We start from the raw sequence: 72,089 nt of genomic DNA, 5'->3' as shown, positions 1-72,089 counted from the left end.
ACTCACTCACTCACTCACTCACTCACTCACTCACTCACACACACACACACACACACACACACACACACACACACACACACACAAACACACACACACACACACACACACACACACACACACACACACACACACACACACACACACACACACACACAGGTTGCAGTTTCAGTACGACGGCATCTGGGCTGCGCATGTCGGCCATAACTCTGGTGGTGCCAGTGTAATAGAGATGGAGCTCCGTACTGGCGAGTTCATTACTCAGATTTCTGGGAAATGGAATCCCAGTCACTACATCTATCAGGTCAGAACCTAAAAACTAAAGAAATAACAAAAACTACAATTGACAAAACACTTTGGTTAACGGAAACTAAAACCACGGAGAAAATGTCCTTAGTTTTAGTCTTAGTAAAATAGTGAAAATCAACAAGCATTGAATTGAATTGAACTACTTTTCTGAGCCTTTGGAATTTCACCCTTGACTAGTACCCCATATTACAATAAAACACGATTTTTTTTTTTTTTTAAACCTAAAAGTAAACCTTTTAAAAACTAAAACTAGCAAACCAGGTTAAATACCAATTAAAACTAAACTGAAACCATAAAGACAAAATTAAATAAAAGTAAAAGTGAATGATGTACAGTGCACAGCTAGTCCAAACATATTGGTATGGATAAACCTACCCAATCTATTTCATGACACTGAGACCCCTTTTCCACCGGTTGGTTTCCGGTCTTAGTCCATGAGCCAGAGCTCCAAAATTGGAACGTTAATTATGAATTGAGTGGGCAAAACTATACCTATATTACATTTTTTTATAGGATCAATATATTCATGTATGATAAGATAACCCTTCCATAGTAGCTTTTTCATATTTTCTATTTTTTGCTATTTTAAATTTTGTAATACAGTAAATTATTGTCTTCGTGTAAGAAGTAATCTACTGGGGAAGTTTCATGGTGATAACAATCTAATGGTTCTAATGGTTTTGCACACTCAATTCATAATTAACGTTCCACTTTTGGAGCTCTGGCTCATGGACTATAAGAACCAAAAATAACTGAACCGCTTCCCATTGGGAAGCAGCACTGGAGCCTACATTCCAGTTCAACTTTCAATATACTGAGCTAACCATTTCAATCCTGTTTCTTTTGCAGCTGTTTTTCGTGACCAACAGAGGTCGCATGTTGATAGCTGGCCAGCCCAGTGGCTACTCCTTCGACTTCTACCCAGTTAACCCTGAAGCTCGGCTTGTGTTGGTCAGCGGACGCTTCAACGGCAATGGGTTAACCTCCATCGGAGCTCACTGGGACGTGATTCACTGAATCAAACCGTCCCACATCAGGGCTGGGCAACTTTGACGAAGGAGAGGCCCACTATATTTCCACACTCACTACAGAAAAAAAAGAAGTTATTTTTGCTATATATTTGAAGTGAAATCCTGAATAATTTTTTGCTATTTCTTAATTGCAATCCTGAAACGTAACATTTTTATTTGATTTCAAATACCTTTCAAATGCCATTAATTGTAGTTATATGTTAACTTTATGAACTAAATACAAATACATTGGACATAAAAAAAAGACAATACAATTTAAATACTACTCATTAAGCTACTAATTTAGACTGAAGTAATTAAAGCCCGTCATGTTTGCATGTTTGGAATTGTAACAGCTGAAATCAATAATATATCAGTATTCTGATATTAACCTGCGGGCCGCATTAAGTGAAGTGAGGGCCGCATGTGGCCCCTGGGCCGCCAGTTTCCCATGTATGATCCACATCATCAACTTGTCTCATTTTAACACACCCATTTTCATTCTCTAGTTTAAATTTACGAGAATATCCCATTCATATTTTGTGCAAACTTAACAAATTCTGACTGTGATTCATGGTTCTCTTGTTATGTTTTACCACTTTTGCAAATTAAAAATATTTTTAGCGGAAGTGTGTATCTGATGTCTTGTCTCTTTCTGTTTCTAATATGTGTCTTTTTGTTAACCCAAATCAAAAAAGGCGCCCCTTGCTTCACACAAGTGTGATTTTCATATTTGGCTGCTACGATATGAAACAAAATTAGTTCTGCTAGTTCTGCTCTGAACAAAATTAAAATCACACCTGTGTGAACTGAGCCTTGAAACTATACATTTATTGTCATAGTTACTGTACTGTGTTCTGTACTGTACAACTGTATTATAGTGTAGTGTGCTCTGTACTGTACTTTGATTATATTTGGAAAAAAATCTTTGAGAAATGCACACAGAGCACGTTTTTCTGATTTTTAGCAGTGTTTCTCCATCGGTTTTCTGAAAAACGCGTCCAGTGTGCAACCACCTTTACCGTGTGGGGCGTCCCCGGAAGAATCCAGACCCCCAGGGACACGACCAGGGGGCGACTGTCCGTCGAGAAATGACAGAGTTACCGTGTTGCAGCTTTCTGTGCTCGGAGACATGACACACATAGGTGCGTAATGTTGCGGAGGCACCGCTCAAAATCCCATAGACAGCCATTGATATGTGAATCCATAGACACCTTAAAAAAACGCTCTCAAAGAGCAATTCAAAACTGGCCCCTGTAAAAAAAAAAAGTGATTGTCCCCCCCTCGCTGTCAACGAAGCGGATGCATGCACGTGACCTCGCTTCTCGCCCTCAGGCGTCTTACTGGTTGTCATCGTCAAGACTCCAAAGTAGTGAATACACTATACTATCTATGTGGCTGGTACGTGTAATCTATCGTGTGTTCCCTCATCGTCAGCAACCTCTTCCCCAAGCTACTGCTGCATCTTCCTGACCTGCACATGTTCAACAATCAGCATTCTCATAAACTGATGCCATTCCACATTGACCCATGAAAGCCTTGCGGCCAGCCTGGACGACCACAACGGACTGAGACATGTGCTTCAACGGTCTTCTCCTTGTTCCATCACTCAAGTCTCGCCCAAGAGTGACTGATGGTTGTGATTGAAGGGACTATGAGATCATCAGAGGTTGTACGTGCAGCCCCAGGGTTTCATAGGCTCCAGGTGATTTAATTGAAATTCAGTTAATTTAGTTCCTTCTTTTTGTTGTTCTGTTATGATTTGACATCAAAACACATCACCTGCCATTGATTGCCAGTGACACTGACCACCCTGAATGCCAAAAAAGTGTTCATTTACCGTATTGTACAATAATGTGGCCATGAGTATTTCCGTTATTTGATATTTTATATCTACTCCGCCATATTAGAGGCAGATATTGTACTTTTTCTCCACAATTATTTTGTCAGTTACTACTTACTTTGCAGATTTAACGGAAAATAATTAACTCAAAATATACATTAGCCAATTTGACAAGCTCACAATGGGACGTCAGCTTGTCGATCTGCTATTTTCAGTGAAAGCTTTCAAAAGTGATGAACACAATGCATTAATAATGACTAAAAAAGACTAAGACTAATGATAAAGTAGTATTATTAATTATTAACTTTTAAGCTTTCGTTTGAAATGTACATTCTACCCATTCTACATTCTGTGGAATAATTATTTGTATCAATCAATCAATCAATCAATCAGTCAATCAATCAATCAATCAATCAATCAATCAATCAATCAATTAATCAATCAATCAATTAATGAATAAAATCAATACAAACTGGAATGATGAGAATAGGGGGTGTGGCTGGAATCCATATTGAATGGGTGGGTTTTGACAGTGGTTTGAATATTTGAGGGTGAGGGCTTCTCTGGGAGTATTGGGGAGTGCATTCCATGGGGTTCTTTCGCCAAGGAGGTTGGCGTCACTAGGCCTGAGGGCTTTTATGTTTGGTTCTGTAAGTGTATTTTGATAGCAATACTTTTGTAACTTTTAAGAAGTTTTCAATGCAGGATTTTTACAAATATTGACATGAACAATCAATGACATGAACAATCAATCAATGACATGAACAATCAAAGTTTGGTCTAGATTTCTCTCAGCTCTGAGGAGATGAACCTGCCATCACTCATGTGATGACATTTGATCAGCTTTACTTTTATCTCAGCCTTTAGCTTATGTGCTACTTGTGTTTAAGCCTTGAACATCAGACTCTCGATCCCACTCTTGAAGCAGTATTGAATGAATAGGACCTTTTTTCTCTCAGGTAATATTATGTTCATGATATAAAAATAAAACACATTTCAGACATGAACATACCTCGTAGATGTGTTTATTGTATAGCAGTAGACATTTCTAACACCATTAACAACATGGTTTATATATGTAGTACAGTGTGCACCTGAAATGATCAATGCTATTTTTGAAACAAAGTCAGACTGGGAAAACTTTAAAAGGCCTAATTTGACATTATTAATATTATGAATACAGTTCAAGAACTGCAGTAGAATAGTATGTTGCATTGTATTTTGTATAGCATGTATATTTTGCGAACATTCAACTTGGCGTATGTACCATTTTTATGATGCATATTGTGTCACATTTCCTGGCTAAATTGACTACTGGCAGCATTGCAAAGAAATGCTTTAGGCCTACAGTGGAGCTGTGACTTGGTTGGTGAAAAACCAAATACAGAAAGGGATATTGCTGTTGTTAGTTTGGACTCTCTCCTGTGACCAATCCGGTGTTGGTTAAACCACAGGGCAACCGCCACCACGATAGGTTCCAGGGTCACTGAATCACTAAGCCACTCCACCACGGCAAGGTCACAGCAAAAGGAGTGGAAGTGGCCCTTAAAAGGGCCGGGGGGGGGGGGGGGGGGGGGGTACAGGGTCTTGAGCTCTCACAGTGACATGAGGGAAAAGTACTTTGCCACAGCAGACAACCGTTCCTCCATGATCTCCTCCTTCTCCTCCAGAAGGGCCTGCCATTCATCCTCATTGATCCTCAACTGCTCCTCCTCACTGCACTCCTCTGACAGAGTCTCCTCCACCTTACTGAGAGAAAAGAACTCCTCCACATGAGACTCCCATTCCTCCATCCTCTCCTCAAACTCTTCCACAATGGCCTGCCACTCATCCTCCTTGATCCTCCATCTCTCCTCCCTGCACTCCTCCGTCTCCGCCAGGTCTGAGTGGTCGACCACAGCATTGAAACTACCAGAGTAATAACTTTGTGTCACCGCCATCATAATGGATAGGTCTTCTCCTGCTAAGGTTCTGAGCTGTACTCTCTCTCCCAAAGAAAGAAGTGATGTGTAACAGCCGTGTACAGCCAGGCTTTATTCTGTTGGTCGCCCGTTGCCCATTGGCTGATGCCTAGCAACGGGTTTGTACCAGAACGCTCTGACGTCACCCATATCAACAAACAGCTGCAGGTGTACCACGCGAGATATCAACACTAGCTTGTGTATTTGTGTTGTCATGGCGACATCTCCACACGACCAAAGGACAGTGCCAGGTAAATACTTCATGGTGACGTGTGTCAATATTTTTCTTTTGCCTTGTGTTTTTAAACCTTGCTGTTTAGCTTGCAAGCTAACCTTTAGCTTCCAAGCTAACTCGGCTGTTTACATTTAGTTTATGGGGGCGTTAACGTCCTCATAAACAAATTGCTTTGTTTATTATGGTAATGAGGAATTTATATATATTTCAGACATTATTTCATAGCCTACTAGTAATTGTGATTTGGGTAGGTGCCTTTCACGATGTGTTTTCCACAGTAATGGATGTTTAGCATTTCAGTCAGCAGAGATTTGTTGCTTAGGGCTTGTGAGCGGAAAACATTATTTTTCTCAAATCAGCTTGAATAGACCTGTGCCAACAAATATGCTAACTAGCTGCTAAACATTGTTGTCCTATGGTGTGCATTAGATAACGGTCATATAAAGTAATTTCAATGTCAGTGCTATTTTGTGTATATATAATCAACTGTTGGACAAACAACAGCCATGTCCAGGTAATCACAAGTGCTTGTCATGCCTTGATGTATCATGGGTTAGATAGCCAAGGAAATAGACAAGATAAAAGCCAGTAATCTTTCAGAGTTCCCAAACATTTTGTCAGCTCCAGTCTGTGTCTTCCAGAATGTTTGTGGGAGTTACTGATTTTGACTTTGGGCCAGGTGTAACTGTCATACCACAATATTACGTGTATAATGTGCCGTAAATGAGAAAATATAAGTGTCCCCACTTTACCTGTATACACATTCACCATGCATATTATGTACAAATGTATTTATTAATATTAACTAAGTTGATTTTCACAAACATGTACTGTATTGACAAGTTTGGCGAGTCAATTCAAGAAAAGCTAAGGTGTGGTAAATGGTGCATTTATATAGCGCCTTTATCCAAGGCGCTTTACATAGATTGTGCATTACATTCACCCATTCACACACACATTCATACACCGATTGCAGCGGAAGCCATGCAAGGTACCAACCAGCACATCGGGAGCAATTTGGGGTTCAGTGTCTTGCCCAAGCACACTTCGACATGTAGACAGGAGGAGCCGGGATTCGAACCGCCGAGCCATGGATCATTGGACGACCTGCTCTACCTCCTGAGCCACAGCCGCCCTGGCAAGGACTCCTGATAGCATCAACATCAATGGCCATTCAGACAGGCTATAAAGGTACTTAAAAGTACAACAGTCATGCTGCTTCATCATGTAAACATATTCAACTACAATTCTCTACGACACATGCAACAATTTGATGGTGGCCAAACCATCTTGTAAATAACACAACAAACAATGTGTGGAACTAAAATTAACATCTCAATATTAAATGTAAAAACACTAGAGGTGTAAATAAACAAAGCTTTCAAAATGCAGTCTGTTCTGAGATGAGAGATTCAGCACCATGGACAGTGTCATGGACAGAGCAGAATTGTGTTCACTGTGAGGATTTCACAGAGAACTTTCTTTTTCAGTTCATCATTACAGCAAGGTCTGTTCCATGTTGAAAAGCTCATTCCAGTTGAATTTTAACTTATTTTAACATACTATGCAACAATAGGAATAAGTCAGACCACAGAGTCTTCTGATGACTTTAAAACACATCTGCCTGGATCAAATAGCACATGGCAACACAGGTCTTACAGTTTTTCAGGTAGTCCTCTCAGGGTCTCTCTACATTTTCAGAGCATTCCTTGCCAGAGGTGTGTGCATAGTTTAGAGATCAAAGTCAAAGTCTTACGATTTGTCACACACCTCAGTGAAATTTGTTCCCCGCATTTGACCCATCTCTTGGAGCGGTGAGCCGCAGCCAAGGAGCGGTGAGCTGCAGCCGTGCTGGGGAATCTGATTAGTTGATTTAACCCCCCAATCCAACCCTTTGATGCTGAATACCAAGCAGGGAGGCGTTGGGTCCCATTTCTACAGTCTTTGGTATGAGACAGCCGGGGCTCGCACCCCGACCTCCCAGTTTCAGGGCACACACTCTAGCCACAAGGCCACTATCTGGTCAAAGACAGAAATGGATTCATACCAAATGCCTTTAATGCCATATTGACATCCTTTAACCTACATGTGACATCAGACGTGTGACAAATTACATTAAAAAAATAATAAAATGTCTTAAGGTGTTGGGCCACCAGGAGCTGCCAGAGCAACTTCAATGCACTTGACTTTGGCCTAGATTCTACAAGTCTAGAACTCTACAGGAAGAATGAAAATATTCCCTGATTTGGTGTTTTGATGATCGTGGTGGAGAGCTCCATGTGTCACAACACGTTAGTCCAAAATCTGCCAGAGGGGTTCAATTGGGTGAGGTCTGGTCACTGTAAAGTTATAGAATATGACCCTTTACACCCAAATGTATGATTGACTATACCTTTTTGCTGTTTGCATTTCTATCTAATGAAGTATTCAATCAATCAATTCACCGTTCAGTGACCCCTCATGGCCTGTAGATGGTGGCATTTTCATTCTACTAGATTCCACTCACATCAGGATAGAAATGTTTCATCATAGGATAAAAGTGATCACTCAGAATAACTATTTGTTTTTTGTTTATTAATCTTATGGGCTTTTCTGAGCCTTTATTTGATAGGTACAGTGGAGAGAACAGAAAACATTGAGCAGGGGAGTGACATGCAGCAAACGGTCCAGAATATAGGTAAGTACTGTACACAGCCAGACCAGTATCATGTGTTGGATTTAGCAACTCTTCTAGAGCAGGCATGCTCTACAATAGTATTTATTAAATAATACAAAAGTATATAGCTTAGCTTTTTGCTATAAACATGATAGTGATGACAGATGTATTCATTGTTATAATGTGTGTAGTCTAGTCATCTTGGTTGTGTTAATGGTTTCTGTGCTGTTTAGTCTGCCATCTATTGTCAGATTGAGGTAATGGTTTCTACTTTACCACATAATGACATTCCTCATGTAATCTCAAATCTACTTTGTGACCTAATATACTGTTTTCCAAAAGATTACTTTTTTACACCAACACTGGATATTTTCAAATACCAGATTGTCCTAATCTTGCTCTCCTCTTTGTCTCACAGTTGTGTCCTCTGAAAATGTGCTCTGTGGTGTTCCAGTCAGGAGGTGTGGGAGTCGTTCTCTCAGTCAAGGAAGTGGAGGAGATCAAATCAGAAACGTTCCAGGTGTGTAACGGTTGCTGAACACTTAAGTGAGGGTAGCCTCGGAGTAGCCTCGGAGTAGCCTCAGAGTTTTCTTCAATTTCTGAAAAATTTGGGGACCCCCCAAAATAATTTGGCGACCCCCCAGAGGGGTCGCGACCCACGGGTTGAGAACCCCTGCTCTACAGTATAGATTAACACATTTTAAGACCACATCATGTGCAGGTCAACGTTTTCACATTAGAGCACAGGTTAGAAATATAGGCTCAGTTTAAGGTCTGGGCTCATCAAAAGGATCGTATGAACACGAGTCTATGTGTGTATGTATGTGTTTTTGTCAATATGTTGCTTGTTTGTTTGTGAACATAGAAGGGGTCTATATATGAGTAGATGTTGGTATCATTGCTGTAAGACACTTTTGATGAAGGTTTAATTTGAATAAAACTGATGCTGCTGAACAGTTGCGGGATTTGTGTTCATGAAATATTCTTGTCATCATTGCTTCATATCCAAAACAGAAGCAGAAGTTACTTTTGGAAATATCAATAGTGGATGTCTGACCGTTTTGTGGTTGCAGCGCAGCGATGCGATTGGTCGGCACGGCGGGGAAGCGGCTCCGCAGGGCAGCGGAGGAGGAAAAAGGAGGAATGGGACCCCCCCCCCCCTCCTCCCACATGAACCACCACCATGAATGAACCACATGGTGGTGGTCCTAGCCCTGGTGGTGGTCCTAGCCCTGGTGGTGGTCCTAGCCCTGGTGGTGGTCCTAGCCCTGGTGGTGGTCCTAGCCCTGGTGGTGGTCCTAGCCCTGGTAGTGGTCCTAGCCCTGGTGGTGGTCCTAGCCCTGGTGGTGGTCCTAGCCCTGGTGGTGGTCCTAGCCCTGGTGGTGGTCCTAGCCCTGGTGGGCTGCATGGGCTTCTGTATCTACAAGAAGTGCATCAACAAGACCAAGAAACCCAAGAAGGTCCGCGAGAGGAAGGGCGGCCGAGGGCGCCGGAAGAAGGACAAGGAGGGAGAAGGCGAGGGTGAAGGAAAGGTGAACAAATTAAAAGAGGGCCAAGCAGTGTTGATTTCGTCGACTAAAACTACGGCGAAATAAATGTTCGTCGACTATACCTTTTTTCACAGAGGAAAACTATGTAAAGACGACATAAAAACTAAGCTATGATGACTAAAACTAAGACTGCTGACAATTTTGTCAAATAAAAACTAGACTCAAATGTCAGGGAGGGACTAGTGAAGAAGACATCCAGTAGAACTAAAAGACAAGTCATTTTGTGTTTGGTTGTGCTCGGGTATTGTCCTCTGAAAATAGCAGATCTGCTATTTTCAGCATGCAACCAAGTCTAAAATCAGCCGTTACAACACCACCAAGGCCTGCCAAAATCCATTTTAATCGACTAAGACAACTGTAGATTTAGTCTGCTAAAATCTTCTGATATTTACTCGACTGAAACTGGACACTAAACCATTTCAGATGACATAAATCTGAACTGTCAAAATAAACACTAGGGCCAAGGAGAGTGAATTAGAACATGGGTCGGTTAGAGATGTCTCGCGTTATGTCATTTATTTGTATTTTAATTTTGTTTTGTTATATCAATCATCTGGAGTACACCCTGGATTATAACTTCACTGACAATCAGGCACGCACGCACGCACGCACGCACGCACAAGCTGTAGATTCTAGCCTCAGCCTCAGCCTCCCCTTGCAAGTTCCTTTACTCTGTCCTCTACCATGACCAGGGGTGAGGTGAGGCCAAGTAGTAACCTGACCAGTTTGTTTTTGTGAGAGGTCTGGTCTGTTCTTAATGCCTTTGTGGTGCTATGGTATACAACGAGGTGCATGCGTAGTCAGAGGGACATTGGGTGAGTGCTCCTGCTCGTGCCCTCAGTGTGAATTCCTATACTGACCACCAAGCAGATCCCAAATAGAAATTCTGATTACTTTTGTTGCCTTTTTTTTTCCTCCTTCACTTGAAACGTTACCAGGTAGGTAATGTATTCTTTCCTTGTGATAACAATGTCACCCACTTTGACCGTGAGGTCTTTGGCCTGGCAGAGGTTATAATTCTGGACCCAAAAAAGAATGGACTCGGTTTTTGCCCCAATGATAGTTTGTTATGAGTGAGGAGGTGCAGATTTGACAGAGTTCAGGGCTGAAGGCTTTTTCAGAGCAATAAAACAATATGAAATAAAAGCACAAAAACATTAACCTGCACAAAGTGAGTCAGGTAAAACTTCACAATACAAAGCGATGGGGGAAAAAAACGACGTCACCTGTCGTTTTGAGTCTGGTCTTCATGGGTACAACCAGAAGACGTGGGAGATCTAATACAGTGCAATATGAGTGCAATACATCTGGGATATAGTGTAATGCTTTATAAGTTCTTAAAAAGGATTTTGGAATCTATTCTGGGTGTAATTGGCAGCCAGTTAAGTAACCAAATGGACCTGTAAGGTCCTTAATTAACCCTGGGATTGTACTGTGTACGACTGTACGTATAAGCTTTCATCATAGAGCACTTTAATTACAGTTGTGACTTACGTTTCATTAACCAGGCTGAGCACCACAGCATCTTGACATTCAGTAGTATAATAATAGCCTATTCAAAACCAGTCCGCTGTTTCTTCCTAACGGGAAATCCCCCCCCCCCCCCCCATAATAAAAACCAGTAACACCAGTGCTGCTAGGAAATCTTAGATACATCAGATATAATTATAGGGAGGAACCCACATTGTTTCAGGTAAAGCTATGAGGAACCAACGCATTAAGAGAGCATATATAAACGCAAGTGATGTCTGATATACAGCACAGACTGAGGAGCAGGACTGACTGACTTTGACTTCTCACCTAGACAGGCTGCACACAGGTAAGCATACAGGGAACACATAGAAATACAGTAGAATAGAATAAAATAACAAAATAGTCACAGCTGTTTATTCACATGACATTAAGAAGCGAGGTATAGCCTATACAACCTGCTCACACAAACGTGTGTGTGTGTGTGTGTGTGTGTGTGTGTGTGTGTGTGTGTGTGTGTGTGTGTGTGTGTGTGTGTGTGTGTGTGTGTGTGTGTGTGTGTGTGTATACTAGTATACATACATACACAGAGAAATGTGATTGGATTATACATTGACTGACTGTAGTGTACTGTATTTTATATATATATATATATATATATATATATATATATATATATATATATAAAATACATGCACTATAGGAAAGATTGGATTCTTAGATGTCCATACCTGTCTGATCATTGCACCTGCTAGATACCAGCTATATGTAATTAACAAATGTTATACTAACAGTATCTTCTCTTTCCAGTGTCATTAACTCAGCATCAGTATGGCCGTCCGTTCACTGCTTGTGATTGTGATTGTTTTCCTGTGTTCAGCATGGGCCGGTGAGTACCTGTGTGTGCGTGTGTGTGTGTGTCTGTGTGTGTGACTGTGCGTGCGTGCGTGCGTGCGTGCGTGTGTTGTTAATAATCTATCCTTTGTATCAATTATTTCAAAGTCAAACTAGCTAGGCATACATTACTGTCAAAACATAAATGAAAAAACAAAAGAAACAGATTCAAGTAAAACACTGCATTTGTGTACGTTTTATTTACGTAAGATAACGTTGGTGTCTGTCTGTCTGTCTGTCTGTCTGTCTGTCTGTCTGTCTCTCTGTCTCTCTCTCTCTCTCTCTCTCTCTCTCTCTCTCAGACAACGAGACATACAGCTACTCTCTAGCAGTGGGTCAGGTAGGAGGGTCGACTCCCTCCTACCAGTCAAAGGCGGAGGGAGTCGAGGGACAGATCACAGCCATCAGGATCTGGGAGAACAACAACAGCTTCCTCAGAGGGTATATGTACAGTTAAATTGTCAACCGTAGAAGCATATATTATTTTCCTATATTATTAAGACAATTAGGCATTTGGCAGACAATAGTGACAATAGTCAATTTACAAGCACTGCAATGCATTTCTGTCAGTAGTTTAGCTACAGCCCATGCTTTAATGAACTTAAATCCCTTTATTTTAGATTGTTTTGTAGTAATAGTACAACATAAACATTAAAGAGACTTGAGTTGTTACTGTACAATACTTTAAAACAGTTGTCATGTTGCACACATGCTTAAAATAGCTCTTATTTGCGCCGCCCTCGTTGAAAACAATGTATTTCCAACTCCAGCTTGGCTCAGTTCAGGGCTGCATGAACAGCGCTCGGTTTACGCCCCCTCTATATCGTAACTCTTCTATTAGATAGCTCTGTTAATTAGTATCTAATCTGAAAAATAAATGTGTCTCACAATGAATCCCTGGCACATCATTAGTCATTTAGCAGTCATAGGAGGCCTTAGCTTATATGTTTACCTGTTTCAATTGAAACGGGCCTCCACCCTCAGGGGGGCCTACAAGCTCCAACTGAACGTCAGGCGTCAGTCAACCCCCGCCACTCTTGGCCCTCTCTATCTCGCTCACTCACTGCCTTGCTCTCTCCCACAATGTTAAGTTACACCTATTTTATGTAAATAACCTTGGTAAAATGTGCATCATTGGGAGGTAAAGGGGAGACACTTTAATTTGTGAAGGGACGACAGGATGAGGTCATAGGTATTTATGGGGGCCTCATATTCTGACAGCAGTAATGAATAAACAAGTGGAGGGGGTCAGTGTCTCGCGATAAATCTTACATACAGCTCAGTGTTGTCATGTTTTCTCTGAACCTGAACTGCAACTGTATACTTTCATGTTTTATACTGTACCTTTATTTAATGAAAGCTGACAGAATCTGCCAGCATTTGGCAACAAACCTGTTTTCACTCTCCCTCTAATTTCTCTCTCTCTCTCTCTCTCTCTCTCTCTCACACACACACACACACACACACACACACACACACACACACACACACACACACACACACACACACACACACACACACACACACACACACACACACACACACACAGGTTGCAGTTTCAGTACGATGGCATCTGGGCTGCGCATGTCGGCCATAACTCTGGTGGTGCCAGTGTAATAGAGATGGAGCTCCGTACTGGCGAGTTCATTACTCAGATTTCTGGGAAATGGCATTCCAGTCACTACATCTATCAGGTCAGAACCTAAAAACTGAAGAAATAACAAAAACTACAATTGACAAAACACTTTGGTTAACGGAAACTAAATCCATGACAGAGAAAATGTCCTTAGTTTTAGTCTTAGTAAAATAGTGAAAATCAACAAGCATTGAATTGAATTGAATTGAATTGAATTGAATTGAATTGAATTGAATTGAATTGAATTGAATTGAATTGAATTGAATTGAATTGAATTGAATTACTTTTCTGAGCCTTTGGAATTTCACCCTTGACTAGTACCCCATATTACAATAAAACACGAAAACTAATTTAAAAAAAGTAAACCTTTTAAAAACTAAAACTAAATTAAACTAGCAAACCAGGTTAAATACCAATTAAAACTAAACTGAAACCATAAAGACAAAATTAAATAAAAGTAAAAGTGAATGATGTACAGTGCACAGCTAGTCCAAACATATTGGTATGGATAAACCTACCCAATCTATTTCATGACACTGAGACCCCTTTTCCACCGGTTGGTTTCCGGTCTTAGTCCATGAGCCAGAGCTCCAAAATTGGAACGTTAATTATGAATTGAGTGGGCAAAACTATACCTATATTAAATTGTTTATAGGATCAATATATTAATATATGATAAGATAACCCTTCCATAGTAGCTTTTTCATCTTTTCTAATTTTTGAATATTTTCCTATTTTAAAATGTTTAATATAAATCATTGTCTTCGTGTAAGAAGTAATCTACTGGAGAAGTTTCATGGTGATAACAATCTAATGGTTCTAATGGTTTTGCACACTCAATTCATAATTAACGTTCCACTTTTGGAGCTCTGGCTCATGGACTATAAGAACCAAAAATAACTGAACCGGTTCCCATTGGGAACCAACCAACCGGTGGAAAAGGGGTCAGCAGCACTGGAGCCTACATTCCAGTTCAACTTTCAATATACTGAGCTAACCATTTCATTCCTGTTTCTTTTGCAGCTGTTTTTCGTGACCAACAGAGGTCGCATGTTGATAGCTGGCCAGCCCAGTGGCTACTCCTTCAACTTCTACCCAGTTAACCCTGAAGCTCGGCTTGTGTTGATCAGCGGACGCTTCAACAGCGCTGGGATACTCTCCATCGGAGCTCACTGGGACGTTCTTCACTGAATCAAACCGTCCCACATCAGGGCTGGGCAACTTTGACGAAGGAGAGGGCCACTATATTTCCACACTCACTGCAGAAAAAAAAAGAAGCTATTTTTGCTATATATTTGAAGTGAAATCCTGAATTATTTTTTGCTATTCTGAAATCCTGAAACATAACATTTTTATTTGATTTCAAATACCTTTCAAATGCCTTTAATTGTAGTTATATGTTAACTTTATGAACTAAATACAAATACATTGGACATAAAAAAAAGACAATACAATTTTAATACTACTCATTAAGCTACTAATTTTGACTGAAGTAATTAAAGCCCGTCATGTTTGCATGTTTGGAATTGTAACAGCTGAAATCAATAATATATCAGTATTCTGATATTAACCTGCGGGCCGCATTAAGTGAAGTGAGGGCCGCATGTGGCCCCTGGGCCGCCAGTTGCCCATGTATGATCCACATCATCAACTTGTCTCATTTTAACACACCCATTTCGTTCTCTAGTTTAAATTTACGAGAATATCATTCATATTTTGTGCAAACTTAACAAATTCTGACTGTGATTCATGGTTCTCTTGTTATGTTTTACCACTTTTGCAAATAAAAAATAGTGTGTGTATCTGATGTCTTGTCTCTTTCTGTTTCTAATATGTGTCTTTTTGTTAACCCAAATCAAAAAAGGCGCCCCTTGCTTCACACAAGTGTGATTTTCATATTTGGCTGCTACGATATGAAACAAAATTAGTTCTGCTAGTTCTGCTCTGAACAAAATTAAAATCACACCTGTGTGAACTGAGCCGTGCAACTATACATTTATTGTCATAGTTACTGTACTGTACTGTGCTCTGTACTGTACAACTGTATTATAGTGTTCTTTGAGAAATGACTAAAGGTCCCTGCACACAGCACGTTATTCAGATTTTTAGCTGTGTTTCTCCATCGGTTTTACGAAAAACGCGTCCAGTGTGCAACCACCTTGCAATACGAACAATACTTGTTACGTGTGTTATATGTAAAGTGTGATATTGAGCATATATTCTATAGTAGCACACAATAGAACTTCGGTTTATATGCAATTTTATTTATGTTATTATTTTTCGCATTGTGTCATTGTCTCCACCAGGCCGAAGGCATGGGGAGAGAGTATGTTTTGCACTCCGTCCGTCCGTGTGTCCTTCCTTCCGTCCGTCCGTCCTTCCGTCCGTCTGTTATCAGCTAATCTCCGGCACCGTTGGCCCGATCAATGCCAAACTTTGCACACACACTCCCTGGATGCCAACGATGAACCTCTGCCCCACATTTTCCAGAACGGCCTGTTATAGCGCCACCATGAGGCAGCTTTTCACATTTTTTACCTAAAACTGCACCGATCTGCGTGATACGTTGCATGCACACTCCCTAGAGGCCAAGGACAAACCTTTGACCTGCATTTTCCGCATCTGCCTTTTATAGCGCCACCAGGAGGCCGACTTTTGTAAAACACATTTTTTGATATTACTCCTCCAGATTCTGTCCAAAAATCTCACAAATCGTTACGCAGTATCTCTATGGTCATGTGCTCGAGTCGGATCTGTCCGATATTTCATATTCCATCCTAATTGGCTATAATTGGCTTTCACAGTTTGCAAGATTGCCCCGTTTTGAACAAAAGCCTCAAATCATGAACGCAGCATGCAATTTACGTGAAATCTTTCACACTTTTTCTTACTAGGCTGAGGAATATATCCCACCCTTTTCACATTGGCCTGTTATAGCGCCACCAACAGGTTGATTTTTGCAAAACACATTTTTGGAACAAAATGCCTCAAAAACATGTTTATATTAATCCTAAACATTTTGCCAAACATCTCACACAGTCCTATCCTCCTGGTGGAGACCTGTGCCCAGAAGGGCACTTTTTCTAGTTTAGTTTATTTTAGTTTTTGCAAAATTGTCTTATTGCAGTGATCAACATCAACACTATTTTATTTTAGTCTCAGTTTAAGTTTATGAACAGACTGAGTCACCATTGTCCAAATCATTTGACATGTCTAGTATCACAACAGGCGAAAGAAAACGAGCTTGTAGAATGAAGGAAGTGAGAGTGTTGCAGTTTCCCTAATTTAATACAGAAATGTAAAGACATTGTCAGACTCAGAGGAAGACGTGCGAGAGAGAGAGATAGCAGAAGCAGCAGTAGGGCCATGTAGAGATAAGAGGTTAACAGGTTCATGCAGCACCAACAGAAACACTTACACAGGCTAGAAAGTACGGCTGGCCAAACAGACTATTCTAGCACAGAGTATGAACCCCAGTATCATTTAGAGCAGGAGCATCATATAGACAGAGAAGAAAGCAGTCAAATTCCAAATCCTGAGGAAGTCACAGAAACTCTCTCTCCATACCAAAGGTAAATGAGACAGGAATACGTGCAGTGTCACAAATGCCATTGAGAGTTGTTGCTTTTGGAGCAGAATAAGTACAGAGGGTGAAACTTTGGAGGCCATGCGGACCAAACAAGTTAAATTCATGACTCTTCCAGATCAGCTCTCCTACTCCTGAAGTGTCCCCCAAGCTCAATCATGGATAAATTGGAAACGACGACTGAGGTCGTAGAACATCGTTCCGAGTTCAAAGATGACATGACCATACCGGACGGCAATAAACGGGAAGCGTGTCAAACAGAGTAGACACATGTATGAGAACCATTAGACATGCAATGTGTTAAAAACGTATGCAAATAAGTGTGCTAACATTTGACAACATCACATTGGCCTGTCAGAAAGACGATGATGAGGATCCTGGCTATAGCTTTTCTTCCTGGAAATAAAAACGTCTGGGTTTCCAAGGCTAGGCTACAGTGACCTCTTGGTACCACAGCACCTCAAAGGCTCTTTAAAGAAGGCTCCAGACTTCCCAAAACAAACTGGTCAGGCTAGGACTTGGCCTCACTCCCCGAACCCACCTCACCCCTGCGCATTTTGACAGGCTGGAATGGCTTAGAGTTAACGACAGTGTACAGCATCTTGCAATGACGATATTGTATTTGAGTGAGGCACTGACTAGGGAAACAATTGTCTGACCTAGAAGGACAGTAAGGATTTAAAAAAATATATCCACTAACTTCAGATTGCTGCAGGCTAACTATTATAGTTAGTTACAAGTTTATGAACCCATTAAGACCTGAGGCCTTTAGAAGTCCATTCTAAATTAGTAGTTCTCACACTTAAGACTTTTCAGTACAAAGTGACGCGCTGTGAGCTTGTACATCTGCTACTTTTGAATAGCCAACCCTAAAATCTAAAAAGGCACATGCTTTTGAATCCATCAATAAGTCGTCATTGTTGTGATTCCGGTTGACCACCCATGTGGTCCCTTAAGAGTCTCCATCTAACTAAAGGGTGTGAGTAATGTTTCAGTTCCAGTTGAGAACGTGCAGAGAACGTTCTGAGGTTCAATAATACACATGGAGAATAGATACCGCTTTGGACACATGACGTGACCGGAAGATATGAGACAAGGTCCAAGGACAAGGACAGATTTCAATAGGAATAGAACAAACATTTCGTATCGTTGTGCACAGACGTCAGTCTACGACACGTGATAAAGTAGTTGATGTTCGTCGTCGTATCAAGTGTATCAATTATGCTTACGTAGAGGAGTGATTGACCACATGTGTGTACTGAATGGGTCAGGCAGATAAAGGTCATAAAGTATAATTCATGACAATCATCTTATGCACGTGTACCACCATCTCTCTGAGGTCAGCTGGAGCCGTGTGGTATTATGTAGACCAGTGGTGGAAGTACATTTACTTGTACTGTACTTTAGTACAATTGTGAGGTATTTGTACTTTACATGAGTATTTACAATTTACAATACTTTTACATCTACTCCACTACACCTCGGACGGTCGGACTCCACTAAATCTTTTTGAAAACATTACTGAAGGTTTTGATTATTGTTACCAAACATACATTAACAACCATGCACCTACATTTCGGGCATTATGGAAATAGCCAATCGACAAGCTCACAATGCATTGTGACGCAATGTGAGAACTCTAACTGTCCAGTGTGTCAACAAAGTGAATTAAGGGGAGATGCTCCATATTGCAGCACTGCAGCAGCCCAGCTCATTAACATGATTTTGAACAGATTTGTCTTCATTTTTAAGGAAAAGTCATGGTCACATGACTGGGCTGCTCCATGACGCTCTCGGTGGCAAATCTCGCATCGGAAGTTGAATACAAGGCAGTGAATGGAGCCGGATGGACCAGCTCATGAACAAACACTTTTTCTGAACGATTGAGACCTTTGTCATAACGGTTCAGGAATATAAAAGAAGACATATCACAGGTTGTTTTCTAATAACGTATTGCTTTTCAATGTGCACAGTACATGAGATGAGATATACAACTCAAAAGCGGATGGCGTCGAGGGACGCATCACAGGCATCAGGCTCTGGGAGAACCCTAGCGGCTCCATCTCAGGGTGTACAGTTCTGACAACCGTAGAAACATATTATTTTCCTGTATTATTGAGACAATTATGGCATTTAGCAGTTTCGAATTGCAGGTGCCCTTTGAGAGCAGTTTTGAAGGAGTCAAGGGATTCACATGTCCTAATGTTGGTAGGGCGTTGCACATTTTGGTGGCATAGGAGCGAAATTAATTTAGTACCTTGTTTGTGCCGAATCTGGGTTGCACATGGTTTGTTGAACTCCCTCTGGTTCACTGGCTTAGTGATTCAGTGACCCTGGAACCTATCGTGGTGGTGGTTGACCTGTGGTTTAACCAGCACCGGATTGGTCACAGGAGAGAGTCCAAACTAACAACAGCAATATCCCTTTCTGTATTTGGTTTTTCACCAACCAAGTCACAGCTCCACTGTACAGCATTTCTTTGCAATGCTGCCAGTAGTCAATTTAGCCAGGAAATGTGACACAATGTGCATAAAAAAGGTGAAATATAAAAATGGTACATACGCCAAGTTGAATGTTCGCAAAATATACATGCTATACAAAATACAATACAACATACTATTCTACTGCAGTTCTTGAACTGTATTCATAATATTAATAATGTCAAATTAGGCCTTTTAAAGTTTTCCCAGTCTGACTTTGTTTCGAAAATAGTATTTGATCATTTCAGGTGCATACTGTACTACATATATAAACCATGTTGTTAATGGTGTTAGAAATGTTTACTGATATACAATAAACACATCTACGAGGTATGTTCATGTCTGAAATGTGTTTTATTTTTATATCATGAACATAATATTACCTGAGAGAAAAAAGGTCCTATTCATTCAATACTGCTTCAAGAGTGGGATCGAGAGTCTGATGTTCAAGGCTTAAACACAAGTAGCACAATAAGCTAAAGGCTGAGATAAAAGTAAAGCTGATCAAATGTCGTGGGTAGAATGTACATTTCAAACGAAAGCTTAAAAGTTAATAATTAATAATACTAATTTATCATTAGTCTTAGTCTTTTTTAGTCATTATTAATGCATTGTGTTCATCACTTTTGAAAGCTTTCACTGAAAATAGCAGATGGACAAGCTCACGTCTCATTGTGAGCTTGACAAATCGGCTAATGTATATTTTGAGTTAATTATTTTCCGTTAAATCTGCAAAGTAAGTAGTAACTGACAAAATAATTGTGGAGAAAAAGTACAATATCTGCCTCTAATATGGCGGAGTAGATATAAAATATCAAATAACGGAAATACTCATGGCCACAATTGTACAGTACTGTAAATGAACACTTTTTTGGCATTCAGGGTGGTCAGTGTCACTGGCAATCAATGGCAGGTGATGTGTTTTGATGTCAAATCAACAGAACAACAAAAAGAAGGAACTAAATTAACTGAATTTCAATTAAATCACCTGGAGCCTATGAAACCCTGGGGCTGCACGTACAACCTCTGATGATCTCATAGTCCCTTCAATCACAACCATCAGTCACTCTTGGGCGAGACTTGAGTGATGGAACAAGGAGAAGACCGTTGAAGCACATGTCTCAGTCCGTTGTGGTCGTCCAGGCTGGCCGCAAGGCTTTCATGGGTCAATGTGGAATGGCATCAGTTTATGAGAATGCTGATTGTTGAACATGTGCAGGTCAGGAAGATGCAGCAGTAGCTTGGGGAAGAGGTTGCTGACGATGAGGGAACACACGATAGATTACACGTACCAGCCACATAGATAGTATAGAGTATTCACTACTTTGGAGTCTTGACAATGACAACCAGTAAGACGCCTGAGGGCGAGAAGCGAGGTCACGTGCATGCATCCGCTTCGTTGACAGCGAGGGGGGGACATTAACTTTTTTTTTACAGGGGCCAGTTTTGAATTGCTCTTTGAGAGCGTTTTTTTTCACATATCAATGGCTGTCTATGGGATTTTGAGCGGTGCCTCCGCAACATTACGCAGCTATGTGTGTCATGTCTCCGAGCACAGAAAGCTGCAACACGGTAACTCTGTCATTTCTCGACTGTTTCGGACAGTCGCCCCCTGGGCGTGTCCCTGGGGGTCTGGATTCTTCCGGGGACGCCCCACACGGTAAACATGGTTGCACACTGGACGCGTTTTTCAGAAAACCGATGGAGAAACACTGCTAAGAATCAGAAAAACGTGCTCTGTGTGCATTTCTCAAAGTTTTTTTCCCAAATATAATCAAAGTACAGTACAGAGCACACTACACTATAATACAGTTGTACAGTACAGAGCACAGTACAGTAACTATGACAATAAATGTATAGTTGCACGGCTCAGTTCACACAGGTGTGATTTTAATTTTGTTCAGAGCAGAACTAGCAGAACTAATTTTGTTTCATATCGTAGCAGCCAAATATGAAAATCACACTCGTGTGAAGCAAGGGGCACCTTTTTTTATTTGGGTTAACAAAAAGACACATATTAGAAACAGAAAGAGACCAGACATCAGATACACACTCCCACTAAAAATATTTTTAATTTGCAAAAGTGGTAAAACATAACAAGAGAACCATGAATCACAGTCAGAATTTGTTAAGTTTGCACAAAATATGAATGGGATATTCTCGTAAATTTAAACTAGAGAATGAAAATGGGTGTGTTAAAATGAGACAAGTTGATGATGTGGATCATACATGGGAAACTGGCGGCCCAGGGGCCACATGCGGCCCTCACTTCACTTAATGCGGCCCGCAGGTTAATATCAGAATACTGATATATTATTGATTTCAGTTACAATTCCAAACATGCAAACATGACGGGCTTTTATTACTTCAGTCTAAATTAGAAGCTTAATGAGTAGTATTTAAATTGTATTGTCTTTTTTTATGTCCAATGTATTTGTATTTAGTTCATAAAGTTAATAACTACAATTAAAGGCATTTGAAAGGTATTTTAAATCAAATAAAAATGTTACGTTTTAGGATTGCAATTAAGAAATAATTCAGGATTTCACTTCAAATATATAGCAAAAATAGCTTCTTTTTTTTTCTGCAGTGAGTGTGGAAATATAGTGGCCCTCTCCTTCGTCAAAGTTGCCCAGCCCTGATGTGGGACGGTTTGATTCAGTGAATCACGTCCCAGTGAGCTCCGATGGAGGTTAACCCATGGCCGTTGGTGCGTCCGCTGACCAACACGAGCCGAGCTTCAGGGTTAACTGGGTAGAAGTCGAAGGAGTAGCCATTGGGCTGGCCAGCTATCAACATGCGACCTCTGTTGGTCACGAAAAACAGCTGCAAAAGAAACAGGAATGAAATGGTTAGCTCAGTATATTGAAAGTTGAACTGGAATGTAGGCTCCAGTGCTGCTGACCCCTTTTCCACCGGTTGGTTGGTTCCCAATGGGAAGCGGTTCAGTTCTTTTTGGTTCTTATAGTCCATGAGCCAGAGCTCCAAAAGTGGAACGTTAATTATGAATTGAGTGTGCAAAACCATTAGATTGTTATCACCATGAAACTTCCCCAGTAGATTACTTCTTACACGAAGACAATGATTTACTGTATTACAAAATTTAAAACAGGAAAATATTCAAAAAATAGAAAATATGAAAAAGCTACTATGGAAGGGTTATCTTATCATACATGAATATATTGATCCTATAAACAATTTAATATAGGTATAGTTTTGCCCACTCAATTCATAATTAACGTTACAATTTTGGAGCTCTGGCTCATGGACTAAGACCAGAAACCAACCGGTGGAAAAGGGGTCTCAGTGTCATGAAATAGATTGGGTAGGTTTATCCATACCAATATGTTTGGACTAGCTGTGCACTGTACATCATTCACTTTTACTTTCATTTAATTTTGTCTTTATGGTTTCAGTTTAGTTTTAATTGGTATTTAACCTGGTTTTCTAGTTTAATTTAGTTTTAGTTTTTAAAAGGTTTACTTATAGTTTTTTTTTTAATTAGTTTTCGTGTTTTATTGTAATATGGGGTACTAGTCAAGGGTGAAATTCCAAAGGCTCAGAAAAGTAGTTCAATTCAATTCAATTAAATGCAATGCTTGTTGATTTTCACTATTTTACTAAGACTAAAACTAAGGACATTTTCTCTGTGGTTTTAGTTTCCGTTAAAAAAAAAAGTGTTTTGTCAATTGTAGTTTTTGTTATTTCTTTAGTTTTTAGGTTCTGACCTGATAGATGTAGTGACTGGAATGCCATTTCCCAGAAATCTGAGTAACGAACTCGCCAGTACGGAGCTCCATCTCTACTGTGTTGCCACCGTTAGCGCCGACCTGCGCACTCCAGATGCCATCGTACTGAAACTGCAACCTGTGTGTGTGTGTGTGTGTGTGTGTGTGTGTGTGTGTGTGTGTGTGTGTGTGTGTGTGTGTGTGTGTGTGTGTGTGTGTGTGTGTGTGTGTGTGTGTGTGTGTGTGTGTGTGTGTGTGAGTGAGTGAGTGAGTGAGTGAGTGAGTGAGTGAGTGAGTGAGTGAGTGAGTGAGTGAGTGAGTGAGAGAGAGAGAGAGGGAGTGATTGAAAGAAAACAGGTTTGTTGCCAAATGCTGTCAGCTTTCATTAAATAAAGGTACAGTATAAAACATGAAAGCATACAGTTGCAGTTCAGGTTCAGAGAAAACATGACAACACTGAGCTGTATGTAAGATTTATCGCGAGACACTGACCCCCTCCACTTGTTTATTCATTACTGCTGTCAGAATATGAGGCCCCCATATATACCTATGACATAATTATTTTGTTGATACAGCCGTATTGATACAAATAGTTTGACTGTTCAATATCACACGCAGCCATTACTCTCAACAATTAGCAACAACAACACCTCTCCTCATCCTGTCGTCCCTTCACAAATTAAAGTGTCTCCCCTTTACCTCCCAATGCTGCACATTTTACCAAGCTTATTTACATAAAATACGTGTAACTTAACATTGTGGGAGAGAGCAAGGCAGCGAGCCAGAGAGAGATAGAGAGGGCCAAGAGTGGCGGGGGTTGACTGACGCCTGACGTTCAGTTGGAGCTTGGAGGGTGGAGGCCCGTTTCAATTGAAACTGGTAAACATAGCTAAGGCCTCCTATGACTGCTAAATGACTAATGATGTGCCAGGGATTCATTGTGAGACACATTTATTTTTCAGATTAGATACTAATTAACAGAGCCATCTAATAGAAGAGTTACGATATAGAGGGGGCGTAAACCGAGCGCTCGAGCGCTGTTCATGCAGCCCTGAACTGAGCCAAGCTGGAGTTGGAAATACATTGTTTTCAACGAGGGCGGCGCAAATAAGAGCTATTTTAAGCATGTGTGCAACATGACAACTGTTTTAAAGTATTGTACAGTAACAACTCAAGTCTCTTTAATGTTTATGTTGTACTATTACTACAAAACAATCTAAAATAAAGGGATTTATGTTCATTAAAGCATGGGCTGTTGCATGAGTCCAATGCATTTCTGCCTACTTCCGGTCCAGGACTTGTCCCAGTTGGTTGTCCCCATTCTCAATAGAAGTCTATGTAGGAGAGCCGCCATTATTGGACTGGCCCCATGAAGTGAACGCAGTTTGCGTAACTCTGTCTATATCTAAGGCTCTGCTAATTAGATATTGCGTAACGTATAGACACGGACATCTAGACAAGTTTTACAACTTGCCTAGATGTCGTGTCAGTCAACTCATCTTCACGCTCATCATTTCTGTAAGTGTCATCTTTGTTTCTTATCAACATACCAAAATAGTCACACACTAGTAGACACTAAAGGAACTTCAGGGCTGCTTCTTATCAATATATCTCTTCTATTTTTAACCTCCTTAGTCTGGGTATTGCCTGATTTACTGGATGTGACATGCAGAAAATAGCTAAACTACTGACAGAAATGCATTGCAGTGCTTGTAAATTGACTATTGTCACCAGCGAGACTGTTCAGCTTTCTGTCTGCCAAATGCCTAATTGTCTTAATAATACAGGAAAATAATATGCTTCTACGGTTGACAATTGAACTGTACACATACCCTCTGAGGTAGTTGTTGTTGTTCTCGAAGATCCTGATGGCTGTGATCTGTCCCTCGACTCCCTCCGCCTTTGACTCGTAGGAGGAACCTGACCCACTACCCACTGCTAGAGAGTAGCTGTATGTCGCGTTGTCTGAGAGAGAGAGAGAGAGAGAGAGAGAGAGAGAGAGAGAGAGAGAGACAGAGAGAGAGAGAGAGAGAGAGAGAGAGAGAGAGAGAGAGAAAGAGAGAGAGAGACACAGACAGACAGACAGACAGACAGACAGACAGACAGACAGACAGACAGACAGACAGACAGACAGACAGACAGACACCAAAGTTATCTTACGTAAATAAAACGTACACAAATGCAGTGTTTTACTTGAATCTGTTTCTTTTGTTTTTTCATTTCTGTTTTGACAGTAATGTATGCCAAGCTAGTTTGACTTTGAAATAATTGATAGAAAGGATAGATTATTAACAACACACACACGCACGCACGCACACACACACACACAGTCACACACACAGACACACACACATACACACACACGCGCGTGCACACACACACACAGGTACTCACCGGCCCATGCTGAAGACAGGAAAGCAATCACAATCACAAGCAGTGAACTGACGGCCATACTGATGCTGAGTTAATGACACTGGAAAGAGAAGATACTATTAGTATAACATTTGTTAATTACATATAGCTGGTATCTAGCAGGTGCAATGATCAGACAGGTATGGACATAGAAAACTAAGAATCCAATCTTTCCTATAGTGCATGTATTTTATATATATATATATATATATATATATATATATATAATACAGTCTACACTACAGTCAGTCAATGTATAATCCAATCACATTTCTCTCTATGTATGTATACTACACACACACACACACACACACACACACACACACACACACACACACACACACACACACACACACACACACACACACACACACACACACACACACGTTTGTGTGAGCAGGTTGCATAGGCTATACCTCGCTTCTTAATGTCATGTGAATAAACAGCTGTGACTATTTTGTTATTTTATTCTATTCTACTGTATTTCTATGTGTTCCCTGTATGCTTACCTGTGTGCAGCCTGTCTAGGTGAGAAGTCAAAGTCAGTCAGTCCTGCTCCTCAGTCTGTGCTGTATATCAGACATCACTTGCGTTTATATATGCTCTCTTAATGCGTTGGTTCCTCATAGCTTTACCTGAAACAATGTGGGTTCCTCCCTATAATTATATCTGATGTATCTAAGATTTCCTAGCAGCACTGGTGTGGGGGGGGAGATTTCCCGTTAGGAAGAAACAGCTGACTGGTTTTTAATAGGCTATTATTATACTACTGAATGTCAAGATGCTGTGGTGCTCAGCCTGGTTAATGAAACGTAAGTCACAACTGTAATTAAAGTGCTCTATGATGAAAGCTTATACGTACAGTCGTACACAGTACAATCCCAGGGTTAATTAAGGACCTTACGGGTCCATTTGGTTACTTAACTGGCTGCCAATTACATCCAGAATAGATTCCAAAATCCTTTTTAAGAACTTATAAAGCATTACACTATATCCCAGATGTATTGCACTCATATTGCACTGTATTAGATCTCCCATGTCTTCTGGTTGTACCCATGAAGACCAGACTCAAAACGACAGGTGACGTCGTTTTTTACCCCCAGCGCTTTGTATTGTGAAGTTTTACCTGACTCACTTTGTGCAGGTTAATGTTTTTGTGCTTTTATTTCATATTGTTTTATTGCTCTGAAAAAGCCTTCAGCCCTGAACTCTGTCAAATCTGCACCTCCTCACTCATAACAAACTATCATTGGGGCAAAAACCGAGTCCATTCTTTTTTGGGTCCAGAATTATAACCTCTGCCAGGCCAAAGACCTCACGGTCAAAGTGGGTGACATTGTTATCACAAGGAAAGAATAAATTACCTACCTGGTAACGTTTCAAGTGAAGGAGGAAAAAAAAAGGCAACAAATGTAATTTCTATTTGGGATCTGCCTGGTGGTCAGTAATGGAATTCACACTGAGGGCACGAGCAGGAGCACTCACCCAATGTCCCTCTGACTACGCATGCACCTCGTTGTACCATAGCACCACAAAGGCGTTAAGAACAGACCAGACCTCTCACAAAAACAAACTGGTCAGGTTACTACTTGGCCTCACCTCACCCCTGCTCATGGTAGAGGACAGAGTAAAGGAACTTGCAAGGGGAGGCTGAGGCTGAGTCAAGAATCTACAGCTTGTGCGTGCGTGCGTGCGTGCGTGCGTGCGTGCGTGCGCACCTGATTGTCAGTGAAGTTATAATCCAGGGTGTACTCCAGATGATTGATATAACAAAACAAAATTAAAATACAAATAAATGACATAACGCGAGACATCTCTAACCGACCCATGTTCTAATTCACTCTCCTTGGCCCTAGTGTTTATTTTGACAGTTCAGATTTAAGTCATCTGAAATGTTTTAGTGTCAGTCTAGTTTCAGTCGAGTAAATATCAGAAGATTTTAGCAGACTAAATCTACAGTTGTCTTAGTCCAGACTTGGTATAACCAAATGGACCCCTCCCTAAAATGGAAATGAATGTATCTGGTTTCAGTATTTATTTATGTTATCTCTGCTGTCGGGAGGAAACCTCTTAACTCCAAAATCTTCATTTTTCAGGAAATGGAAAAACAAATTTTACATTTTTCAGAAATTGAAGAAAACTCAGAGAAAACTCTGAGGCTACTCCGAGGCTACCCTCACATAAGTGTTCAGCAACCGTTACACACCTGGAACGTTTCTGATTTGATCTCCTCCACTTCCTTGACTGAGAGAACGACTCCCACACCTCCTGACTGGAACACCACAGAGCACATTTTCAGAGGACACAACTGTGAGACAAAGAGGAGAGCAAGATTAGGACAATCTGGTATTTGAAAATATCCAGTGTTGGTGTAAAAAAGTAATCTTTTGGAAAACAGTATATTAGGTCACAAAGTAGATTTGAGATTACATGAGGAATGTCATTATGTGATAAAGTAGAAACCATTACCTCAATCTGACAATAGATGGCAGACTAAACAGCACAGAAACCATTAACACAACCAAGATGACTAGACTACACACAACATTATAACAATGAATACATCTGTCATCACTATCATGTTTATAGCAAAAAGCTAAGATATATACTTTTGTATTATTTAATAAATACTATTGTAGAGCATGCCTGCTCTAGAAGAGTTGCTAAATCCAACACATGATACTGGTCTGGCTGTGTACAGTACTTACCTATATTCTGGACCGTTTGCTGCATGTCACTCCCCTGCTCGATGTTTTCTGTTCTCTCCACTGTACCTATCAAATAAAGGCTCAGAAAAGCCCATAAGATTAATAAACAAAAAACTAATAGTTATTCTGAGTGATCACTTTTATTATGATGAAACATTTCTATCCTGATGTGAGTGGAATCTTGAAAATGCCACCATCTACAGGCCATGAGGGGTCACTGAACGGTTTGATGGGTATAAAAGTGATGTGAATTGATTGATTGAATACTTCATTAGATAGAAATGCAAACAGCAAAAGGTATAGTCAATCATACATTTGGGTGTAAAGGGTCATATTCTATAACTTTACAGTGACCAGACCTCACCCAATTGAACCCCTCTGGCAGATTTTGGACTAACGTGTTGTGACACATGGAGCTCTCCACCACAATCATCAAAACACCAAATCAGGGAATATTTTCATTCTTCCTGTATAGTTCTAGACTTGTAGAATCTAGGCCAAAGTCAAGTGCATTGAAGTTGCTCTGGCAGCTCCTGGTGGCCCAACACCTTATTAAGACATTTTATATATTTTTTTAATTTAATTTGTCACACGTCTGATGTCACATGTAGGTTAAAGGATGTCAATATGGCATTAAAGGCATGTGGTAGGAATCCATTTCTGTCTTTGACCAGATAGTGGCCTTGTGGCTAGAGTGTGTGCCCTGAAACTGGGAGGTCGGGGTGCGAGCCCCGGCTGTCTCATACCAAAGACTGTAGAAATGGGACCCAACGCCTCCCTGCTTGGTATTCAGCATCAAAGGGTTGGATTGGGGGGTTAAATCAACTAATCAGATTCCCCAGCACGGCTGCAGTTCACCGCTCCTTGGCTGCGGCTCACCGCTCCAAGAGATGGGTCAAATGCGGGGAACAAATTTCACGGAGGTGTGTGACAAATCGTACGACTTTGATCTCTAAACTATGCACACACTTCTGGCAAGGAATGCTCTGAAAATGTAGAGAGACCCTGAGAGGACTACCTGAAAAACTGTAAGACCTGTGTTGCCATGTGCTATTTGATCCAGGCTGATGTGTTTTAAAGTCATCAGTAGACTCTGTGGTCTGATTCATATTGTTGCATAGTATGTTAAAATAAGTTCAACTGGAATGAGCTTTTCAACATGGAACAGACCTTGCTGTAATGATGAACTGAAAAAGAAAGTTCTCTGTGAAATCCTCACAGTGAACACAATTCTGCTCTGTCCATGACACTGTCCATGGTGCTGAATCTCTCATCTCAGAACAGAGACTGCATACAAAAAAGCTTAGTTTATTTACACCTCTAGTGTTTTTAACTCAAGGCTTTTAAGTACATTTAATATTGAGATGTTAATTTTAGTTCCACACATTGTTTTTTGTGTTATTTACAAGATGGTTTGGCCACCATCAAATTGTTGCATGTCCCGTAGAGAATTGTAGTTGAATATGTTTACATGATGAAGCAGCATGACAGCATGACTGGTACTTTTAAGTACCTTTATAGCCTGTCTGAATGGCCATTGATGTTGATGCTATCAGGAGTCCTTGCCACACCGAATTGACTCGCCAAACTTGTCAATACAGTACATGTTTGTGAAAATCAACTTAGTTAATATTAATAAATACATTTGTACATAATATGCATTGTGAATGTGAATACAGGTAAAGTGGGAACACTTATATTTTCTCATTTACGGCACATTATACACGTAATATTGTGGTATGACAGTTACACCTGGCCCAAAGATTACTGGCTTTTATCTTGTCTATTTCCTTGGCTATCTAACCCATGATACATCAAGGCATGACAAGCACTTGTGATTACCTGGACATGGCTGTTGTTTGTCCATGCAGTTGATTATATATACACAAAATAGCACTGACATTTAAATGACTTTATATGACCGTTATCTAATGCACACCATAGGACAAGAATGTTTAGCAGCTAGTTAGCATATTTGTTGGCACAGGTCTATTCAAGCTGATTTGAGAAAAATAATGTTTTCCGCTCACAAGCCCTAAGCAACAAATCTCTGCTGACTGAAATGCTAAACATCCATTACTGTGGAAAACACATCGTGAAAGGCACCTACCCAAATCACAATAACTAGTAGGCTATGATATCTCGCGTGGTACACCTGCAGCTGTTTGTTGATATGGGTGACGTCAGAGCGTTCTGGTACAAACCCGTTGCTAGGCATCAGCCAATGGGCAACGGGCGACCAACAGAATAAAGCCTGGCTGTACACGGCTGTTACACATCACTTCTTTCTTTGGGAGAGAGTACAGCTCAGAACCTTAGCAGGAGAAGACCTATCCATTATGATGGCGGTGACACAAAGTTATTACTCTGGTAGTTTCAATGCTGTGGTCGACCACTCAGACCTGGCGGAGACGGAGGAGTGCAGGGAGGAGAGATGGAGGATCAAGGAGGATGAGTGGCAGGCCATTGTGGAAGAGTTTGAGGAGAGGATGGAGGAATGGGAGTCTCATGTGGAGGAGTTCTTTTCTCTCAGTAAGGTGGAGGAGACTCTGTCAGAGGAGTAGGCTATGATATCTCGCGTGGTACACCTGCAGCTGTTTGTTGATATGGGTGACGTCAGAGCGTTCTGGTACAAACCCGTTGCTAGGCATCAGCCAATGGGCAACGGGCGACCAACAGAATAAAGCCTGGCTGTACACGGCTGTTACACATCACTTCTTTCTTTGGGAGAGAGAGTACAGCTCAGAACCTTAGCAGGAGAAGACCTAGCCTATCCATTATGATGGCGGTGACACAAAGTTATTACTCTGGTAGTTTCAATGCTGTGGTCGACCACTCAGACCTGGCGGAGACGGAGGAGTGCAGGGAGGAGAGATGGAGGATCAAGGAGGATGAGTGGCAGGCCATTGTGGAAGAGTTTGAGGAGAGGATGGAGGAATGGGAGTCTCATGTGGAGGAGTTCTTTTCTCTCAGTAAGGTGGAGGAGACTCTGTCAGAGGAGTAGGCTATGATATCTCGCGTGGTACACCTGCAGCTGTTTGTTGATATGGGTGACGTCAGAGCGTTCTGGTACAAACCCGTTGCTAGGCATCAGCCAATGGGCAACGGGCGACCAACAGAATAAAGCCTGGCTGTACACGGCTGTTACACATCACTTCTTTCTTTGGGAGAGAGAGTACAGCTCAGAACCTTAGCAGGAGAAGACCTAGCCTATCCATTATGATGGCGGTGACACAAAGTTATTACTCTGGTAGTTTCAATGCTGTGGTCGACCACTCAGACCTGGCGGAGACGGAGGAGTGCAGGGAGGAGAGATGGAGGATCAAGGAGGATGAGTGGCAGGCCATTGTGGAAGAGTTTGAGGAGAGGATGGAGGAATGGGAGTCTCATGTGGAGGAGTTCTTTTCTCTCAGTAAGGTGGAGGAGACTCTGTCAGAGGAGTGCAGTGAGGAGGAGCAGTTGAGGATCAATGAGGATGAATGGCAGGCCCTTCTGGAGGAGAAGGAGGAGATCATGGAGGAACGGTTGTCTGCTGTGGCAAAGTACTTTTCCCTCATGTCACTGTGAGAGCTCAAGACCCTGTACCACCCCCCCCCCCCCCCCCCCCCCCTCCGCCCGGCCCTTTTAAGGGCCACTTCCACTCCTTTTGCTGTGACCTTGCCGTGGTGGAGTGGCTTAGTGATTCAGTGATTCGTGGTGGCGGTTGACCTGTGGTTTAACCAACACCGGATTGGTCACAGGAGAGAGTCCAAACTAACAACAGCAATATCCCTTTCTGTATTTGGTTTTTCACCAACCAAGTCACAGCTCCACTGTAGGCCTAAAGCATTTCTTTGCAATGCTGCCAGTAGTCAATTTAGCCAGGAAATGTGACACAATATGCATCATAAAAATGGTACATACGCCAAGTTGAATGTTCGCAAAATATACATGCTATACAAAATACAATGCAACATACTATTCTACTGCAGTTCTTGAACTGTATTCATAATATTAATAATGTCAAATTAGGCCTTTTAAAGTTTTCCCAGTCTGACTTTGTTTCAAAAATAGCATTGATCATTTCAGGTGCATACTGTACTACATATATAAACCATGTTGTTAATGGTGTTAGAAATGTCTACTGCTATACAATAAACACATCTACGAGGTATGTTCATGTCTGAAATGTGTTTTATTTTTATATCATGAACATAATATTACCTGAGAGAAAAAAGGTCCTATTCATTCAATACTGCTTCAAGAGTGGGATCGAGAGTCTGATGTTCAAGGCTTAAACACAAGTAGCACATAAGCTAAAGGCTGAGATAAAAGTAAAGCTGATCAAATGTCATCACATGAGTGATGGCAGGTTCATCTCCTCAGAGCTGAGAGAAATCTAGACCAAACTTTGATTGTTCATGTCATTGATTGATTGTTCATGTCATTGATTGTTCATGTCAATATTTGTAAAAATCCTGCATTGAAAACTTCTTAAAAGTTACAAAAGTATTGCTATCAAAATACACTTACAGAACCAAACATAAAAGCCCTCAGGCCTAGTGACGCCAACCTCCTTGGCGAAAGAACCCCATGGAATGCACTCCCCAATACTCCCAGAGAAGCCCTCACCCTCAAATATTCAAACCACTGTCAAAACCCACCCATTCAATATGGATTCCAGCCACAGCCCCTATTCTCATCATTCCAGTTTGTATTGACTTTATTCATTAATTGATTGATTGATTAATTGATTGATTGATTGATTGATTGACTGATTGATTGATTGTTTGATTGATACAAATAATTATTCCACAGAATGTAGAATGGGTAGAATGTACATTTCAAACGAAAGCTTAAAAGTTAATAATTAATAATACTAATTTATCATTAGTCTTGGTCTTTTTAGTCATTATTAATGCATTGTGTTCATCACTTTTGAAAGCTTTCACTGAAAATAGCAGATCGACAAGCTCACGTCGCATTGTGAGCTTGTCAAATCGGCTAATGTATATTTTGAGTTAATTATTTTCCGTTAAATCTGTAAAGTAAGTAGTAACTGACAAAATAATTGTGGAGAAAAAGTACAATATCTGCCTCTAATATGGCGGAGTAGATATAAAATATCAAATAACGGAAATACTCATGGCCACAATTGTACAGTACTGTAAATGAACACTTTTTTGGCATTCAGGGTGGTCAGTGTCACTGGCAATCAATGGCAGGTGATGTGTGTTGATGTCAAATCAACAGAACAACAAAAAGAAGGAACTAAATTAACTGAATTTCAATTAAATCACCTGGAGCCTATGAAACCCTGGGGCTGCACGTACAACCTCTGATGATCTCATAGTCCCTTCAATCACAACCATCAGTCACTCTTGGGCGAGACTTGAGTGATGGAACAAGGAGAAGACCGTTGAAGCACATGTCTCAGTCCGTTGTGGTCGTCCAGGCTGGCCGCAAGGCTTTCATGGGTCAATGTGGAATGGCATCAGTTTATCAGAATGCTGATTGTTGTTGAGGGGGCACGGTGGCTCAGTTGGTAGTGCTGTCGCCTCACAGCTAGAAGGTCCTGGGTTCGATTCCCGCTCGGGACGCTGTGGGTGCTGGCGGTGTGTCTCCTCCTCCGCGTCATCAGTGCCCATACCTGAGGTGGGGCCTTTCTGTGTGGGGTTTGCATGTTCTCCCCATGTCCCCTAGGGAGGAACTCGTGAGAAATCACCAAGATTTGGCTTTTGGTTTATTAATTTTGGCATGAATTTGCAAGGGAGTTTAGATTGAAACTCCCTTGAGAATTCCTCAAAGTGTCAAGGCTGCTCATATTGTTAATAGTACACTTTATATTTTTCTGCTATCTAAGACAAGTGCATTTTACTACAGTAGGAAGTAGATTCTTGGCTTTGTTTTCTTACACACTGAATTAATCTGATCTTAACTGATCTTAATCTGATCATTCCATTGAGCTTTGGAGACAAAATTGGAACTGGAACAAAGTGTTCAGTCTCAGTTCAGACATACAGGAAGGAAGCTTCGTCTTCTCCATACAGGCGTGTGGCTGCCAGTCATCGCAGGCATTTAAGGACATTTAGCCAACTCCTTAGTTATTATTAGCTCTTAGCTTGGCCATTCCTGCAATCTCAAGCTTCTCACAACTACTTTATGGACATTACAGTAGTTCTAAATATAAACCATGACAGCTTGTCATCTTCAAGACTTTTTATACAGTTTTAATTAGATGTCTAATAGCAACATCAGACATTATTCACAAGCAGACAACAGGCTTGTAGTTCTTTCTTTCTTTCTTTCTATAGCCAAATCCCAAAAAGGACTCAAGTGGTAGTTGATGGCATTCTGTGCCTATCAACATGTTCATTTCCACAGTAGTGGAAAAAGAAAAACCTTTTTTTTTACTACTTTTAACAATACTGCAATGTAGAACTACTCCGTTACAAGTACAAGTCCAGAATTCAAAAGTATTGGTATCAAATACATTTATTTAAAGTAAAAGTACTTAAGCAGAATGTCCCATTTCACAAGTTTAAAAAAAAAAAAACTTAAATAAAACTGACATTATGGCAGTATAGCCGATATTTACCCGTTGTTGATAAGGATACATTTTGCGTTGGCTATGTTGGTGGGTTGGTTATCTGTAGTCTACCAAGCTGTAGTAGATTCTATGTTGGTGTGTTGGTTATCTGCAGCCTACCAAGCTGTAGATTCTATGTTGGTGGGTTGGTTATCTGTAGTCTACCAAGCTGTAGTAGATTCTATGTTGGTGTGTTGGTTATCTGCAGCCTACCAAGCTGTAGTAGATTCTATGTTGGTGGGTTGGTTATCTGTAGTCTACCAAGCTGTAGATTCTATGTTGGTGGGTTGGTTATCTGCAGCCTACCAAGCTGTAGATTCTATGTTGGTGGGTTGGTTATCTGCAGCCTACCAAGCTGTAGATTCTATGTTGGTGGGTTGGTTATCTGCAGCCTACCAAGCTGTAGATTCTTATTTATTGTAGTAGAAGTTGTATTTATTTCCCTGGCACAAAATGGGGGAATAAAAACAACGGCTAAATTGTTATTTTAAAAATCGGTATCGGCCAAGAATTTCCATATCGGTGCAGCTACTCCCAGAGGAAAAATCTATGTCTCATTTAAAGCTGATCTATTGCTTCTGAGACAGAAAGGAGCTAAACATTTTGTTTCTCATTTGTGTTTCATTTGTAGACCACTTATGTCTCGTTTACTGCTCCTAAAATCCCTTAGGAGCAATAAGGGGAGCTTTATTTGAGATTATATTGAGATTATAGTGAGAGACGTAGAGGAGATCTCTCTATTGGCTACTTTAAGTCTCGTTAGTGTCCCATTCTTATGGAGCCACAAGCAACAACTGACTAGCTTTAGTTGAGATTACAGTGAGACAGAAATGAGATCTCTCTATTGGCTCGAGTCCCATTCTCATGGAGCCATAAACAATTGAGTAGCTTTGGTTGAGATTACAGTGAGACAGAAATGAGACATAGGTGAGATCTCTCTATTGGCTCGAGTCCCATTCTCATGGAGCCATAAACAATTGAGTAGCTTTGGTTGAGATTACAGTGAGACAGAAACGAGACGTAGGCGAGATCTCTCTATTGGCTCGAGTCCCATGCTCATGGAGCCATAAACAATTGAGTAGCTTTGGATGAGATTACAGTGAGACATAAACGAGACGTAGGTGAGATCTCCAATAACTCTCATTTGAGATATAATTGACCTGTAAGTGAGATACAGTAAACATGCAAATATTGATAGAAAATACAATAATTTCATTCAATAAAACTATTTTTTTATAAAGTGCAAGTAACAGGTATGCAACACTGTAAAGTAGGGATGCACCAATATGGAAATTCTTGGAGGGAGGGCGAGGTGAATACAAACAGCAAACATTATTTAACATATTGGTATCAGTATTTATTAAATTGTTATTTACAATCGGCCAAGAATTCAGAAGGAGCGAGGTTGGCCAGGGGTCGGCCCCTGGACCAGGGGTCGGCCGACCCGGTCAGCCAGGAAATTCACCTCGCTCTTCTGAATTCTTGGCCGATTCCTTTGTAAATAACAATTTAACCAATACTGATACCAATATGTTTTTTTAGTGTTTGCCGTTTTTAATTTACCCTTTTTGTGCCAGAGAAACAAATGCATCTTAAAACAAGAAATAAATGTTCAGAGTCTACAGCTTGGTAGACTACAGATAAACACCAACACAGCCAATGCAAAATGTATGCTTATCACCACCAGATAAACAGATGCACATTAACATACTCAGTGATGTGCTCAGTGATGACATCAAAAGCAAGAGTACTCATTATGCAAAATGAGACAATACTAGACAACTAGAAACAACTATGTGGGAACTGCTTTCTGGCCTTGACAGCCAATGCATACAACCAAACAGAAAAGTCCTGTCTGATTGCATGCAACAACGTTAAACTCACTTTGCCACTCACTTTATTTCACCCACCCACCCTTTAAAAGGGTGGGTGGGTGAAATTTGTTTTTGTGCATTTGTGTTTTTTCATAGGGGGCCGGGGGGAAGAGGGCAAGGGGGAAAGGAGATCAAGAAAAGAAACAAAGTTACACAAAAATAAAATCTACATATTCACATATAAACCTGAGATGATGTATAAAGGTGCATGAGCATAGCAGCAGGAGTATACGGTGCATCATATACTTGACATTAAAGACAAAAAGTCAGCGTGCACAAATGTCAGTCCGTGTCAAGCATATTCTACATAAAAAGACTGACACTGGTAAAATATGCAGATTAGGTCCATGAGGTACTACAAAGAAAAAGATACCTTGTAACTGGTATAATCCACAGGTAGGTTCAAAGGAGAGGTAAATCCAAGTCACTTGTCCCTGGCTGGTATAATCCACATGTGCGTTCAGGGAAGAGCAAAGTTCTGAGACCAGCCTGACGACACCTCCTGTCATCAGGCTGCCGAACAAGCACGGGGAGCTCGCCTCCCATTATGTGCTGAAGTCCACGATCGACCTTGGAAGTACTTGGAGACGTTGAGGACGAGGCTAGCGCAGCTTCTGCATTTATTGGCCATATGGCCTTCTTCAAGCCCTCCGTGTAACACCTAACTGGACAACCCGTCCAGTGTGGCACACCATAAGGCAGTCTGAAGACAGAGAAGATAACATGAGCTACACCAGGGGTGTCAAACTCATTTTGGGGCAAGGGCCACATTGCGTGAAAGGTGACTTGATGAGGGCCGTGGCCAATTGCAGCTCACGTGCATTGACTTACAGTTTCACTTGGCTTTGTTTACTAGACTGTTTATTGACATAAATTGACTTTATTTGTATTACAGTTGTAGGCTACAAGACGTTTGGTATGAGAGGTGGAAAAAATACCCAATAAACCACTCTAAAATAGTTAAAATCATTAACCATTAATCATCATTATTTTATCAAAAATATCCAAAATGGCAAATTGACATGTAGCCATCATTAAATCTCTTTGCTTTGACTATCGTGACTATATTCCTCACTTGGTAAGGGAAATTAAACTCTACTGAGCTGTAACAACTATGGTTAACCTCTCCATGTCCTGCTGTATCAGAGTGTGAGGAGAGTAATCCACAACAACTTAACTAGTAGTTGAATAGACTGTTAACGAGCCCATCAGTGACAACATTCCGACCTGGGCAGAGACCTGGGCAGCACGCGGCCAGTTAAAACTGAACCCTTTCATTTACAACATGACATGATGTATAGTACTTTTGCATAGACAGAGTTGAATTATAGGTGTGGTTAAGATTTACATACAGCGTTTGGCAGAGAGATAGCTGTCTCTCACAAACATCCTTGAAGGTTTCTTTGAGACAAAAGAATACTAATGTTGTCTCCTACACCCCAGACAGTTTAGAACAATGCCTAGCCCCAGGGTACTTCACTGAGAACCTCCGAGGTGATTGCTCTCAGAGACATGTTGGAGACATGTCTCTCACCAACCATGATCATCTTAGCACCGTGACCAAAATATAGTGTAATTATTAACAGAATATTGCAAATATATGGCTATGGACTATATATCCACGAGACCACACCACATATATCACTATAAAATACATTAGGCCTATATTCATAAATGTGTGCTAATTTCTCTCTCTCAGTTGGAATGGAGACAAATCTGAAATGGTAACCAGATAATTGGCCATTTGAGAACATGATCTGAGTAGGAAAGAGAGAGAATACATCTTGTGATGTCAAAGTGCAATGTCAAACATAAAATAAAAAATATTAAAAAAAAGGAAATAAAAAGAGCCTCATCAAGTAGAAAAAGTATTGTACCAAAAAATGAATTTAAAGTAATAAAAACCACTCACCCGCAAACATTATGACAATCAGTCACCAGAATACGGGTGTTTTCAATTAATCTGATGAAAGGAGATGTAGTTCGCACACCGGCCTTGAGCTAAACATTTTTATTTCATGGAGAAGAGGATACAACATTTCGACCCCTTCGGGTCTTCGTCAGGATATGTTCAATGAATCTAACATGGTTAAAATGGTGTTTGAAAATACAATGGGAAGCTTGTATATGGACTTCTGTTAAAATGGCCCCAAACTGTGAAATACCCCTTTCATATATTTGACCAATGGCTGTAGCCATAATATATAAGAACATACACAATATGTATTTTGTAACACTTTTTTTTCATCCATACTTACAACACAAAACGTGATTATGTGCACTAATTTCTTCCCTGTCACAGACAATGTGTCTAATTTAAAATGTCTTGAAAAATGTCCAATAAGAAAACCCATTAACAAGTTAAACAAAATCGATCTATACATACAGCTGTATGGTCACAAAAAATATATATACCAAAGGCTTTTCCACACACATCATGATCATTTGAGTTTCTCTCCAGTGTGAATTCTCTGGTGGCTTTTAAGGTGTGTCATTTGAGAGAAGCGGTGACCACACTGATCACATCCATATGGTTTCTCTCCAGTGTGAATTCTATGGTGTCTTTTAAGGTTTGCTATTTGAGAGAAGTGTTGCCCACACTGATCACATCCATAGGGTTTCTCTCCTGTGTGAATTCTCTGGTGGCTTTTAAGGCTGGACATTTCAGAGAAGTGTTGTCCACACTGATCACATCCATAGGGTTTCTCTCCAGTATGAATTTTCTGGTGGCTTTTCAGGTTGGACTTGTCAGAGAAGTGTTGTCCACACTGATCACATCCATATGGTTTCTCTCCATTGTGAATTCTCTGGTGTTTTTTAAGGTCGGACAACTGAGAGAAGTGGTGGCCACACTGATCACATCCATAGGGTTTCTCTCCGGTGTGAATTCTCTGGTGGCTTTTAAGGTGTGCCATTTGAGAGAAGTGTTGTCCACACTGATCACATCCATAGGGTTTTTCTCCAGTGTGAATCCTCTGGTGTGATTTAAGATTTCCCATTGTAGGGAAGTGTTGCCCACACTGATCACATCCATAGGGTTTCTCTCCTGTGTGAATTCTCTGGTGGCTTTTAAGGCTGGACATTTCAGAGAAGTGTTGTCCACACTGATCACATCCATAGGGTTTCTCTCCAGTATGAATTTTCTGGTGGCTTTTCAGGTTGGACTTGTCAGAGAAGTGTTGTCCACACTGATCACATCCATATGGTTTCTCTCCAGTGTGAATTTTCTTGTGGCTTTTAAGGCTGGACATTTGAGAGAAGTGTTGTCCACACTGATCACATCCATAGGGTTTCTCTCCAGTGTGAATTTTCTTGTGGCTTTTAAGGCTGGACATTTGAGAGAAGTGTTGTCCACACTGATCACATCCATAGGGTTTCTCTCCATTGTGAATTCTCTGGTGTTTTTTAAGGTCGGACAACTGAGAGAAGTGGTGGCCACACTGATCACATCCATAGGGCTTCTCTCCGGTGTGAATTCTCTGGTGGCTTTTAAGGTGTGCCATTTGAGAGAAGTGTTGTCCACACTGATCACATCCATAGGGTTTTTCTCCAGTGTGAATCCTCTGGTGTGATTTAAGATTTCCCATTGTAGAGAAGTGTTGTCCACACTGATCACATCCATAGGGTTTTTCTCCAGTGTGAATCCTCTGGTGTGATTTAAGATTTCCCATTGTAGGGAAGTGTTGTCCACACTGATCACATCCATAGGGTTTCTCTCCAGTGTGAATTCTCTGGTGTGTTTTAAGTTTGGACATTTTAGGGAAGCGTTTTCCACACTGATCACAGCAGTGGCATTTTTGCTTAGCCAAGTTTCTTTGTTCATTCACCTCTGGTAGAACAGGGAAGCCAGACTGATGCAACACTGAATTGGAAAGAAAAAGGAAATGTTGTTTAGAGGCCTTCCTGGACTTAAAATAGCAAAAACTAGTGTAGAGTTAATGTACCCAATTATCAATTTAGCATCCATTTATATTTCGATTCCACAATCGTTTTATATTCTAGAAAAGACACAAAACTGGTAGTCAATGCTAAAACAAATCAAAACAAACAAATGACTAGATAAAAAAAAACATCCTTATGGCATACTGTATATCCATATAGACACAGTAAGTATAACTTACAGAGGTCTTGGTGATCATCGGGTCCTCCCTGTTGAGCAGAATCATTTGAGGTGGCGTTGAGAGAGTCCATCTTCACTTCAAACCTGGAGTCCACAGTCAGATGAGATCAGAAAGTATTGATATCCTGAACGGACAACTACAAACTCTTCTTATACTAGAGAGCCTGAGGTGGAACTACTATCAGCTTGGTGCTGATTGGCCAAAGAGTGTAACAATAGAATCATCAGCCACCAATCATAACAAACTGCTGCATGTGCTCCACCCTCTCTGACTCCTCCCCCAGGTCATGCTCTATGCAACATTCTAGAAATAAACTGCTAACTGTGAGATTGCTTTGTAAGCTTCATATTTAATATATGAATATTTATATCCAATATGGAGTATCTGACTATCTGGATAATATTATGTACAGTCTAATAATATTGAATAAGTGGATATTAATGAAGTGTTACTGCATGCAGCAGAGGCATTATTATATGATTGCTCCATATTATTTCAGTAACATAGAACCAGCTCTGGTGAAGAAACAACAAGAAAAAAACTATTCCAAAACTATTGTTTTCAAAACCCAAACAAGTAGTAGTACAAACAGTACAAGTACAAACAAGTATACTACCGCACACCCTGTACTTTTATATTTTTATTTTATTAAGTTGCAATGTAAGTTCAATTAGTTTTGACTTTAGAAGACAGTGGTGGGGTTTCTGTACAGGACTGGTCAAGGCCTAACAACAAATGAGTATATTGTCAAATCCTCAAAGTCTCGTAGCAAATTGTGCTCTATTGTTCTAATTTAATCACTTATCTATATTTACAGTGAAATCCCAATGTGTAGGCCTGTGTGCAGAAACATGTGGCAAGGCATTATTAACTCATGATCAGGACAAGTCGGGACAAATCAGGATAAGTCATTATCTGTATAATAATTATATATCCTATATCCATCATTACATTGTTGCGAACGCAGTGAGCATTTACTATGAGACCCAGCAGATCACGTCCGTGTGTCTGTGTGTGTGTGTGTCTGTGTGTCACGCTGTAACACCACCCGCCCACCACCAGAGGGCGCAGCTGTATCACACACAAAAACACACACACACACACATGCACGCACGCACACACACACACGCACGCACGCACGCACGCATGCACGCACACACACACAAAAAACTTAACTTAAAAAAAACTTAACTTAAAAAAAAAACGTAAAAAGGAAAAACGCACACACAAAAAACTTAACTTAAAAAAAAACTTAACTTAAAAAAAAACTTAACTTAAAAAAAAAAATTAAAAAGGAAAAACGCACACACAAAAAACTTAACTTAAAAAAAAACTTAACTTAAAAAAAAACTTAACTTAAAAAAAAAACTTAAAAGGGAAAAACGCACACACAAAAAACGTAACTTAAAAAAAACTTAACTTAAAAAAAAACTTAAACAAAAAACTTTAAAAAAAAAAAAACCTAAAAAAGAAACACGCACGCACGCACACATACACACACTAAAAAAAAACTTGAAAAAACATTTAATTTAAAAAAAATTAACTTAAAAAAAACCTTAAAGTACGTAATTTATTCTAATTGTTGTTATTGCAATTTACGAGCTGCGTTCGCTTCCCGCGTTTGCGCGTCTTACTTGTTATTAACAACAGAGACACAATAACAGCAACAACTGCATTTGTGTAAAGTACACAAACACACATTCAACATGACCCCCCGCCCGCCCCCCAGTTGGTTAAAACAAAGAGACTGTGTCCCACCAGTTCACTGGCTGCATTTCTTTACTGTACGAAGGCAGACATTATTTCCCAAATGATAATGTATTGGCTACATCATAAATTCAGAATATACTTTACAAAACCAAGATGGAATACTTACTTAAATCGCATCCACCTTTGTCTGGTCCAGTCTTTTTCCCCTTCTGGAATGACACACCTCAACTGAATAATAAACAGTTGCATTCCTTCCTGTCATGCTGGTGAGCTCAGGACATAAGCTGTCCACAGCCTGTGAATAGAGAGCAAATAACACAAACTGCATTTTAAAACATCAGCTTTGCATCCAAGTTGTGTGTGTGTGTGTGTGTGTGTGTGTGTGTGTGTGTGTGTGTGTGTGTGTGTGTGTGTGTGTGTGTGTGTATGTCACAACTAGCCGGCTCTGGTGTGTGTGTTTGGTCTGGTGTGTGTGTCGCTTCACGTCAAGTCGCAAAAACACTTGTCGTGGAAGGGATCGATGGTAGCATTAGTCCGAGATGCCTTGGTGTTATGTGCTATGTGTTGTTTTTTATGTGGGTGTTTGAACAGACTGTGAAGACAAATATCCTTCGGGACAATAAAGATTATTATTGATTATTGACATGCGGGAACAACTGTCGGACTACCGCTCAAACATGTGCGTTCAGGGAAGAGCAAAGTTCTGAGACCAGCCTGACGACACCTCCTGTCATCAGGCTGCCGAACAAGCACGGGGAGCTCGCCTCCCATTATGTGCTGAAGTCCACGATCGACCTTGGAAGTACTTGGAGACGTTGAGGACGAGGCTAGCGCAGCTTCTGCATTTATTGGCCATATGGCCTTCTTCAAGCCCTCCGTGTAACACCTAACTGGACAACCCGTCCAGTGTGGCACACCATAAGGCAGTCTGAAGACAGAGAAGATAACATGAGCTACACCAGGGGTGTCAAACTCATTTTGGGGCAAGGGCCACATTGCGTGAAAGGTGACTTGATGAGGGCCGTGGCCAATTGCAGCTCACGTGCATTGACTTACAGTTTCACTTGGCTTTGTTTACTAGACTGTTTATTGACATAAATTGACTTTATTTGTATTACAGTTGTAGGCTACAAGACGTTTGGTATGAGAGGTGGAAAAAATACCCAATAAACCACTCTAAAATAGTTAAAATCATTAACCATTAATCATCATTATTTTATCAAAAATATCCAAAATGGCAAATTGACATGTAGCCATCATTAAATCTCTTTGCTTTGACTATCGTGACTATATTCCTCACTTGGTAAGGGAAATTAAACTCTACTGAGCTGTAACAACTATGGTTAACCTCTCCATGTCCTGCTGTATCAGAGTGTGAGGAGAGTAATCCACAACAACTTAACTAGTAGTTGAATAGACTGTTAACGAGCCCATCAGTGACAACATTCCGACCTGGGCAGAGACCTGGGCAGCACGCGGCCAGTTAAAACTGAACCCTTTCATTTACAACATGACATGATGTATAGTACTTTTGCATAGACAGAGTTGAATTATAGGTGTGGTTAAGATTTACATACAGCGTTTGGCAGAGAGATAGCTGTCTCTCACAAACATCCTTGAAGGTTTCTTTGAGACAAAAGAATACTAATGTTGTCTCCTACACCCCAGACAGTTTAGAACAATGCCTAGCCCCAGGGTACTTCACTGAGAACCTCCGAGGTGATTGCTCTCAGAGACATGTTGGAGACATGTCTCTCACCAACCATGATCATCTTAGCACCGTGACCAAAATATAGTGTAATTATTAACAGAATATTGCAAATATATGGCTATGGACTATATATCCACGAGACCACACCACATATATCACTATAAAATACATTAGGCCTATATTCATAAATGTGTGCTAATTTCTCTCTCTCAGTTGGAATGGAGACAAATCTGAAATGGTAACCAGATAATTGGCCATTTGAGAACATGATCTGAGTAGGAAAGAGAGAGAATACATCTTGTGATGTCAAAGTGCAATGTCAAACATAAAATAAAAAATATTAAAAAAAAGGAAATAAAAAGAGCCTCATCAAGTAGAAAAAGTATTGTACCAAAAAATGAATTTAAAGTAATAAAAACCACTCACCCGCAAACATTATGACAATCAGTCACCAGAATACGGGTGTTTTCAATTAATCTGATGAAAGGAGATGTAGTTCGCACACCGGCCTTGAGCTAAACATTTTTATTTCATGGAGAAGAGGATACAACATTTCGACCCCTTCGGGTCTTCGTCAGGATATGTTCAATGAATCTAACATGGTTAAAATGGTGTTTGAAAATACAATGGGAAGCTTGTATATGGACTTCTGTTAAAATGGCCCCAAACTGTGAAATACCCCTTTCATATATTTGACCAATGGCTGTAGCCATAATATATAAGAACATACACAATATGTATTTTGTAACACTTTTTTTTCATCCATACTTACAACACAAAACGTGATTATGTGCACTAATTTCTTCCCTGTCACAGACAATGTGTCTAATTTAAAATGTCTTGAAAAATGTCCAATAAGAAAACCCATTAACAAGTTAAACAAAATCGATCTATACATACAGCTGTATGGTCACAAAAAATATATATACCAAAGGCTTTTCCACACACATCATGATCATTTGAGTTTCTCTCCAGTGTGAATTCTCTGGTGGCTTTTAAGGTGTGTCATTTGAGAGAAGCGGTGACCACACTGATCACATCCATATGGTTTCTCTCCAGTGTGAATTCTATGGTGTCTTTTAAGGTTTGCTATTTGAGAGAAGTGTTGCCCACACTGATCACATCCATAGGGTTTCTCTCCTGTGTGAATTCTCTGGTGGCTTTTAAGGCTGGACATTTCAGAGAAGTGTTGTCCACACTGATCACATCCATAGGGTTTCTCTCCAGTATGAATTTTCTGGTGGCTTTTCAGGTTGGACTTGTCAGAGAAGTGTTGTCCACACTGATCACATCCATATGGTTTCTCTCCATTGTGAATTCTCTGGTGTTTTTTAAGGTCGGACAACTGAGAGAAGTGGTGGCCACACTGATCACATCCATAGGGTTTCTCTCCGGTGTGAATTCTCTGGTGGCTTTTAAGGTGTGCCATTTGAGAGAAGTGTTGTCCACACTGATCACATCCATAGGGTTTTTCTCCAGTGTGAATCCTCTGGTGTGATTTAAGATTTCCCATTGTAGGGAAGTGTTGCCCACACTGATCACATCCATAGGGTTTCTCTCCTGTGTGAATTCTCTGGTGGCTTTTAAGGCTGGACATTTCAGAGAAGTGTTGTCCACACTGATCACATCCATAGGGTTTCTCTCCAGTATGAATTTTCTGGTGGCTTTTCAGGTTGGACTTGTCAGAGAAGTGTTGTCCACACTGATCACATCCATATGGTTTCTCTCCAGTGTGAATTTTCTTGTGGCTTTTAAGGCTGGACATTTGAGAGAAGTGTTGTCCACACTGATCACATCCATAGGGTTTCTCTCCAGTGTGAATTTTCTTGTGGCTTTTAAGGCTGGACATTTGAGAGAAGTGTTGTCCACACTGATCACATCCATAGGGTTTCTCTCCATTGTGAATTCTCTGGTGTTTTTTAAGGTCGGACAACTGAGAGAAGTGGTGGCCACACTGATCACATCCATAGGGCTTCTCTCCGGTGTGAATTCTCTGGTGGCTTTTAAGGTGTGCCATTTGAGAGAAGTGTTGTCCACACTGATCACATCCATAGGGTTTTTCTCCAGTGTGAATCCTCTGGTGTGATTTAAGATTTCCCATTGTAGAGAAGTGTTGTCCACACTGATCACATCCATAGGGTTTTTCTCCAGTGTGAATCCTCTGGTGTGATTTAAGATTTCCCATTGTAGGGAAGTGTTGTCCACACTGATCACATCCATAGGGTTTCTCTCCAGTGTGAATTCTCTGGTGTGTTTTAAGTTTGGACATTTTAGGGAAGCGTTTTCCACACTGATCACAGCAGTGGCATTTTTGCTTAGCCAAGTTTCTTTGTTCATTCACCTCTGGTAGAACAGGGAAGCCAGACTGATGCAACACTGAATTGGAAAGAAAAAGGAAATGTTGTTTAGAGGCCTTCCTGGACTTAAAATAGCAAAAACTAGTGTAGAGTTAATGTACCCAATTATCAATTTAGCATCCATTTATATTTCGATTCCACAATCGTTTTATATTCTAGAAAAGACACAAAACTGGTAGTCAATGCTAAAACAAATCAAAACAAACAAATGACTAGATAAAAAAAAACATCCTTATGGCATACTGTATATCCATATAGACACAGTAAGTATAACTTACAGAGGTCTTGGTGATCATCGGGTCCTCCCTGTTGAGCAGAATCATTTGAGGTGGCGTTGAGAGAGTCCATCTTCACTTCAAACCTGGAGTCCACAGTCAGATGAGATCAGAAAGTATTGATATCCTGAACGGACAACTACAAACTCTTCTTATACTAGAGAGCCTGAGGTGGAACTACTATCAGCTTGGTGCTGATTGGCCAAAGAGTGTAACAATAGAATCATCAGCCACCAATCATAACAAACTGCTGCATGTGCTCCACCCTCTCTGACTCCTCCCCCAGGTCATGCTCTATGCAACATTCTAGAAATAAACTGCTAACTGTGAGATTGCTTTGTAAGCTTCATATTTAATATATGAATATTTATATCCAATATGGAGTATCTGACTATCTGGATAATATTATGTACAGTCTAATAATATTGAATAAGTGGATATTAATGAAGTGTTACTGCATGCAGCAGAGGCATTATTATATGATTGCTCCATATTATTTCAGTAACATAGAACCAGCTCTGGTGAAGAAACAACAAGAAAAAAACTATTCCAAAACTATTGTTTTCAAAACCCAAACAAGTAGTAGTACAAACAGTACAAGTACAAACAAGTATACTACCGCACACCCTGTACTTTTATATTTTTATTTTATTAAGTTGCAATGTAAGTTCAATTAGTTTTGACTTTAGAAGACAGTGGTGGGGTTTCTGTACAGGACTGGTCAAGGCCTAACAACAAATGAGTATATTGTCAAATCCTCAAAGTCTCGTAGCAAATTGTGCTCTATTGTTCTAATTTAATCACTTATCTATATTTACAGTGAAATCCCAATGTGTAGGCCTGTGTGCAGAAACATGTGGCAAGGCATTATTAACTCATGATCAGGACAAGTCGGGACAAATCAGGATAAGTCATTATCTGTATAATAATTATATATCCTATATCCATCATTACATTGTTATTAACAACAGAGACACAATAACAGCAACAACTGCATTTGTGTAAAGTACACAAACACACATTCAACATGACCCCCCGCCCGCCCCCCAGTTGGTTAAAACAAAGAGACTGTGTCCCACCAGTTCACTGGCTGCATTTCTTTACTGTACGAAGGCAGACATTATTTCCCAAATGATAATGTATTGGCTACATCATAAATTCAGAATATACTTTACAAAACCAAGATGGAATACTTACTTAAATCGCATCCACCTTTGTCTGGTCCAGTCTTTTTCCCCTTCTGGAATGACACACCTCAACTGAATAATAAACAGTTGCATTCCTTCCTGTCATGCTGGTGAGCTCAGGACATAAGCTGTCCACAGCCTGTGAATAGAGAGCAAATAACACAAACTGCATTTTAAAACATCAGCTTTGCATCCAAGTTGTGTGTGTGTGTGTGTGTGTGTGTGTGTGTGTGTGTGTGTGTGTGTGTGTGTGTGTGTGTGTGTGTGTGTGTGTGTGTGTGTGTGTGTGTGTGTATGTCACAACTAGCCGGCTCTGGTGTGTGTGTTTGGTCTGGTGTGTGTGTCGCTTCACGTCAAGTCGCAAAAACACTTGTCGTGGAAGGGATCGATGGTAGCATTAGTCCGAGATGCCTTGGTGTTATGTGCTATGTGTTGTTTTTTATGTGGGTGTTTGAACAGACTGTGAAGACAAATATCCTTCGGGACAATAAAGATTATTATTGATTATTGACATGCGGGAACAACTGTCGGACTACCGCTCAAACATGTGCTCGCTGCTCCCGTGCTTGTGGTTATGGTTAGGGTTTGAGTTTGAGGTAGGTTGTCGGACCAATAATACTGTCGGAAATAAAGCCTGTACCCACCGCGGAAACCCAGCAGTTTACATTACGTCCCATAAGGACATTTTCAGAATGTATATTCTGCTAAATGCAAAACTAGAAATAAACATATATTCATATCAGCGTATCTCAGGACGATAGCGATAGATCTGTGAGGGGCCAAATCAGACAAATATCACACCAATATATCGCTCACGGATTACAGATGAGCATCTGTCTCTTAACATGATTTCACGAAAATGTAGTTTTAATGGTCAATATTAGTGACAGAACTATACTTCTTATACTTTAATTTAACTAAACCTTACCTTGTTGAACTTCACAATGGCTTGTCTGGCTGAGAGCTTTCCTGGTCTCTTGTTGCGGCCTTGAGGTGATGTGGCATGAGGTGGAAAAGGAGCAATCTCACTGTCCCATGATCTCCCATCCTGAAAATACAAGAACAATTCAGTTCTTCATTCAATTCAGCGTTATTTTTTTGTTATATAAACTCAACAAAAGTTCGGAAACTTAACTTTGGTCCATTATTTCTCCACTTTATTAATAATACCAATTGGTATTGTATTTTATATAATTGTAATCGTTGATTAGTCACCTTTACAACAAGGTATAGATTGTAAGGATCGGGTGTTCGTGGAATGAGCAACACATAGCTAAATGTGTGGGTAACACCTCCAAAAAATGTGCCAAAATGACAAATGGTTGGTATTCAACCCTTGCTTCGAGTTGCTTAGTGGATTGGATGAATTAACTCTCAGACAGTGATAAGGAAAAAACACATATTGGCCATTTTCACACGTACTAATTGTACACTCAGTGTTAGGGAACTCAGTAGCGGGTGGAAGATCTAAAAGCAGCTGCAACAGCTTGGCATGGTATGGGGCAGTATCTCTCTCACAGGCAAGTCAGAACAGTCAGAACTTGAGGTTGTCATCATTGAATGCAATTTCAAATGCAGTGAGATATCGGGATGAGATTCTGGAGCCACTATCCCATATTTTTAGAATCTGGGCCCTAACGCCATCCTCCAGGATGACAACACTCGCCCCTACAGAGCCAGTATCTTCACAGAGTTAAGTAGCCTACCTCCAGAATTTGGGAGTAGAGTGGATGGAATGGCCTGCCGTGAGTCCAGACCTCAACCCATTTGAACACTTGTGGGATCAGTTTGGATGTGCTGTACATGCTAGAGCGACCAACAGAACCATGTTGGATGACTTGCAACAAAATATGGCTGAGGAATGGGATGCCATCCCACAACAAAATGTGGCTAGGTTTGGTGACCAGCATGGTGCCAAGCTGTTGCAGCTGCTTTTGGATCTTCCACCCGCTATACTGAGTTCCCTAACACTGAGTGGAAAATTAATAAAGTGAAAAAATGACCAATATGTGCTTTTACCTCCCTTATTACTGTGGGAGAGTGCAATCATCCAATCCACTAAGCAACTCAAAGCAAGGATGAATACCAACCACTTGCCATTTTGGCAAATGTTTTGGAGGAGCTACCCACACGTTTAGCTGTGTTGCTCATTCCACGAACATCCGATCCTTACAATCTATACCACGTTGTAAAGGTGACTAATCAAAGATTAATATTATATAAAATAAAATATCAATTGGTATTATTAAAGTGGAGAAATAATGAACCAAAGTTAAGTTTCCGAACTTTTGTTGCCGAGTTCATATATTTACTTCCGTTAATTTTTTTTTCCTCAAAAACAATTCACCCATCCATTGGTTACTGTTGGGTGACTGTTGCTGCTCAAGAGTTCCAAGATTTCATATAGTTACATGTTAAAAATGAATAAATAAAAAAGAATAAACGCATGACCGTCACCATATAGATAGCCCATCTTTTTTTTTAAAGCTGTAAATGTGAATAGCAAAGACTACAGAAATGTTTAATCCAAAACTCACCACAAGTTTCTCTGGTTGAGCACAACACTTGAACTTGGACAGTGGTTGACATCATGGTTGAGCACAAGACTTAGGACAGCAGCAGCACAATTGTATGGTCACCTGAAGGGAAAAACAATGTCAGGTTCTAAACAGGCTGCAATTTGATTTAAAGTGAATACAATCTTGTCTGAGAGCTAAATTACATTTTTAGCCAAGCACCAACAGTAGACAACCTACAAGCTCACAACACGTTGCAGATGTGATGTATAGTGAGCTCGTAGATCGGCCATTTTCAATGTATGACGCAGATCTGTATGCTCATAGCACAATTCTAGTTTGGTCACCTGAAGGGAAATAAAAACAAGTTCACCACAAGCCTCTATTGCCACAAGGTTGACTAATTTTGAACTTCCTTAATTGACCTTATGGACACCGCTGCCTTCTTGCCATCAAGGTGGTAACTAGGTGCAATTTCCCATTGACAGCCCATACATCCAAATAGAAAAGTCCTATCCCATTGTATTAAACAACGTCGAACTCACCAACACAGCAGTAGGAAGATCTTGTGCTGTAAGAGGTAATGCTGGAGGTTCAGGTTAGCCCTGGTTGTCCCTCTGAATCCACGCTGACACTGCCACAGCATCTGGAAGCACAGAAGACAACGTAGCTATAACACATGCTGTCATGCTTCACAATCTTATTTTCATATGAAAAACTTTTCTAGGCTGCATATACATGCTGTACCAGCTCAGTGGCCTTGTGGTTATAGTGTCCGCCCTGCGACTGGGGGGTCAGGGTTCGATCCCCGGTCGGGTCATACCAAAGACTCTGAAAAATGGGACACAGTGCCTCCCTGCTTGGCACTCAGCATCAATGGGTTGGATTGGGGGAAAGTTGACCATGCAACATACTAGTCATGTCCAGGGTGTGTACTCGTTGTACCATCATGTCCAGGGGGTACACTCACTGTTCTCTGGTTGAGCAGGAAGGACAGCAGCACTAGTCTAGTTTGGTCAGCTGAAGGGGAAAAAGAACAAGCTCACCACAAGCCTCTATTGCCACAAGCTTGATTCATTTTGCACATGGCATGTGACAGAGGGTTCAAAGTTGAACGAAAGTTGCGCTATAGAAATAGGTCAACCATACAAATTACACTAGTTTTGTGGATTAATTTATTTTCAATGTGTGGCCCCCAGACCCCCACAAAATGACCTGAACTACTTAAAGGGGCATTCCACTCATTTTCAACATTTTACTATGTCATTAATATACCTTAGAGCTGTTGTGTGGAAATAATTAAAAAAAAGTCCCCCCATTCTGTGTTTCCTAGAACTAAAGGTCTGAAAAAAACCATTAACATGGTGAAACACATCTTGATGATGTCATCAAGATGTGTTTCACCATTTTTTTCATAATTACAGTTCTAGGAAACTCAGAATAGGGGGACTTTTTTATTATTTCCACACAACAGCTCTAATGTATATTAATGACATAGTAAAATGTTGAAAATGGGTGGTTTTCCCCTTTAAAGGGATATTTCACTTTCAAAAAATCTTTTAGTCATCCAGTCTACTCAGGCTTATGTGAACACCTCAGACAGTTTTTAAGTCGCTCGATTCAGTAATTACTAGTATTTGATTTTAGCTGCCCCACCCCCTCCCTATACAAACTTCAAACTCTATTTTAAACATGTTAGATTCATCAAAAACCATGTTGACTGATGTTGTCCTTCTAATACGTGAGGGGGCCGTGGTTTTTCATTTACTGTTTCTATTTATTTTTAAATATTGTTTTGGAAAAGAATGAGGAGGAGGCAGCAGACCACACTGCGTGATGGAGGAGACAATAGAATCAAACAATATTTAAAAATGGTCCTTAGGTCCTTGACATGAAAACCTTTGGGAACCACTGTATTAAATTACATCAAACTCACCAACAATGCAGCTGTCCAAAAAGCTCTAAGTGGTACTGCCGCAGAATGGTAGCCCTGGTTGTCCCGAGTTCACACTTCTTCACATTGCCACAGTGTCTGGAGGCACAGAAGACAACGTAGCTATAACACATGCCGTCATGCTTCACAAAACATATTTTCAGATGAAAAACAACTTTGTTTGACATTTCTAGGCTGCATATACATGCTGTACCATGCCTAAATTGTATGAGGCCTTAATTGACCTTATGCACACATCTAGGTGCAATTTCCCATTGACAGCAGCAGCCCCTGTTTGAAATTAAAATGTTTACTTTTAATACATGCTGTAAACACCAAAAATAAACGATAAAAGCTAACACGGTGTGTTGTGAGCTTGTAGTTGTATGTTTAATGCTGATCCAACCTCAAACTCACAATATGTTCGACCACTTGGACAGTAGCAATTCTAGTTGGGTCACCTGAAGGGGGAAAAAAACAACAAGCTGTTCTCAGTTGCCACAAGACATAATTTTGCACTGGCCTCATAGAATTAACTTAAATGTATGAGGCCATAGTTGACCACATGCACACCTCTGCCAGCGATGTGGTACCTAGATAACATTTCCCATTGACAGCCCATCCAACCAAACAGAAAAGTCCTATCTGAGTGTATTAAACCATTGGTGCTCAAAGTGGGGTCCACTCCATGGGTCCTTGAGGGAGTTCCAGGGGGTCCCCAGCTAAATGATGGAAATGGAACCAGTCCTTTTGTACTCTTGAGTAAAATTAACATTGATTTTACAATATAAATTGGGGGCCCCAGAGATAGAAATGCCATTAAATGGCGGTCTGTAGACTAATATGCAGTGTTGGGTGTAACGGCGCTATTAATAACGGCGTTATGTAACGGACTACTTTTATTGGTAAGGAATAAAGTAAGTAGTTAGTTTTGCAATTTAGTAGTTTGTTACTTAGTTACTTTTTCAAAACAGTAATCCCGTTACTATAATGTGTCCCTGTTCATTTTGTGTGCAAGATTTAAAAATAATAAAGCCCCGACTGCCCACGGAGTCTATTTCTCCTGCCTTCTGTGTGATTTGTCTTCCCAAGCCCCAACGCGCAGAGCATAGTATAGCCTACTATACATCCTGCGTCTACTACATCCTGTAAGTTCACTTAAGAAATAAAAGTATTGTTACAAGTAGCTTTTATTTTGAAGAGGAAGAGGAAGTTGTTTCGGTTGTAGCCAGCTACCATGACAGTGCCGGTGTTGGAATAATAATAACATGCTTTAAGCCCAAAAAACGCATGCGTCTTTGACTTAAACAATGTAGGCTAAACACTTTGGAATTACGTTAAACATGGTAGATCCTCCGTGGCTGCGTCATTAGGTGAGTACTAGTTTAATGAATTGTTTAAGTTTCATAGTAACATTCATCATCAACAGGCTGTTGTTGATGACCCCCTAGCTCCATGGTTCACATGACGCTCGTACTTCACGAGCATGACAGTCATGTTTCAGGGCTAATGCCCCCCCAAAATAACAGGTTACAGGATTCTCATTCTGTTACTGTCACTGCCTGCAAGGATGGCCGCCGTGCCATTTCTTATAAACTATGTAGTTCATACGTGGGTCCACGGTGGTGGTGGTGTTGTTGTTCATTCGCCGCGGTGCGCCCCGTGGAGAGGGCATTATGCGAGCTGCTGGCTGGTTGGAGCGCAGCGCAACAGCCTTTCTGTCCAGTCCTATTGTGGCGAATTATATTCGTTAAATAAAGAGAGCTGTAAAGGGGATATTGTCTAATGTCTATGGTCAGCTCATGGTGTGTATCATTCCCGTTTTTAACCATAGCGTTAATTAGGGCCGTAATAATGCGGCGCCTAATAACCTACAATGTAAACAACAGTAAGCATGATGCTTGCGCCATTAATAATTTCACAGACTCTCAAATATAGCAACGTTACTGACTTTACATGCTTCACGTACACCAACAAGTTAACAGTTAAAGCAGAGCACATACACCTTAGCCTACTACCTACCAGCGACCCAAAATGGGGTCTCATGCCAACACTGAGATAGCATGAGAGTAGCCTATGTGAACGAAAGTACCGAGGCTAGCATGAGAGCCAAATAAAGCCGTTTGGGTCGACTTTGTTAAACGACATAATGTACAAAGAAAAGCGCTGTATACATTTGACATATTAGTATTATCATTATATTTGGCACAGTTAGACTCACGTTAACTGCATGTGTCTTGAGCCCGCGCAAAGAAAAAACAAACAACATTTGGCCGGCCACATAGCCCACAACACAATTTCTCCCCATCAAAATGCAGCTCTAAAATCGAACAATGTTATTAACCCACTGATTTTAACTTAACATTTACAACAAAAAAGAAGAAAGGGGAGAGCACAATACCTTTATAATGTCTCGCAAACGACTTGAACCAGCCTTTAGTTTTTCACTGTCTGCACTGCAGCATTCAAATTTCAAACGAGTGGAAAAAATCCCGGGCGTTTGCAGGAAGTGAGCACCAGGGAATTCTGGGATTCGGAGTTCTCTTGCGCAACTTGGAGAGAGGCGTGGTTTCATGGGACCCTGGGAGTTTTCACTGGAACTCATTTTCATTGGGTTTTTAAATTACATTATTGATAAGACTAAGCCTATCTCACAGAATTTCCCCGCCCCCCTTAATACGCCCCCTTTCGGGGTTAGTGGTGATAGCGTGACGTCACTCCATAGACGCTTCATGTTAACAGAGGTAATTTAAGAAGTCTACAACTTTTGTTTTCTCAAGGTAAGGTTTGTTCTATCTGTTCGAGCTGATTTACCATATTGTTTGCTTCATAATAATATTGGTCTGTCACATTTTTACATTAGAAATTGTACTTAGATTCTCCAGAGAAAAAAACGTGTAAATTCTCATGTTAAAGTCACCACTATTTACCGGAAGTGGGCGTGAAAAACGGGCTGTGAGATAGGCCTCTTGAGTTACATGAATTGAATATAAATGCATAATGTTAAATGAATAGATTTTGTATAAGCACAATTCATAATAGTTCAGTTATATCAATTCATACATTTGCATATCTTATAATTAAATACATTTAAATAAAGCCAACACAATGTAAATGTATCACATCCGGCACTATTAATAATATTTGAGTTATATCAATTAAATGTATATGCCTATGCCTTAATTTAAAGTAATTAAATAAAGCAAACACAATTTATATGTGCCACATTTATAGGGGGCTTGGATCAGTTTTTTGAGTGTGCCATTAAATGGTGGTCTGTAGCCTAATGCATGTCAAACTGGGGGTCCTGTACAAATCTTCTCTTATGGAGGTCCCTAGAATATCTATTCAAATGGGGGTCTGAGAGAAGGCTCTAGCAGTGATTCTCAACCTGTTTAATTTCAAGGACCCTCAGCGGTGCCCGTGGGGCCTCTACAGCGGTGCCCGTTGGGCACTGGGGGAGGCATATTATGGTCCGACGGAGCATTGGTTCGACATGCGTCCGCACCTCGGACTAGCGCCTGCTCCCGTGCTTTTGGTTATGGTTAGGTTAGGGTTTGAGGTGGGTTGTCGTTTTTCGGACCAATGACTAGTCGGACCAACCACATGCACCCGGGCACATGGCCTAATTGCAACGATGCAAGTTGGAAATGTATGCCCCACCCAGATATTATGTCTGTGTCCCTTTTATGCCCATATATGGAGTTCTTTGTCAGGCATGCCCAAATATGGAGTCTATGCAGACGTCAGAACATCATAGTGATGTAACAGGCCAGCTCCATATATAGCGATCTAGGGGTGATCAGGTGTGATCAATCGGCTAATTTGGGCCCTGACCTGTCCAGAGCCTGTGGTGCCCGTTGGGCACTGGCCTACTTGGAACTATGCAAGATGGAAAGGTATTCCCCACCCAGTTATTATGTCTGTGTCCCTTTTATGGCCATATGGAGTACTTTGTCAGGCATTCCCAAATATGGAGGCTATGCAGACGTCAGAATGATGTCAGAACAAGCCAGCTCCATATGGACCCTGGGCAGGGGCCCTGTCCAGAGCCCGGGCAGAGGCCTTTTTGGGGCGGTTTTGGACATGATATAGGCTACTTCAATGGTTCCCAAAGTGGGGTCCGGGGACCCCTAGGGGTCCTTGAGAGAGTTCCAGAGGGTCCCCAGCTAAATGATGATTAGGAACCAAATGGACCCTTATGGCTCTGTAACGAAATGTACCAAAGTGTACACTCTCAGAGTTAAATGAACTGATTTTACAACATGCATTGGGGTCCCAGAGATAGAAATGACATTAAATGGGGGTCCGTAGCCTAATTCAGGTCAAACCTGGGGGTCCTTGAAATGAAAATCAGTGAAAATCACTGCCAGAGCCATACAAATCTTCTCTTATGGGGCTTCCTTGGCATATATTTTCTAATGGGGGTCCGCGGGCTAATGAGTGTCAATTTGGGGGTCCTTGACTTGAAAAAGTTTGGGAACCACTGGGCTACTTTACAAGTTTTCTGAATATGATGAAAATAAAGAAAGCAAATTAAATGATCTAGTGTGAAACATTATTTCATATATAATGAAATAAAACAGCATCAAATTTGTTAAACGTATATGGCGTGTTTTATTAAACAATTTCAAAAGCATTAGAAATACAAATTGAACATCAGCTATGATAATTGTTGATCTGATTGATAGCTAGATTACTGGCCAATCTGAGTCTTAAAGGAGATTTAAATGAGATTCTGTTGAGATCTCTTTTACAGATCAACAGAGGTTGTTGTGAGACAAAGCTGAGATGCATCTAAAAGGCTCAAAGGAGATTTAAATGAGATAATGTTGAGATCTCTTTTACAGATCAACAGAGGTCGTTGTGAGACAAAGCTGAGATGTATCTAAAAGGCTTAAATGAGATTTAAATGAGATAATGTTGAGATCTCTTTTACAGATCAACAGAGGTCGTTGTGAGACAAAGCTGAGATGTATCTAAAAGGCTTAAATGAGATTTAAATGAGATAATGTTGAGAGCTCTCTCTGAGCTAAGTTTGAGACGCAACAAGTATGCTAAATTGAGCAACATTTGAGCCATTATTGAGATCTCCTTTATAGATCATTAGAGGTTCCATCTGAGACATGTTTCTCAGCAGAAAATGATGAGAAACAGGAGCCATGGCTGAGATCTCCTTTTTGTATCACATTGATCTCATTTATGGCTTGAGAAACCAACGACAAATAGACGAGCTCTCAATCTTGGATTCTGCTTTCCTCTGGGCTTATTTCACTATGTAGTAAATAAATATTGTTTCAACCCAAAGCCTCAATATGTTATGAAAGTGAATACATTTGTTTTCGTTCTGGACTATTATGCTAGCCTCTCACACCTGGCTCAATCTTTGCTAATTAAGCCTACACAGTACAATACAATTGTCTGTAGTTAAATAACCAGCCTATCCAGTCCATCCATTCCAACACATTCCAAAGAATGCAGCTCACTTTGTTCTTTCGGAAACCTGCCCTGGGTTTCTTCCTGCTCGGAAATCTAATACTTGACGTAATAACCTTACCGGGAATAACATCACCTCACCTCAGAAGAATTTAAAAGCAAAAACAAAGTCATAACGTCATCATATAGTGCATACATGGGCAACTGGCGGCCCGCGGGCCACATGCGGCCCCCACCATCACTTAATGCGGCCCACAGGTTAATATCAGAATAGTGATATATTATTGATATCAGCTAATAACTAGAATTAAAATGTTATTGTGTTTTATTTTATATTTAGTTCATAAAGTTAACATAACTGTAACTAAATAAAATGGTTATTTTTCAGGATTCCAATTAAAAAATAGTAAAAAATGATTCGGGATATCATTTCAAATATAGCAAAAATAACCGATCTACAAGCTCAAAACGTGTCGCAGCTCTACGACAGTAATATGCAACGTGGCCCCTCTGGAGTGAGTGTGGAAATATAGTAGCCCTCTCCATGGTCAAAGTTGCCCACCCCTGATATAGTGGTTCACAGCACCTACATTCAATTGGACCCTTTTAATTCCATTTGCAATTTGTGATCAACGCAACGGGGGCCGCCCGCTACGTATCATTAATGATTGGCTCTGACTCCCAAGAAGCAGTTCTACATGTTGAATCACTGAATCACACCATCGACTCAAATGTAATCTTGTCTTAATTCTTTATCTCAACGCCCATTTTCATTATTTTAGTTTTCATATGGTCACTGTATCAGTGTCAGTATAATTGTCAGTACTGTGCAGGAGGATGCTAAACGCACACCAGTCTTAGTAGTGGTGCCAGTGTAGCAGTGGCTCAGAGCCTCAGCCTGATGGCCTGAAAAGTCTAATATCTCCCCCGGTCCATAGGGATGTCCCTTTGGTCTAGTGGTTAGGATGTTGGACTTTCACGCGGGAGACCTGAGTTCGAATCCCGGGCGTTACGGCAGAAACATCTAAAGATTTAAGTCTTAAAAAGAGTGGCTGCACACACTGATAGCCAATGTGCCGATTATTTATTAGGATGCAGAGTAGGAACCTTTAGTATAATGGTCAGTAACATGGCGGTATACATTTACAATGATTGTTAAAGGAGCATTCAGTGATTTGGAAAAAAAACCCGGTCCACCCGGTAACAAGATGTGCACATGCACACGCTCTACAGTGGGGGAAGTACAACAGACCAACAGCATGTGCACCAATGCCCGCCCCACTCGATCATGATTGGAGGAAGGCCCCTCTCATCCTGATTGGATGAAGGCTTTGCCACCCAAAGCCCAAACCGAAACTAGGGTTTTTTGACCCCAGGGGCTCACTGGGGACAGGGAGAGGAACTCCTTATATGGTCAGCACACTTTATAGTAGGGAGGATTATCCAAACAATAAGAAAAAATAAGTGATATTTGAATTAAGTGAAAACACTGAATATACCTTTAAAAGGATAATACAAAACGCCCTATAGGACTTTTGTCCATTGTGGTCCTGCAGTGTATTCAATTCATCAAGACATTCAAAGACCATATACAATAATAAATAAGACATAATCACACTAGTAGCAATGAACGTATGTACAGTAAACCGTTTTGTGTGTGTGTGTGTGTGTGTGTGTGTGTCTGTGTGTGTGTGGGGGGGGGGTCATTTCTGGTGTTAAACAGACTTTTCTAGGACCAGTTACAAATTGCAGACAGGTGCTCTTTTATGGCGACTTTGAAGGAGGATCACTTTTTGATGTTTGTTGGAAGGAAATTCCACATTTTGGTGGCATATCAGTAGAACGAATTTGACCTGGCGTGTTTGTGCCGAATACTGGGTTGACTGAGTTCATCGGAGCTCCATCAGGTGATGTGCCTTGTGTGTGTCTTTCACGCTATATAGAAGTAGTCTGACAGGGTGTCCCTGTTTCCTCGCTCACCTTGAAGAAGACCAGCAGCTCCCCTTGCAAGTTTCTTTACTCTGTCCTCTACCATGACCAGGGGTGAGGTGAGGCCAAGTAGTAACCTGACCAGTTTTTTTGTGAGAGGTCTGGTCTGTTCTTAATGCCTTTGTGGTGCTATGGTATACAACGAGGTGCATGCGTAGTCAGAGGGACATTGGGTGAGTGCTCCTGCTCGTGCCCTCAGTGTGAATTCCTATACTGACCACCAAGCAGATCCCAAATAGAAATTCTGATTACTTTTGTTGCCTTTTTTTTTTCTTCCTTCACTTGAAACGTTACCAGGTAGGTAATTTATTCTTTCCTTGTGATAACAATGTCACCCACTTTGACTGTGAGGTCTTTGGCCTGGCAGAGGTTCTAATTCTGGACCCAAAAAAGGGTTTGGGTTTTTGACCCAATGATAGTTTGTTATGAGTGAGGAGGTGCAGATTTGACAGAGTTCAGGGCTGAAGGCTTTTTTCAGAGCAATAAAACATTATGAAATAAAAGCACAAAAACATTAACCTGCACAAAGTGAGTCAGGTAAAACTTCACAATACAAAGCGCTGGGGGGGAAAAAAACTTCGTTTTGACAGGTGACGTCCCCCCCCCCACCCCCATAATAAAAACCAGTAACACCAGTGCTGCTCGGAAATATCAGATACATCAGATAATTAGGGATTAGGGAGGAACCCACATTGTTTCAGGTAAAGCTATGAGGAACCAACGCATTAAGAGAGCATATATAAACGCAAGTGATGTCTGATATACAGCACAGACTGAGGAGCAGGACTGACTGACTTTGACTTCTCACCTAGACAGGCTGCACACAGGTAAGCATACAGGGAACACATAGAAATACAGTAGAATAGAATCAAATAACAAAATAGTCACATACATACACAGAGAAATGTGATTGGATTATACATTGACTGACTGTAGTGTAGACTGTATTATATATATATATATATATATATATATATATATATATATATATATTATTATTATTATTATATTTAGTTAAATCAAACCATTTTGAAGGTACATGCACTATAGGAAAGATTGGATTCTTAGTTTTCTATGTCCATACCTGTCTGATCATTGCACCTGCTAGATACCAGCTATATGTAATTAACAAATGTTATACTAATAATATAATATAATCTTCTCTTTCCAGTGTCATTAACTCAGCATCAGTATGGCCGTCAGTTCACTGCTTGTGATTGTGATTGTTTTCCTGTCTTCAGCATGGGCAGGTGAGTACCTGTGTGTGCGTGTGTGTGTGTGACTGTGTGTGCGTGCGTGCGTGTGTTGTTAATAATCTATCCTTTGTATCAATTATTTCAAAGTCAAACTAGCTTGGCATACATTACTGTCAAAACAGAAATTAAAAAACAAAAGAAACAGATTCAAGTAAAACACTGCATTTGTGTACGTTTTATTTACGTAAGATAACTTTGGTGTCTGTCTGTCTGTCTGTCTGTCTGTCTGTCTGTCTGTCTGTCTGTCTGTCTGTCTGTCTGTCTGTCTGTCTGTCTGTCTGTCTGTCTGTCTGTCTGTCTGTCTGTCTGTCTGTCTGTCTGTCTCTCTCTCTCTCTCTCTCTCTCTCTCTCTCTCTCTTTCTCTCTCAGACAACGAGACATACAGCTACTCTCTAGCAGTGGGTCAGGGGTCAGGTTCCTCCTACGAGTCAAAGGCGGAGGGAGTCGAGGGACAGATCACAGCCATCAGGATCTGGGAGAACAACAACAGCTACCTCAGAGGGTATATGTACAGTTAAATTGTCAACCGTAGAAGCATATATTATTTTCCTGTATTATTAAGACAATTAGGCATTTGGCAGACAACAGTGACAATAGTCAATTTACAAGCACTGCAATGCATTTCTGTCAGTAGTTTAGCTATTTTCTGCATGTCACATCCAGTAAATCAGGCACTACCCAGACTAAGGAGGTTAAAAATAGAAGAGATATATTGATAAGAAGCAGCCCTGAAGTTCCTTTAGTGTCTACTAGTGTATGACTATTTTGGTATGTTGATAAGAAACAGAAGATGAGTTGACTGACACGACATCTAGGCAAGTTGTAAAACTTGTCTAGATGTCCGTGTCTATACGTTACGCAATATCTAATTAGCAGAGCCTTAGATATAGACAGAGTTACACAAACTGTGTTCACTTCATGGGGCCAGTCCAATAATGGCGGCTCTCCTACATAGACTTCTATTGAGAATGGGGACAACCAACTGGGACAAGTCCTGGAAGAAATGCATTGGACTCATGCAACAGCCCATGCTTTAATGAACTTAAATCCCTTTATTTTAGATTGTTTTGTAGTAATAGTACAACATAAACATTAAAGAGACTTGAGTTGTTACTGTGCAATACTTTAAAACAGTTGTCATGTTGCACACATGCTTAAAATAGCTCTTATTTGCGCCGCCCTCGTTGAAAACAATGTATTTCCAACTCCAGCTTGGCTCAGTTCAGGGCTGCATGAACAGCGCTCGGTTTACGCCCCCTCTATATCGTAACTCTTCTATTAGATGGCTCTGTTAATTAGTATCTAATCTGAAAAATAAATGTGTCTCACAATGAATCCCTGGCACATCATTAGTCATTTAGCAGTCATAGGAGGCCTTAGCTATGTTTACCAGTTTCAATTGAAACGGGCCTCCACCCTCCAAGCTCCAACTGAACGTCAGGCGTCAGTCAACCCCCGCCACTCTTGGCCCTCTCTATCTCTCTCTGGCTCGCTGCCTTGCTCTCTCCCACAATGTTAAGTTACACCTATTTTATGTAAATAACCTTGGTAAAATGTGCAGCATTGGGAGGTAAAGGGGAGACACTTTAATTTGTGAAGGGACGACAGGATGAGGAGAGGTGTTGTTGTTGCTAATTGTCGAGAGTAATGGCTGCGTGTGATATTGAACAGTCAAACTATTTGTATCAATACGGCTGTATCATCAAAATAATTATGTCATAGGTATATATGGGGGCCTCATATTCTGACAGCAGTAATGAATAAACAAGTGGAGGGGGTCAGTGTCTCGCGATAAATCTTACATACAGCTCAGTGTTGTCATGTTTTCTCTGAACCTGAACTGCAACTGTATGCTTTCATGTTTTATACTGTACCTTTATTTAATGAAAGCTGACAGAATCTGCTAGCATTTGGCAACAAACCTGTTTTCTTTCAATCACTCTCTCTCTCTCTCTCTCTCTCTCTCTCTCTCTCACTCACTCACTCACTCACTCACTCACTCACTCACTCACTCACTCGCTCGCTCGCTCGCTCGCTCGCTCGCACGCACGCACGCACGCACGCACGCACGCACACACACACACACACACACACACACACACACACACACACACACACACACACACACATTGAATTGAATTGAATTGAATTGAATTGAATTGAATTGAATTGAATTGAATTGAATTGAATTGAATTGAATTGAACTACTTTTATGTGCCTTTGGAATTTCACCCTTGACTAGTACCCCATATTACAGTAAAACACGAAAACTAATAAAAAAAGAAACTATAAGTAAACCTTTTAAAAACCAAAACTAAATTAAACTAGCAAACCAGGTTAAATACCAATTAAAACTAAACTGAAACCATAAAGACAAAATGAAATAAAAGTAAAAGTGACTGATACAGTGCACAGCTAGTCTAAACATATTGGTATGGATAAACCTACCCAATCTATTTCATGACACTGAGACCCCTTTTCCACCGGTTGGTTTCCGGTCTTAGTCCATGAGCCAGAGCTCCAAAATTGGAACGTTAATTATGAATTGAGTGGGCAAAACTATACCTATATTAAATTGTTTATAGGATCAATATATTCATGTATGATAAGATAACCCTTCCATAGTAGCTTTTTCATATTTTCTGGATATTTTCCTATTTTAAATTTTGTAATACAGTAAATCATTGTTTTCGTGTAAGAAGTAATCTACTGGGGAAGTTTCATGGTGATAACAATCTAATGGTTCTAATGGTTTTGCACACTCAATTCATAATTAACGTTCCACTTTTGGAGCTCTGGCTCATGGACTATAAGAACCAAAAAGAACTGAACCGCTTTCCATTGGGAACCAACCAACCGGTGGAAAAGGGGTCAGCAGCACTGGAGCCTACATTCCAGTTCAACTTTCAATATACTGAGCTAACCATTTCAATCCTGTTTCTTTTGCAGCTGTTTTTCGTGACCAACAGAGGTCGCATGTTGATAGCTGGCCAGCCCAGTGGCTACTCCTTCGACTTCTACCCAGTTAATCCTGAAGCTCGGCTCGTGTTGGTCAGCGGACGCACCAACGGCGCTGGGTTAACCTCCATCGGAGCTCACTGGGACGTGATTCACTGAATCAAACCGTCCCACATCAGGGCTGGGCAACTTTGACGAAGGAGAGGGCCACTATATTTCCACACGCTATTTTTGCTATATATTTGAAGTGAAATCCTGAATGATTTCTTAATTGCAATCCTAAAACGTAACATTTTTATTTGATTTCAAATGCCTTTAATTGTAGTTATATGTTAACTTTATGAACTAAATACAAATACATTGGACATAAAAAAAGACAATACAATTTAAATACTACTCATTAAGCTTCTAATTTAGACTGAAGTAATTAAAGCCCGTCATGTTTGCATGTTTGGAATTGTAACAGCTGAAATCAATAATATATCAGTATTCTGATATTAACCTGCGGGCCGCATTAAGTGAAGTGAGGGCCGCATGTGGCCCCTGGGCCGCCAGTTTCCCATGTATGATCCACATCATCAACTTGTCTCATTTTAACACACCCATTTTCATTCTCTAGTTTAAATTTACGAGAATATCCCATTCATATTTTGTGCAAACTTAACAAATTCTGACTGTGATTCATGGTTCTCTTGTTATGTTTTACCACTTTTGCAAATTAAAAATATTTTTAGCGGGAGTGTGTATCTGATGTCTTGTCTCTTTCTGTTTCTAATATGTGTCTTTTTGTTAACCCAAATCAAAAAAGGCGCCCCTTGCTTCACACGAGTGTGATTTTCATACTTGGCTGCTACGATATGAAACAAAATGAGTTCTGCTAGCTCTGAACAAAATTTAAATCACACCTGTGTGAACTGAGCCGTGCAACTATACATTTATTGTCATAGTTACTGTACTGTGCTCTGTACTGTACAACTATTATAGTGTAGTGTGCTCTGTACTGTACTTTGATTATATTTGGAAAAAAATCTTTGAGAAATGCACACAGAGCACGTTTTTCTAATTTTTAGCGGTGTTTCTCCATCGGTTTTCTGAAAAACGCGTCCAGTGTGCAACCATCTTTACCGTGTGGGGCGTCCCCGGAAGAATCCAGACCCCCAGGGACACGCCCAGGGGGCGACTGTCCGAAACAGTCGAGAAATGACAGAGTTACCGCGTTGCAGCTTTCTGTGCTCGGAGACATGACACACATAGCTGCGTAATGTTGCGGAGGCACCGCTCAAAATCCCATAGACGGCCATTGATATGTGAATCCATAGACACCTTAAAAAAACGCTCTCAAAGAGCAATTCAAAACTGGCCCCTGTAAAAAAAAAAAGTTAATGTCCCCCCCTCGCTGTCAACGAAGCGGATGCATGCACGTGACCTTGCTTCTCGCCCTCAGGCGTCTTACTGGTTGTCATCGTCAAGACTCCAAAGTAGTGAATACTCTATACTATCTATGTGGCTGGTACGTGTAATCTATCGTGTGTTCCCTCATCGTCAGCAACCTCTTCCCCAAGCTACTGCTGCATCTTCCTGACCTGCACATGTTCAACAATCAGCATTCTCATAAACTGATGCCATTCCACATTGACCCATGAAAGCCTTGCGGCCAGCCTGGACGACCACAACGGACTGAGACATGTGCTTCAACGGTCTTCTCCTTGTTCCATCACTCAAGTCTCGCCCAAGAGTGACTGATGGTTGTGATTGAAGGGACTATGAGATCATCAGAGGTTGTACGTGCAGCCCCAGGGTTTCATAGGCTCCAGGTGATTTAATTGAAATTCAGTTAATTTAGTTCCTTCTTTTTGTTGTTCTGTTGATTTGACATCAACACATCACCTGCCATTGATTGCCAGTGACACTGAACACCCTGAATGCCAAAAAGTGTGCATTTACAGTATTGTACAATTGTGGCCATGAGTATTTCCGTTATTTGATATTTTATATCTACTCCGCCATATTAGAGGCAGATATTGTACTTTTTCTCCACAATTATTTTGTCAGTTACTACTTACTTTGCAGATTTAACGGAAAATAATTAACTCAAAATATACATTAGCCGATTTGACAAGCTCACAATGCGACGTGAGCTTGTCGATCTGCTATTTTCAGTGAAAGCTTTCAAAAGTGATGAACACAATGCATTAATAATGACCAAGACTAATGATAAATTAGTATTATTATTATTAACTTTTCTACCTACTATTCTACCCATTCTACATTCTGTGAAATAATTATTTTTATCAATCAATCAATCAATCAATCAATGAATGAATAAAATCAATACAAACTGGAATGATGAGAATAGGGGGTGTGGCTGGAAGCCATATTGAATGGGTGGGTTTTGACAGTGGATTGAATATTTGAGGGTGGGGGCTTCTCTGGGAGTATTGGGGAGTGCATTCCTTTGGGTTCTCTCGCCAAGGAGGTTGGCGTCACTAGGCCTGAGGGCTTTTATGTTTGGTTCTGTAAGTGTATTTGGATGGCAATACTTTTGTAACTTTTAAGAAGTTTTCAATGCAGGATTTTTACAAATATTGACATGAACAATCAATGACATGAACAATCAATCAATGACATGAACAATCAAAGTTTGGTCTAGATTTCTCTCAGCTCTGAGGAGATGAACCTGCCATCACTCATGTGATGACATTTGATCAGCTTTACTTTTATCTCAGCCTTTAGCTTATTGTGCTACTTGTGTTTAAGCTGAACCTCAGACTCTCGATCCCACTCTTAAAGCACTATTGAATGAATAGGACAGAAAGTGTATTTCTTATCACCTTTTTTCTCTCAGGTAATATTATGTTCATGATATAAAAATAAAACACATTTCAGACATGAACATACCTCGTAGATGTGTTTATTGTAGATCAGTAGACATTTCTAACACCATTAACAACATGGTTTATATATGTAGTACAGTATGCACCTGAAATGATCAATGCTATTTTCGAAACAAAGTCGGACTGGGAAAACTTTAAAAGGCCTAATTTGACATTATTAATATTATGAATACAGTTCAAGAACTGCAGTAGAATAGTATGTTGCATTGTATTTTGTATAGCATGTATATTTTGCGAACATTCAACTTGGCGCATGTACCATTTTTATATTTCACTGAGTAGACTACTGGCAGCATTGCAAAGAAATGCTGTAGGCCTACAGTGGAGCTGTGACTTGGTTGGTGAAGAACCAAATACAGAAAGGGATATTGCTGTTGTTAGTTTGGACTCTCTCCTGTGACCAATCCAGTGCTGGTTAAACCACAGGTCAACCGCCACCACGATAGGTTCCAGGGTCACTGAATCACTAAGCCACTCCACCACGGCAAGGTCACAGCAAAAGGAGTGGAAGTGGCCCTTAAAAGGGCCGGGGGGGGGGGGGGGGGGGTACAGGGTCTTGAGCTCTCACAGTGACATGAGGGAAAAGTACTTTGCCACAGAAGACAACCGTTCCTCCATGATCTCCTCCTTCTCCTCCAGAAGGGCCTGCCATTCATCCTCATTGATCCTCAACTGCTCCTCCTCACTGCACTCCTCTGACAGAGTCTCCTCCACCTTACTGAGAGAAAATAACTCCTCCACATGAGACTCCCATTCCTCCATCCTCTCCTCAAACTCTTCCACAATGGCCTGCCACTCATCCTCCTTGATCCTCCATCTCTCCTCCCTGCACTCCTCCGTCTCCGCCAGGTCTGAGTGGTCGACCACAGCATTGAAACTACCAGAGTAATAACTTCGTGTCACCGCCATCATAATGGATAGGTCTTCTCCTGCTAAGGTTCTGAGCTGTACTCTCTCCCAAAGAAAGAAGTGATGTGTAACAGCCGTGTACAGCCAGGCTTTATTATGTTGGTCGCCCGTTGCCCATTGGCTGATGCCTAGCAACGGGTTTGTACCAGAACGCTCTGACGTCACCCATATCAACAAACAGCTGCATCTGTACCACGCGAGATATCAACACTAGCTTGTGTATTTGTGTTGTCATGGTGACATCTCCAATTCTCCACACGACCAAAGGACAGTGCCAGGTAAATACTTCATGGTGACGTGTGTCAATATTTTTCTTTTGCCTTATGTTTTTAAACGTTGCTGTTTAGCTTGCAAGCTAACCTTTAGCTTCCAAGCTAACTCGGCTGTTTACATTTTGTTTATGGGGGCGTTAACGTCCTAAATAATAAATAAACATAATATGTTTATTATGGTAATGAGGAATTTATATATATTTCAGACATTATTTTATAGCCTACTAGTTATTGTGATTTGGGTAGGTGCCTTTCACGATGTGTTTTCCACAGTAATGGATGTTTAGCATTTCAGTCAGCAGAGATTTGTTGCTTAGGGCTTGTGAGCGAAAAACATTATTTTTCTCAAATCAGCTTGAATAGACCTGTGCCAACAAATATGCTAACTAGCTGCTAAACATTGTTGTCCTATGGTGTGCATTAGATAACGGTCATATAAAGTCATTTAAATGTCTATTTTGTGTATATATAATCAACTGCATGGACAAACAACAGCCATGTCCAGGTAATCACAAGTGCTTGCCATGCCTTGATGTATCATGGGTTAGATAGCCAAGGAAATAGACAAGATAAAAGCCAATAATCGTTCCCAAACATTTTGCCAGCTCCAGTCTGTGTCTTCCAGAATGTTTGTGGGAGTTTCTGATTTTGACTGTGGGCCAGGTGTAACTGTCATACCACAATATTACGTGTATAATGTGCCGTAAATGAGAAAATATAAGTGTCCCCACTTTACCTGTATTCACATTCACTATGCATATTATGTACAAATGTATTTATTAATATTAACTAAGTGGATTTTCACAAACATTTACTGTATTGACAAGTTTGGCGAGTCAATTCAAGAAAAGCTAAGGTGTGGTAAATGGTGCATTTATATAGCGCCTTTATCCAAGGCGCTTTACACATTACATTCACCCATTCACACACACATTCATACACCGATTGCAGCGGAAGCCATGCAAGGTACCAACCAGCACATCGGGAGCAATTTGGGATTCAGTGTCTTGCCCAAGGACACTTCGACATGTAGACAGGAGGAGCCGGGATTCGAACCGCCGACCCATGGATCATTGGACGACCTGCTCTACCTCCTGAGCCACAGCCGCCCTGGCAAGGACTCCTGATAGCATCAACATCAATGGCCATTCAGACAGGCTATAAAGGTACTTAAAAGTACAACAGTCATGCTGCTTCATCATGTAAACATATTCAACTACAATTCTCTACGGGACATGCAACAATTTGATGGTGGCCAAACCATCTTGTAAATAACACAAAAAACAATGTGTGGAACTAAAATTAACATCTCAATATTAAATGTACTTAAAAGCCTTGAGTTAAAAACACTAGAGGTGTAAATAAACTAAGCTTTTTTGTATGCAGTCTCTGTTCTGAGATGAGAGATTCAGCACCATGGACAGTGTCATGGACAGAGCAGAATTGTGTTCACTGTGAGGATTTCACAGTTCACAGAGAACTTTCTTTTTCAGTTCATCATTACAGCAAGGTCTGTTCCATGTTGAAAAGCTCATTCCAGTTGAACTTATTTTAACATACTATGCAACAATATGAATCAGACCACAGAGTCTACTGATGACTTTAAAACACATCTGCCTGGATCAAATAGCACACGGCAACACAGGTCTTACAGTTTTTCAGGTAGTCCTCTCAGGGTCTCTCTACATTTTCAGAGCATTCCTTGCCAGAAGTGTGTGCATAGTTTAGAGATCAAAGTCGTACGATTTGTCACACACCTCCGTGAAATTTGTTCCGCGCATTTGACCCATATCTTGGAGCGGTGAGCCGCAGCCAAGGAGCGGTGAGCTGCAGCCGTGCTGGGGAATCTGATTAGTTGATTTAACCCCCCAATCCAACCCTTTGATGCTGAATACCAAGCAGGGAGGCGTTGGGTCCCATTTCTACAGTCTTTGGTATGAGACAGCCGGGGCTCGCACCCCGACCTCCCAGTTTCAGGGCACACACTCTAGCCACAAGGCCACTATCTGGTCAAAGACAGAAATGGATTCATACCACATGCCTTTAATGCCATATTGACATCCTTTAACCTACATGTGACATCAGACGTGTGACAAATTAAATTAAAAAAATATATAAAATGTCTTAATAAGGTGTTGGGCCACCAGGAGCTGCCAGAGCAACTTCAATGCACTTGACTTTGGCCTAGATTCTACAAGTCTAGAACTATACAGGAAGAATGAAAATATTCCCTGATTTGGTGTTTTGATGATTGTGGTGGAGAGCTCCATGTGTCACAACACGTTAGTCCAAAATCTGCCAGATGGGTTCAATTGGGTGAGGTCTGGTCACTGTAAAGTTATAGAATATGACCCTTTACACCCAAATGTATGATTGACTATACCTTTTGCTGTTTGCATTTCTATCTAATGAAGTATTCAATCAATCAATTCACATCACTTTTATACCCATCAAACCGTTCAGTGACCCCTCATGGCCTGTAGATGGTGGCATTTTCAAGATTCCACTCACATCAGGATAGAAATGTTTCATCATAATAAAAGTGATCACTCAGAATAACTATTAGTTTTTTGTTTATTAATCTTATGGGCTTTTCTGAGCCTTTATTTGATAGGTACAGTGGAGAGAACAGAAAACATAGAGCAGGGGAGTGACATGCAGCAAACGGTCCAGAATATAGGTAAGTACTGTACACAGCCAGACCAGTATCATGTGTTGGATTTAGCAACTCTTCTAGAGCAGGCATGCTCTACAATAGTATTTATTAAATAATACAAAAGTATATAGCTTAGCTTTTTGCTATATAAACATGATAGTGATGACAGATGTATTCATTGTTATAATGTGTGTAGTCTAGTCATCTTGGTTGTGTTAATGGTTTCTGTGCTGTTTAGTCTGCCATCTATTGTCAGATTGAGGTAATGGTTTCTACTTTATCACATAATGACATTCCTCATGTAATCTCAAATCTACTTTGTGACCTAATATACTGTTTTCCAAAAGATTACTTTTTTACACCAACACTGGATATTTTCAAATACCAGATTGTCCTAATCTTGCTCTCCTCTTTGTCTCACAGTTGTGTCCTCTGAAAATGTGCTCTGTGGTGTTCCAATCAGGAGGTGTGGGAGTCGTTCTCTCAGTCAAGGAAGTGGAGGAGATCAAATCAGAAACGTTCCAGGTGTGTAACGGTTGCTGAACACTTATGTGAGGGTAGCCTCGGAGTAGCCTCAGAGTTTTCTCTGAGTTTTCTTCAATTTCTGAAAAATGTAAAATTAGTTTTTCCATTTCCTGAAAAATGAAGATTTTGGAGTTAAGAGGTTTCCTCCCGACAGCAGAGATAACATAAATAAATACTGAAACCAGATACATTCATTTCCATTTTAGGGAGGGGTCCATTTGGTTATACCAAGTCTGGACTAAGACAACTGTAGATTTAGTCTGCTAAAATCTTCTGATATTTACTCGACTGAAACTAGACTGACACTAAAACATTTCAGATGACTTAAATCTGAACTGTCAAAATAAACACTAGGGCCAAGGAGAGTGAATTAGAACATGGGTCGGTTAGAGATGTCTCGCGTTATGTCATTTATTTGTATTTTAATTTTGTTTTGTTATATCAATCATCTGGAGTACACCCTGGAT

General features: G+C 40.6%; 2 protein-coding genes across 13 annotated transcripts; both read right to left on the bottom strand.

Moving 5' to 3' along the window:
* Positions 1-21,675: 21,675 nt before the first annotated feature.
* LOC306919018 (zymogen granule membrane protein 16-like) lies at positions 21,676-25,228 on the bottom strand. The gene is made up of 3 exons (XM_079531860.1): positions 25,188-25,228; positions 23,356-23,494; positions 21,676-22,453 (listed from the first exon to the last, which is right to left on the bottom strand). Exons 2-3 carry the CDS (start codon positions 23,425-23,427, stop codon positions 22,286-22,288), a joined length of 240 nt encoding a protein of 79 aa, XP_079387986.1. The 5' UTR covers positions 23,428-23,494; positions 25,188-25,228; the 3' UTR covers positions 21,676-22,285.
* Positions 25,229-36,259: 11,031 nt separating this feature from the next.
* Positions 36,260-55,221, bottom strand: LOC306919020 (uncharacterized protein). Of its 12 annotated transcripts, XM_079531861.1 has the most exons (13): positions 55,129-55,221; positions 53,145-53,188; positions 52,731-52,826; positions 51,542-51,814; positions 51,340-51,440; positions 50,816-50,917; positions 49,207-49,326; positions 48,289-48,417; positions 47,095-47,177; positions 46,801-46,835; positions 42,915-43,043; positions 41,039-41,121; positions 38,494-40,779 (listed from the first exon to the last, which is right to left on the bottom strand). In XM_079531861.1, the coding sequence occupies exons 11-13, from the start codon at positions 42,995-42,997 to the stop codon at positions 39,359-39,361; spliced, it is 1,587 nt and encodes a 528-aa protein (XP_079387987.1). In that variant the 5' UTR covers positions 42,998-43,043; positions 46,801-46,835; positions 47,095-47,177; positions 48,289-48,417; positions 49,207-49,326; positions 50,816-50,917; positions 51,340-51,440; positions 51,542-51,814; positions 52,731-52,826; positions 53,145-53,188; positions 55,129-55,221; the 3' UTR covers positions 38,494-39,358. The 12 variants fall into 12 exon arrangements, 10 of the variants coding, with proteins under 10 accessions (XP_079387989.1, XP_079387987.1, XP_079387990.1 ...); XR_013789455.1 differs by lacking the exon at positions 51,542-51,814; XM_079531864.1 differs by lacking the exons at positions 51,542-51,814; positions 55,129-55,221 and adding an exon at positions 54,949-55,063.
* Positions 55,222-72,089: the final 16,868 nt, after the last annotated feature.

The sequence above is a fragment of the Electrona antarctica genome (genome assembly GCF_951216825.1).
Source record: "Electrona antarctica genome assembly, contig: scaffold_481, whole genome shotgun sequence".
NCBI lineage: Eukaryota > Metazoa > Chordata > Actinopteri > Myctophiformes > Myctophidae > Electrona > Electrona antarctica.
The sequence above is the reverse complement of the archived record's forward strand: the minus strand, read 5'-3'. Positions and strand labels throughout refer to the sequence as shown.

Coding starts and splice junctions, on each gene's coding strand:
- LOC306919018 (XM_079531860.1), bottom strand. CDS start 23,427: ATGGAGCTCCGTACTGGCGAGTTCGTTACTCAGATTTCTGGGAAATGG. Junction 22,454..23,355: donor CCAGTCACTACATCTATCAG/GTCAGAACCTAA, acceptor TTTCTTTTGCAG/CTGTTTTTCGTGACCAACAG.
- LOC306919020 (XM_079531861.1), bottom strand. CDS start 42,997: ATGCAACTGTTTATTATTCAGTTGAGGTGTGTCATTCCAGAAGGGGAA. Junction 41,122..42,914: donor CAAAGGTGGATGCGATTTAA/GTAAGTATTCCA, acceptor TGTGGACTCCAG/GTTTGAAGTGAAGATGGACT. Junction 40,780..41,038: donor CGATGATCACCAAGACCTCT/GTAAGTTATACT, acceptor TTTCCAATTCAG/TGTTGCATCAGTCTGGCTTC.